Raw genomic sequence first — 72,089 nt, 5'->3', positions numbered from 1 at the left:
TAGCTCCGGGTGTGGGCAGCCAGGCCCAGCACTCCTGCCTCCGCCGCGGACAGCTCCGCACCCGGCTCCAGCTCCGGCTGGACCATTTTTGACCTCAGAGGAAGCTCCTCCCAGAGCAAGTGGTGCTTATGGAGGGGCCAGGGTCTCTGAGCTGTCACCCCGGGCTGACTGTCACCCTGGCTGCAGCATGTCTACTTAGTTCTATCAATCAAGCAGCAGTACCATGACGCAACTTTGCATTAGAAATGGGCCACTTCTGCCTGGGTCCTCTGAATTTTGCCCAGGAGATGGCTAAGTATGTTTGCCAAAGGAACCTGCTGTTCTGCAGAGGTTGCTTCTTCAGGGAATTGCATGCACTTCAGTCCTATCCTCTCTATTGTTTCTCATCACCTTCCTGAAACAACACATTCTTAACTTTCCACCTCTTCAAAAGAACCCTCAAAACCCAGCTCTTAAACTGTTTACTAATCACTTGCAGGTTACCTCAGGTATTTACTGAGTTGCAAACACGAAGGAGAGATTGAAGACTGGGAACCTACAAAACCCTATCTCCTTACACGGGAATTTCAGGTTGTTCTCACCCTAGCACTGCCATCCATTTGTAATCAGGCACTTTCCAGGGAAGGAAAGAAAATGATCCTTCTCTTCCTGCTTCCATACCTGCCTGCCTAATGCTGACAGGAATTACACTGTGTGAGTTGGTAAATTTTTGAGCTTAGCTCTGCTCTGATGCTCAGTGAGACTCTAATGGATCTGGTTATACCCACAATAGCTCCACATTCAAACCACTGTTGTGGACTCCAGTGCAAGATAATTAACCACAAAGTGAGTTATATGTCCCAGGCTGAAATCTTAATGAAAATCAAGGTCAGTTACTCTGCTGTAGGAGACGAGGAGGAGTGCAGAAAGACAGGTAACTTGGAGGACTGTAACAACGCTGGTCCTTGAAACATCTCTGCAGTGGTGCCATAAAACAATTCTTTTATCATTCTACTATCAGGATTGACGTTGGCTGAGACCAACATTAGCTTTCTGCAAAGCTTACATGGTGCCTTTGTAATGTCTGGTTTGTGCTAACTGGAGTGGGAAACTGGCAAAATATGCTTTTCTGAGCTACTGGCATTTTTGTCTCATATCATAGAATCGCAGACTGGTTTGGGTTGGAAAGGACCTTAAGATCATGCAATTCCAACCCCCTGCTATGGGCAGGGACACCTCACATTAGACCATGCCACCCAAGGCTCTGTCCAGCCTGGCCTTGAACCCTGCCAGGGATGGAGCATTTACCACCTCTTTGGCCAACCTGTGCCAGTGCCTCAGCACCCTCACAGTAAAGAACTTCTTCCTTACATCTAACCTGAACTTCCCCTTTTTTAGTTTGAACCCATTATCCCTTGTCCTCTCACTGCAGTCCCTGATGAAGAGTCCCTCACCAGCATCCTTGTAGGCCCCCTTCAGATACTGGAAGACTGCTATGTATCATGCATGTCTGCACACTGTCACATGCCTAAGATATGCCCTGATTATCTGAATAGTAATCTTTCTTTGGAAGATAATTGCATTCAACCAGCATCCTCTTGGATGCTGATAACACCTCTCAGTCGCTGGACTTCTTACACACGCGTCTGACAGTGTATGTCTCTTTGAGTCTTGCCTCTAAACTACATTTTAGTTACAGGTTTTCTTTCTTCTCACAGTCTTTATGCTCACTCCCTTGCCATAGGTCTTTCCTGTTGAGAACAGAGGTTGGCCTGTTTGAGATCAGCCCTCAATCCAAGAGGCTTCTTATCTGAAACACATGATTTAAAGTAGTTATTGCTTGAAGGAGTCAATAAACCCACGCTGTGATAACCCTGTATATTAGGAGCGGCTGTGTGTTATTTGTACTTGTCTGCTGCCTCAGTATACACAACCTGTGCTCTGCCATTCCTGATTGTTCCTGGGTTGGTACATGACACTTGGTGATGAGCTCTGCCACCAGCTCTTCTTGTGCTGCTGCACTCTTCCCATCTGGTGCCTTTGTGCATGTATAAATGGGGACAAAATCTGGATCTCCTGTTCAAGCTTGCAGAGCAATCTGGTTGCTAAGTACAAGCTAGAAATAAAATCCCAAATCCCACTGGTTTTCTTAATTTTACGAGCTGCCTGAAGGGACATACAGTGTTTTTCAGTGAAGAGAGATGTGAGTTTTCTGTGCACCGCAATGCATTGTTTTTCAAAATAAACATTAGTCTATAGCATCACTCTGTCTGCATATCTGGGGGTCCATTAAGCTTTTGAAGTTATTGTGGATATGGAGTACATGTGGATGGTGGCAGAACCCCCAAATTAATAGACAGGATATTAAGAGGAATGAACATCATCTGGGTCATTAATCCATTGCATACGAACTCTGTGAGGATTGTACCAAGCCTCACTTTGCACGTAAAGGAATATACACGGTTAAAATCTCTCATGTCATAGACCTTGTATGCTTCTACCACTGTGTTAAAGATGCTACAAAATTAAGCAGCCTGAAAGGAGCTAAGGAGTATAATAGAATTGTAAATTAAGACAGCTTAAGAGGGAAAGAGAGTGTTTGATTTGGATTGCAGAGCTCACTACAGTGCCTGTTAGTTCATTTTCAACTTTCTTTCCTCCCACCAGATGAAGAGCCAAGCAAGTCCTTGGCTCATGGTTATGATTCTCTTTACTGCTATGGAGTTTTATGTCATTGCCTTCGCACCTCTTACAGCCTATCTCACCAATTCTGCTTTATCTCCAGCATCTCCTTCCTTCACTGCTATACTACCAGAAGGAGTTAGAAAACTTGCTTTGCCGATTGCTTCGTTTCCTCTGTCCAAGGTAGGGAGGTTGTCTTGCTCCTTGAACTTTCCCAGTTGTCTGCTGAAACAGTCCCACCCCCCAAGTCAGCCAGATCCATCCCTCACTCACAATCCATGTGCTGGCTCTTGTTAATGTTCCCTCACTAGGATCCAACATTACAGCCTTACTGTGCTGGTGTATCTGTTGAGCCCATGCTTTTTACTATCCCAACTTCCTTGTCCATTTCATGTTCTACATAACTCCACAAGTCTCTGCTGATTCAGTCTCTTCCTGCCCCCCTTTGCATTGTTCATACTGTATATTTCCCCTCTTCCCTACCTCCTTCTCACAGCAAGGGGATATTTCCTTTTGCTTTGAAGTGTTTCCATTATACTATAGTCTTCTACAGTGCTTCAATTTCAAGTTAGTAATGTAACAAATGAAGTGATCAACCAAACTTATCTTTTTGACCTAGCATCACTGTTGCTTTCCATCCTCAACTTCACTGTTTCTTCAGTAACCCCCTTCGCACCTTGATTTGGGAAACACATTTCAAGCACATTTTGACTTCTTCTAGGACCCTCTTTCCAGCCTCTTCCACAGAGAGATTGGTAATAAAATGCCACTTTGAAGATAGGTGGGAGGTGACTGATTGAGAACATTTACACTGTTAATCATAAGTGTGGTATAAACATGTCTCTAGCTGTTCAACTCAGTCCTTCCATGCACTTACACCTGATTTAGGATTTTAAACTCTCTCAAGTGGACTCTGTCACCATGTGTGCTTAGAAAAATGCATTATAATATACATAAAAGTCTGTTGACTTATTCTATGGAGTGTTATTGTATGAAATATTTTACAATATATAAGCAGATGGAAATGGATGCTTTAGTCCACTTTCACTGCAGCTTTAGTTCATTTGGGGCCACTGTGCTTATCTGTCAGGCATAGGATCTCATATTGCATGAAATATTCTTACACATGCAACAGATTGGTCCCTGGAGAGTAAGGAAATCGGCTCAGTAGCTGTTGGACTGCAGGATATTCTTTGCTCATCTCTCATGTAAATCCAAAATTCAGGACAACAAGGGAGTATTGTGAATACAAATGAAACAGTGACTGTGCATATTGCCTTTATTTTGTGTTTGAGTTTCACAGATGAAGGTATGAAGCTGTTGTAGTTGGGGTGATCCTGGATATTATTAGTGACACTGGGAGCAGCCCTTGCAGGTAGCTAGATGGTCATCAAGGAGGATTTTGGAAACATCTTTGCAGAAGAATCTGAGGAACAAAACATAAACTCTTTACTGAATTGGCCAGAGGATCTTGGGGGGAACCTCGTTTAATGAACTGTGTTCTGATGCCTTTGTATACCTCCGATGCTGTTATATACTCCCTTACTTCAATTTCCTATGCTTATGTTGAAAATAAGTAGCATGCTTTTCCCAGTTTGTAAATTTAGTTCCATCTAGTGCATCCTACTCCTACCTCATTGATTCATGGCCTGGAATCCATGGGCAAAAATTTTTCTATTCAGTAAATGATGTAACTTAGTTGTCACCAAAAAAAATTACAGTCACAAAAGCATTGATAGTTAGATGCAAACATTCACACTGTTTTCTTTTGTTTAATTTGGTTGATGCTTTTTACCGTGCTTAAACCATCTTTCTTACCATTAGTTGGATATAACTAAACCATAGCTGGAGTGACCTGTTGTATGGTGTACTGACAGGCTTAGCTTTTGACACCCGGTGTTTAGTGGTTTAACCAGCATTTGAATAGATACAGAGCAGTTCAGTCTCAGAAGGTGCTCATTGGTTCTTCAGTTATCTGTTAGTTTTATTTTTATAGTACAGTTGTGATACATCTGCTTCGTTTAAAGTTTCACAAAAAAGAATACCATGGCTGTGACTTTTCTAAGGAGAAATTGTGGGTTTATGGACACCATAAAAATCAATTTGAAATTTCAAATAAATTCAGATGTTTCAATATTTACATCTTTTCATTAAATGGTGTTTTCTCCATGTAGTAAGAAATTGGAATGAAGCTGGTTTGCTCAAGATATTTTATCTTGACAAAATCCAGACATTACCTGTCATGCCCATTACAAAAAGACATTAGCTTTGCATTTCAAATGGAAGATTATTTTAGAGTTATTTTTTTCTATATGAAATACAGAAAATAAATGGAAAATTAGTCTGATGAGGTCTAGTGAACGGGGTATGAAGAACTGGATAATCCTTGTCTCTCTTGGCCTTGTTGGGCTGAATTGCTATAGCTCCACTGTCTACGCCAAGAGGGCAAGTGGAACTTGTCGTATTAACCTGTTCTTACTTTGGTTACCTTGTGCGAGCTCAGAGTGAAGCCGTGTCTGGGGGAGGTGGTCTCGCTGGCGGCTTGTTGGAGATTTGTCCTCCCGGGGAGCTGTCTGTCTGTGCTGCACACTTGTGTGGTAGCTGCAGAGTGTAACTGGAGATGAGTACTCTGGAAACCGCAGTTTATGATAGCTGCGATCGCACAAGTATCAGCTGACGATCCTGTGGCACCTTTTATTTCAAAGAAGTAGCGGTAACAATGGCTTATAGTAATAACAGTAATGCTCCTTCCCCCGGGGGAAAGCAGAGAATGCTATCTTGCCACATGATCTCATTTCTTTTAAGCTTTGCACTAACCGCTGACATATCGCATAAATGCCTCCTTTATTACCTGCCAGTGATTGTCTTCTGTGTTGGGAATAGCCTCCGGAACCCATGTCCACATGCCAGCAAAGTGCTTCACTTACTCCATGTGAATTTGTCTCTGTCTGGCGCTCCGTGAGGCCCCTCTATACACCTGAGCATCCTGACTAACTCGGGGAGCCTAAATTACACTGCCTATGAAAGGCCTTTGTTCAGGTGCCTCAGTGGAGCTGGGACTGGGAGTTGGCACAAGCCAGGGCTATGTTTCTGTATTTGCCAAGTAAGTAATTTGCCATTTTAGTTAGGGGTTGGGTTTTGTAAGTTGTGTCCAGCTAGTAATGGAGCCTGGCCACACATCTCTGCAAGGATTCTGGTTCTTATCTTTTTGGTTGCTTTTAAACAAAAGCAACATTCAGTCACATCACTTCCCTTATCAGCTTGCTAGCAGATAAAATAGTTATTTTTCAAGTTGCCTCTCTCCTTCCAGTTTTAATAGACCTATATGGATACTTTTCAGTCATTTCAGTCTGTAGATACCCATTTCACATAAACAAGAATACACATTCTATTTTATATGCCCGTTCAAGTTCCATTTCCATTTGGACAAAGCACATCCTCTGTCTTTCATTATATTATGTTTTAATCTGTTCTGTCCAGCCCTGCTTAAATTAAATGAAGGGGAGAAATCAGTGCACAAGTCAGCGTGACCATTTTTCCCCAGTGGTAAATGACAGTCTACTACACACACGCTTACTCAGACCAGCATGTCACCGATGGAACTTGTAGTGGTACCTTTTACCTTCAGTTTGTTTCCTTTTTCTGCAAGGTACTATTTTGAAAAGGCTGGTAATTATGAAGTGCTCTGAATACAGCAAAGGACTAAGCTCTTCAACAGATCTGTGCTTTGCAGATAAATATTTTGATCATTGGCAATACATGTAGCAATGGTAATAGCAAACTGCTGTCTGTTAGCTGCTCCTGTTTGCTGTGCCCTGGCCCACGCAGCTCTGCAGTTCCCTCCCTAGCACCAGGTCTCCAAAGATCTAGTTTCTTCTTCTTCATGCTCTTCCAGCCAAGCCTGGATTCAGATTTGCCAGAGCCCTTAGCACAGATTTCCAGGCCCTGGGAGATAAGTTGATCTTTCACCAGGTCAACAAATCACCTTGGGGTTCCTACCAGTTTTGCCTTGGGCTTGCACACCTCCTCTGTGGGACCATGTTGATCCCTGTGGGTGGCTCCCAGGTCCTGAGTCCCCGAGCTGACCTGCAGGTACATGATTTACACACAGGTTCTCACTGCTTTGCCAACAGAGGAGCACAAACATTTCCAAGCATCACCTTATTCCTTCTTGCCACACGCACACACACGTAACTAACAAATAGGACCTTTGAAAGTTGATTGCAAAGTATTCTGTTGATAGGGCTGAAGCTCCACAGCCTTTTCTCCAGGCTGTAATTCTGCATGAGGTCTTTGGGCTCCAGATGGCAAATCATGCAACCTAAACAGTGAGGTACCACTGAGAGAATGCTCAGTTTTAACTCAGCATTCTGGGGACAAAGATTTCAAGGACTTATTTTTCCCTCAATATTATATCTGTTTTAACTCCCTCTGTATAATCTCTTCCTGCTGAAATGAGGACCAAAGATGCACTTGTATGCTATAGTTTCAACTGCATAAATATCTACTTCACTTCTGTTGCCACTGCTCAAGCTGTCTAAACAACGGCTGTGAATGATGGTAACAACTAACATGGAATAGCCCTGGGAAAGTACAATAATGCAAACTTCGAATGGGGGCGAGGGAAATTGTCTTATTTTCTTTTCTTCAGAAACATGAACTTACTTCCCACATTTGTTTGCTTTAGTTTGCTGATTTGCCAGGTGCACGGATCCAGTAGGCCAGGGCGCACCCAAGACATTTGCCTGGATGGTTTTCTTTCCTTTTACATTGCTCTTCAGATCCTGTTGCATAAATTAACACGTCATTTTCCCACATTTGGTAATACAGGGTGAGTGCTTAAACATGGATTCATTCTCCTTTGTGCTTGTGTTGAATCAACAGCGCAGTGTTGGGTAGGAAGTGGGTCTCAAGTATGAGGATTTTCATCAGAGTCCTCTGTTGTGTGTGAAATGATCTCTGTTTCTTACTGTTTGCTCACAACTGTCATGGTAGAGGGTGAAGTGTGCAATTTGTACTCCTGTTTGGTAGTTTCAGAAGCTTCGAACTAAAATGTTTGTGTGCCCGTAGCAAATCTCAGGTTTGCACTGACCAACTTGGAAGCTTTTTATTTAGTCCAAGTCATGTGAAAAGTAAATACCACAAATTTTATCCCCTCAACACAGGAATTCTTCTACCCTTCAGTCTGTGCAGAAATAGAGGTAACAAATAATTAGGAACGGTACCTCCAAAACTGCCGTCAGCAGCGCCAGCCATAGCAGGGCAGTTTTGGTTCAGTGATTAAACAGAGGGGCTGAAAGTCAGGACTTGTGACTGGTGCTCTGGGTTAGTTTTTAAAAGAGGCTGAAGCTCTCTTTTGTTTGATTTCTGTTAATTCGCACTGAAGTGCATATGAGGGGTAGCTGGTTTTAGGCAGCTGATTTTTATGCAGCTGACTTTGATTGTTTCAGTCCTTATTAGCACTTTGCATTTATAAATGCTGCTAACTGATATAAGTGCTGTCAGCATAACCATTTACCATGACAGCAGAGCAGTCCTGCCTTAGCTAAGGACTCCTCCTCCCCTGAGCATTGGAGTGCCTTTGGTTGGCTTGCAGTGGAGGATGAAGAGCTGGAAGATTAGAGTGTCTGTCCCTTTTGCTTTCAGAACGAATTTTCATTCAGAAGTGGCTAAAGCTGGTGGACAGATGGCTTCAAAAAGCCCTTTAACTAATACGTGTTGCCAGCCCTACATCCTCTCTTCTGTTCACCATTTCATTCATTATGCAGTTTGAAGAAACAGGGAGAGCCAACTCTTTCTGCCAGTGTCACCCCTGCACGTAACTCCCCCTTCATTCCAAAGAGCTGTCAAGTGGCATTTTTCTTCGAAAGGGGTGGCAATCTAAGTCTTGCTACAATCAGCTTCTGAAGAGGAAAGGCCTTGCATTCATCCAGAGCACTGGCAATTGCTGAGATGGAATTAAAAAGGAGAAGAAATAAGAGGAGAGAAAATCTCAAAGGGTGTCAGGGGGCTATTTACCTCAAACAGCTTCGTTAGATGGAGTATGTTGTACAGACTTTGTTTTACAGATCCAGCTCAGTGTGCACAAAGAGAGTGCCTCAGATGCTGCGTAGGTTACCAACAAGGGAAAAGAGAAATAAAAATAACACTGCAGCTTTTCCATTCTCCAAGAGCTTCTTAATGGCTTTGAGTAATTAGAGGCTGCAGAGCAAAAGTGGCTATTTCTCATGACAAGCCCCATTTTAATTCAGCTCAAAGTCACCTGTTGGTAGAAGAGAAGAGGAGAAACAACCAACTGCTGGTTCTGCTTCTGTTAAGTGTCGGAATTGCTTCCCTTAAATATGCCAGGAATGAGAGCTCCTCTGGGGACTGAGGTCTTGGCCCCACCAAACAGCACGGCTGGTGAACTGAGGGCTATGCCTGGGACATCAGTGTGCTGGAGGTGGTCAGGTGCTCTACAGAGCTCGGATGTACCCACCTTACATTCCACTGGGTTCTACAGTATTGGGGAAAACTAATTTAAACTGAGGTGCCAAAAGATTTTTCTGCTCTATTCAACTCTGAATAACCATGTGGTCGGGACAACAGAGGGGCTGTGGAAGGACTAGGTTCATGGGAGAGTCACTGTGTTCACCAAGGCTGTGTGCTGTCACACACAGGAAGGAAAGATTCTTGGGTTTCCCCCAAGAAGGAATGAGAACCATATTTCCTCTCATATGTTCCTTCTCCTTTCTCATATGCATACACCTGCAAGATTGGTGTGGTTTGGCCTTTCTTCAGAACATGATGGCCCCACTTCCTTTCTTTCTGTGCTTTCCTTGCTTCTGTGCTTTCTGGCACAGAAGCAACTGGGGAGGGAAGAAAAAAAACATAATCTGAGTTCTGGAATTCTGTGTTTGATCTGTTTGCTGTTAATTTTTCTGTTAAATAGAAAACATTTTTGGAGTTGCGTCGGAGTAATTTGGAGCCATTCGGAGTAATGGAAATTGAGACAGGAAGAGGAAATACATTTCTGATTTCAAAGCACATCTCAAACTCCTTTAAATTGGAGGAATTTAAAGCATCCTGGGTTTCTGGTTCCCAGTGTGAGGAGAAAGGACAGGAATTTTCCCCAATCATAATAAGATTTCCTTAAGTTGCAAGAATCTTTTGAAGTGTTTACAAATGTGAGTCAGTTAAACAACTGCTCCCATGAAGGGCTCTAAGCAGCTCGGTATCACTGGTGCATGGGTTGTGGATCCATGGCAAAAACAGCTCAGCACATTAATTTGGATCTCAGTCATGACTTGCAATTAACTTCAGAGAAAATTTGACATATGGGATTCTGCAGACAAAGTGAGTGTGTTTTCTGTGGGACTTCCTTGCTTTGCCTGGTGTGAGCACTTCCCTTCTTCTCATCATCAGCATTCAGATCCTGAGCACCAAATTCATGCTTCTGTAGGTTTCATGAAACACAGAACTTAAATCTAAGGCTTCATCCATCACTCGTGTTAGAAGAGATGTGTTATTTTATACATATAAAGTGCTTATATATAATAGATATATTCTTCACTGACAAAATTTATTTATCCACTTACATGGATATTTTAATGGAAGTATATAAAATACAACCAATGCCTTGTCCCAGACAGAATGAACCTTGATTAGTGTTTGTATGCTCGAGGATACAGCCAAACTGTACAAACAACCTGTTCATCATGGGGAAGTGCAAGCCCATCCAGAAGTCTTCTGATCAAACAGACTGTGAACATCAGTGACAACAGCAGGTTAGAATACGGCAGCGTGATTTGAACACATCAGCCACCAAAGGGGTATTCTCTGCCCAATCCTCTAAGGAGGGAAACAACAGAATTTTTGGGAAGACTCAGGGGTGGGGGGTGCAAAGATGCCAGGAGATAAAGTTCAGAGGGAAGCCAGAAAAGAGGGAGAACCTCAGATAGTCTGAAGGGACCATCATTTGGGGTGATCCAGCACCAAGAGAACAGGGAGAACGTGAGGTAACCCTGCACCAGGCCTGCTAGTACCTCTACACTGACCTGCCAGACCCTCTTCCTCAACCACATTGCCTCTCTCAGGGAAATGAAAGTAGAATAATTGAGAAAACTGTGTATATCTGTGATTAGAGTGTTTTGGTATCCAACCCCATTTAGTCTTCATGCTTTAATTTGGTCTTAAACAGTGACAAGTCAGACAGACCTGTTGGTGACCAACAGAGTAATTACATGGAGACTGTAAATAGCATCTTGGACATATCTCAGATGCTACTGTGATTTGACAGAGTTACTCGTTATTGGTTAAAGACTTCAGCAAAACCAGTCAGGATGTGATGTGGGGAAAATCTGAAGATATTTAAGGAATTTGTAAGGACTTTGAGAAAGGTAGCAACTCATAGAGCCCATGAAATGCAAGAAAAAAACCTCTGTTTTGTCACAAACTCAAAAGATTTTTTTCTCTCTGCTGGAATTCCAAACTGTCAGTGTGATCTGTGAAGTCAGAATGATTCCATTCCTCCTGTCCCTAACAATCTTCTTTACTGCAAACCAGCTTAAGTATGGGTGTAAGATGCAATGTGGGGAACAAGCAGAAGGAGGTCCCTGTTATTGAAATGCATGTGGTCAGGGAGATCAAAAGACATTTTTAATGGTTTCACCAGTGACAGAGTGAATAGGGAGTGATGTGGCAAAGAAGCCATTGGAAGGGGCAGCTCGAAAGGAGCCAGTCATTCCCTGTTCCTGGATTAAATCACAGCAAATGAAAGACAATGAAATCCAAGAAAAGACTGAAATGTTTAAATGTTGGAAGATACTCTGTTCTGAGCCAAATCCTGCATTTCAAAACATCCTGACAGAATCTGAATTTACTTTAGTTCACAGCAGCATTAGTCAAGGACTTTATCTGTGTTTCAAAGCATAGCCTCTTCTGAGCCATTTCAGCACCAATTCTGAGGCTGAAATGGCTCAGAAGGTTCAGTTTCAGGACAGATGATAACTGTGACCTGAGTATTTGTGCCAACTTTGTCTGCAGAAATCAGGCTGGAAAACTCGAAGAGCTTCTGATGTTGTTTGAATATTTTGGCTGCTAGAATTTAACTCACAAGCACAGAAAGAGAGTTAAATAAGAGGTTTTTAGGCTCCAGTGTGAGTCTATGTCAAATACATGGGTCTACATCATTCCAGAGCACTGTCCAGGTCACTGTTCATTGATTAGAAAATGATACTATGGCACATCTGTATGACAGGACATACAGAATTAAGTGGGCTACTACAAGTCTCTAGCCAGCAATTGCTAAGCCATATTTAGGTGAAAACAAGGGTCTTGCAGAATGAAAGCCCTGCGCTTGCTCTTGATTCAGTCATGGTTCTTCAGTGCTCATCAGGCATGACCTCAGCCATCACAGAGAATCCTGATAGTTTTCCCATGCAGTCTCATATTAGTGCATTCCACTGAGGAGGAGAGTTTGTTTTCAGGGAGTGCCTTTCTACTAAAGAATTCTATAACCTGAATGAGTAGTCTAATAGCTAGTCAGTTGGTCACAGTTGTACTGTACTTGTTTCCACTCTCTACATAGGTGTTCAGATCTTAATTTTACTTGCTTTGTAGTGAACTTTCACTTAAAAACTTAAATGCCCAGCCTGCAAATGCTATTTGTAATGTTTTATGTCTGAGAGAATGAGACAGTGTGCCCTAAACCATGAAATAATAGGCCCTACAAAATGCAAACCTAAGTAGTACAAATACCATGTAATGGCATTTGACTGCGAATTCATCTGTCCTGAATAATACACACCTCAGTGTCTCCCATTGTAATGTCGTTTTTAACACCATGTGTTTTGCAGAGATCTGGGTTTTGGGGATTGATTTTTCCATTGTTGTATCGTTAAATGTAGCAGAGCATCACTTGATTGTGTTCCTTGTGTTCAAACTTGTGTGTGATTTCAGTCCACTTAATTGAGTTGAACTACCTGTGGTTTAATCACCAGTTGTAAGAATGGAATACAGAGTAATGCCAAATAACCCCCAGAAGAAAGGAATAAATGTGTTTTCTTTTCTATGTTGATCTAAATACTACTCTTGAAGGAAGAAAATGATCTCATTACATTAGAATCTAAGGAAGGGCTAAATGTAATGCATTAATGTACATTGTAATAGTTACTCTTGAAAGCTGAGGAATAATTTAAAGTACAATATACTTGTAAATATTCAGTCATTCAGTAAAACTACTGAGTTTTGGTTTTGTTAGTTAATGCTTTTTAATTGCCAAAGCAATAACTGAAGAAGGAGGGCATCCATCTAATGTAATTACCTCAAAATACTATGCTACTAATATCAATCCAAGAAGGTACCTTTCATACTGAGGCTGCTATGGAAAGGAAATGGAGCTAGTCTAGAAAGAATTCAAGGTGTTTCAGCAATCAAGAAGGTGGAGAATGTGCACAGGAGAGGAGGTTTTGGGTCTGACAGGAATTGTGAATGCCAAGGCAAGGGGCCAGTAGCTCCAGGATTGCTCCACAACAGCACGTAGTTGCAAGATGGCTTGCAGCTGCATAAAATACAAAGGCTATTGACATTACCTATAGCACATAACTGAGTGAGCTGCCATCGGACAAGTCTTGCACTGCATGCAGTTCATGGAAGCCAGCAGATCTCTCTCAGCCTCTCTGATTTTCTCTCTCTTTGCTGTGGTCTAGAAATGGAGTGGCACTTGGCACTGAGCATTTGGGAAGACCCTCTGATTTTCTATTGTCTAATGGTCAGTTTTGAAGACCTCTCTATCTTACTGGTTTCCGTATCCTGCTTGTCAACCTTTAGTGACTGGGAGAAAAGGGAAAGTGAGTTGGATAAGTCATCCACAGTGGATGGTTCCTGCACTCGTAAACTGCCACAATTCTGCACTTCCCTGTGTGCTGTAGCATAGGACTGAAGATAGACTTCACCTCACCTGGGTCTTACTGCACCCATGTGCCCTGTTTACTGGCAGCATCACCTGAACTAGCATGAATGATTAAAAGCAGAATGATTTCCTGAACTATATAGAGCTGATGATAAATATTTCCAGGAAGTACAAAAAGGAGAAAAATCTTTTCCAGGAGAATCACTTATTTAAGAGTGTCTATGCTGCAGTGTAGGTTCATTGCTGTCTGAGTTTAAATGTTGTTCTAGATATGTCGCATCCTCACTGAAAGGACTAAAAGATATTTGGATGTTCAGACTTACTATGACATAGTGAAGTTGTAGGATTTCTTTACTTGAGATGTATAGGAACAATTACATATGTTGTAGAAATTCTCTTGATGAATTGTCTCCTTTAAGCAAGCTTACTCCTTTAAGAGTAAAAGGAGAGGAACTAGTGCATGAAAAACAGAGGTACTGGATGGAGAATAGAAGGGAATAGATCAGAATCACAGTTGTACATGAAGTCTGTCTGCATGGATTGGCACCCATTCATTTTGCTCTCTACTTTTCAGAGCAAGAAGCTTGCTTTCAATAGTTTTTGCTTGTTAGAATCTTCTATGTGTCTTTAAACAAGGTAAATTATATAGGACTTGTTTATCTATTATGATATAGATCTATGAAGTAAAATTTAATAGTTACTGAATATTTTGTTCTGGTATTGAATGTCCTGAGAAGCAGAAATATCTGTGTAACTCTATTTTGACTTTCGCTTTTGGTTGAAACCAACCCTTCTTCTAAGCCATGTGAGTATGAAGCTCAGGTCAGAAGTACACTTCATGGACACTACCAGTTTTGCTCTTGAGAGTACCATTTCTGAGCAAATATCCATAGAAAAAGTTGATTGAAATGTCAATGACAGCACAGCTCACAAGGATTAACCCCTTCATGCAGTTTCACATCTAGGGCTGAAACAGAAGCACTATGTACAGCCTATGGTTGCTGCCTTGCTCCATTACTGAAAGAAAGTCACTACTCTGCTGCTCGGAAGGAGAGAAGATGAAGAAATTCTTTTTCTTGTGAAAACAGTGTATTGTAGATCTGCTTTGGATAATAGAAAATAAGCTTCTGGGAGTAGTACTGAAGAATGGTGTGTCCTAGGTTTTTGCAGTGGAAAGTGTTGCAGGGTTTGGTCATCCAAGTGTCCAGTATCCAGAAGAAAGTCTGGTATATTTAGTTCTGCACCTTATTAATATACACTAAAGGCACAGGGCTTTCTTTCTAGTAACTCGAACTCTGCACCCTCATTGCTTCCTTATTATTTGATTAGATTAATATAAAAAAAAAACCCAAACCCAACAGATTTAATTCAGTAAGAAAAAAAAAATAAATATTCTTCAACGGAATGAAGTGTGTTGGCTGTAAAAGTGAAGAGCTCCAAAGCACAAAGAGTCCAGGTCTTTCAAGAAAGGTTGGGAGTTCTATCTCTGTGTTGGCTCTATTGCTGCTTCTAGAATCTCAGGCAGTTTGGTCTTCAGCGTTTCCCGGGAGCTGAAGTGCTGGCTGCCACCCCCCTGGGACAGGTCTCAGGGAGGCTCAGGCATCACTGGGCATTCATGCTCCCCTCGGAGCAGGACAGAAGGAATGCATATGTAATGTGCTTCCTGGCCCGTGGTCACTGGTTACTGCTCCACGATGTGGGTTCGTAGGGTGTTCTTGCAGAGAGCTGCTGCATGCTCCACTAATGCAGGGAGGAGCAGCCAGCATGTTCATGCTAATGATTGACAGCAATGAGTTTTCAAGGGTTATGGCAAAGGTTTCCTGTGTCAGGCACTGACTGTTGAAATGTGTGTATATGTGTGTGAGAAAATTGGACTCTGACTACAAAACACAACTCAGTTCCCCCAAAACACAAGAGCTGGGTTTGATGGCTTTTCTTTGCAAGGTAGCTGTGTCTCATGTTCTCGAAGACTAAAATCATGCCCCCAGTCCCATTTGCTTCTTAATGCTCCTTATTTATCCAATAGTCCTGCTGGATGTGGTGAGCCAGACTAGATGTTATGTGGTGATTCGGAGGATTTGAAAGCGACAGCAGCAATAATAGTTACTACAGAGTGCATCTGCATTTTGCCAGAATACCTGTCCTAATGCAGTCTTCATTGCTGCTGGTGTTTCAGAGCATTTGTAATGCACGACCTGGCTAAAACAGAAGCTCAGGGCAGAAAACTGCTCACAAGAAAGAGCTTGTTGGCTAGATTTCCCTGCGAGGAACTCCAAGGTGCCTTTGTAACAAAACCTTTTATTAATGATAGAAATTGAGTCAAAGGAAAGTATTGCGAGCCACCGAGGTTAACCAATATGCCACTTAAATATAACTGTAGTTTGTGTTATCTGTAACTGAAGAAGGTCATGGGATCTATCGCTTGCAGTGGGAGTTTGCAGCGCCAACAAATTAGCATCAGAAGCTCTGGCGTGGCATACAGAGCAGGGCCATAACCACAGCCTCTGAAACTTCACAGGAGAGCTGTGAACAGCAAGGAACAAGCTTCCTCAAGCTTGTGATCTTCCTGTCACTTATTACAACAGCCCCACTCATCTTGCCAGCCTCCATGTGCTTGGGAAGCTGTCAGCTGAGCCTTGGGAAGCAAACGGAGTGCTGGCAGCGCTGGGGCGGCAATGGGAGCAGAGCCCACATGGAGCCAGCACTGTGATGGAGCAGCACTACCATGGCCGTGGTTCTGGCGGTGAGCAGACAGCGCACCTCATTTTGCTGTAAGGATGAGGAAGGAAACAACAGGATAAACCCAGAAGAAAAAAGACTTCTGAGAGAGCAGAAGAGAAAAGCAATTTACTTTGAGAGCAACGAATTTAAGTGCGTTTGCCCTTTCTTAGCAAGACTGGATAAGGAGGAGAAAAAAGGGAGAAAGCAAAGTCTCCTTCTTCTTCCCCTCCCCCTTGCAAAATCCTACATGCCCTTTTGGCAGAGATCCATCATTCACTTAATGTGTCCTGCTGAAATCAATTCATGTGTCAGGTTTTGGAGAGCTAGAACAAAATTTGTTTGCTGATCCCATCCACAGATCACTCAAGAGGATTCATAAAGGTTAGCAAAAAAAAAAACAACCAGCAAACCCACATTCAATTTACTATGTAATGTAATGCATTAGAAAATGACAGACTCCAACTGGGAGGAGAAAAAGTCTGATTGTACAAAGCAACTGGTCAAAGTCCACAAGCACCTTGAAGCACATGCAATTACACAAAAGGAGATTTGCCTCCTTTGGCAATCAAAAACTGCCCTCTTTAGAGCGAAAACATGTGCGCTACTGAGGAAGAAGGTTGGGGCTTGAGGAGCTCTTCCCCCCTGGGACCTCAGTGGGGTTTGGAGACACAGATCATGGCTTGGCCTGCAGAAGAGCTGCATGGCACTGGGGTCAACGGAGAGCATGAGATGGAGCACATACTGGCATGACAGGAGCGAGCGTACCCTTGGCCATCAGGTCGGGCTGGTGCTCGGAGCCAAAGCCATTTCCTCTCCCTGCTGTCTGCAGGGATTGGGAGTGTTCCTACCTTCAGATTTCAATGGAACTATGCCATTACGTACCCCCATCAGGGCAGGTGGGGAGTTTTCTCCTCCAGCTGCTTGTCTTCATGGACCTTTGTCAACTTTGAAATGGCTCCTGGGTTAGGTTTCCCTGGTGTCTGTCTGCGCCGACATGTTCCGCTCAGTTAAAACTAAGAAACAAAACTTCAGTCCGAGTGTCAATGACAGTCTGCAAGCAAGAACTTCTCAGGATACAGGCTCGAGCTGACCTGGCCACAGCATTCTGTTCTGTCTGCTGATGTGCTCAGGGGATTCACTTCAAGCTGTTTCAAGAGATACAAGTAGGACCTTGCTTTTTGAAATGATTCTTAATTAAAATACAAAGAAATGCATTAAACAGAAAGCAGGTTTCTCTAATCTCACATTTGAATGAAAGGGACTGCCGTAGACGTCAGTCAGCAGAATGCTCAGGAATGTGTAAACTCAACTAACAGAACCCTTCTTGCTTCCCTTGGTTCAGCCAGTTGCAGCTTCGTACAGAACATTAGATGGGGAGAGTGGAATCCTATTCATTCCAGCTGAGCATCGCACCAGCTACATAAACCTATCACGGACTGGTGAGCTATTTTACAGCCTCACTATATGTAGTTCCTCTGGTAAACAGTGCAGATCATGATGTCACCCTTGCTTAAAGCAATTTGTTGAGTTGTAAATATCAGTAATCAATTCCTGTGACTGAATCCTGTGACCCTGGGTGTAATCCGTGACAGCGCTGACTTTAATGTATTTTCTAGCCTTAGCAGAAGTACTTTTAGCTGCCCTTTCCCATTAACTTCCCATCTCACTAATAAAATGCTAAGAGAATTACATTCACCAGTTCTGCCAATTTTAACCGGAAACAATTCTGACTGAGGAATATTAAATGTTGCACCCTGACAGATGTGATCTCCTGCTGGCCCTTGCTAGGAGCAGCAGCTCCTCTTTGGCCTTTTCTAAAGCCAGACATACTTTGCAGCCCAGGGTCACTTTACCACAGTTTCAAACTTAGATTTAAGGGGCTTTTTACTTCTGCCCAAAGCTGCATAGGGCAGCTGGTCTGTGTATGAGAGATTTCATTGGGAGACTCTTGCACCTTGAAAGAAAACATCCTTCTTTGAGTCCCAACTCTTCTTCCTGCCTCTACCCCATCAAACTTGCATCCAGACACTTTTGAAAATCATTGGTACTTGTTTCCATTTGATCATCTCCTCAAGAAAGAAAAATACTTCACAAAATATTCATTTTGTAGGTTTTTGAAGGAGTTTTGGGGAGGATGGTTGGAGACAGACATGACAACTATCAGACAGGAAGGGTATTTGCACTCAAAGGGTCTTTTTCCTACTATCTGAGCTGATTCCAGTGCTACAGGCCCGCACCCTATTAACTGAACTGCACGCTACAGATCAGGGGTCAGGAATCAGTGCTGACCTGGCCAGGTTTCCCCAGCACAGGGCTGCTGAGCTCTGACACTATTGCAATGCTGTGTATGTGCACGCTGTGTTTGAAGCAAGGGCAAGAGCTCAGGAGCAGAATATGATCTGTCAAAATCTCTCTTGCTGCCTTTCTGAATGACGTGAGAAATCTCTGCACATTTGGTTTTTCTTCTAGACTTGTGATAGGAGTATCAGTGTATTCAGAGGTTGCTACAGCCTTGTGGAACTCTCAATCTCTGTAGTCCCCATGGAGATTTTACACTTGTAATTCTTGGTTCTGGGCTTTTACTGTCTCACTGGCTACAGCAAAAACCCTCATTGCTTCACAACATGTTGGTGAGAACTTGATGTTGCAAACTTGCCTTTCATCTTTCCCGTGCTGCTGCACTACCTTCAGCATCTTTGGCCTCCCAGCAATTTCAGCCCAAGTGCCTTGGCACTGCTGGTTTCGGCAGATGCATCAGGCTTGTTCTTGGGTTGTGAATGGGATGGGCAAATTGCAACTATGAGGCTGGCTGTGCTGAGTGATGTGGGAGTGTGGGTGGCAAGGAGCTGCGAGGCTGACAAAGCTGTTGGAAAGTTTGTTCCCTAGAATCTGAACTTCAGATAAATAGTACATGCTGGCTGTAATTTAAATCCAATCAATATTCAGTTAAAAAATAAATAGAAAGCTTTTTAGGTCGGTGATGTAAGGGAATGTTGGTTCAAGGAAGTAATTACATATTATGTAGAAAAAGTCAATTTAAGTTCTCAATAATTTACTTAAGTGATTTACTTGACTGATGTGTTGTCTTGACCCAATAGGGCAGAGTAGCAGACACTAAGTTATGGCAGAGCTCCAGCAAAACCAGCCGTTGTTACTGTCCGACATAAATCATTAGCAAATGTCTTGTTCCAGGTGTACACAGGTGCTATCTTAGAAAAAAAGAGTGATAAATTTTATGTTTGTAAACATAACTCTGTCAAAAGCAATCCTGTTTCTGGCAGATGAAGATGTTATCCATCCCTCTTGGTAGGGCAATATACATCTTCAGGAAATAAGGTTCCTAGTGTATAATTAGCTGAAACTGGCAGTCCATAAGGCACAGTGATGTGTGCTGGTCTTTACCTGGAGAGCTGTGGGGGAAGCTGCCCTCTTTACCACTACTGCACATACGCACAGGGACAGCTCCAAGGGTGGCTGTTGCTGGGGAGGGGGTTGGCCCCTGGCAGTGCTGCTTCCCTGGCTGAGCCACCGCTTCCTGCTGCGGGCTCTGGGCTCCAGGCAGGGGTTGGTGTTTTTAAGGATGCTCTTTGGACTTTCCCCACATTACACCGTAGGTGTGGAAGACAGATTTCAGTCTGTAGCCATGACAACGATGCTGGGAATGCTGCTTTTCCCTTTGCTGTACCTGTGATACACAGACTTCTTTTAAAAATTACCTTTTGTGCTGTGTTCTTGCTTTAAAGTTGAAAGTGAACTTTAGCCTCTGAAAAGATGAAACCCCAAGTGAATTGCTGGTGCACTGGGTAGGTGTGCTGAGCTGCTCAACTCAGTCTCAAACCACATTAAGTATAGAAGAACAGCATGTACTCCCATATGCTCATTCCAGATCTATGTGAATTCTGCATTTAATCTACTGCTCAGTTATACTAGAATGTCTGCTGGTATTCCTGGGTAAAGTTGGGGAGGTATAGAACCATAGAATCATAGAATGACAGAATTAACCAGGTTGGAAAAGACCTTTCTAACCGTTGCCCAGCACTGCCAAGGCCACCACTAACCCGTGTCACTGAGGGCCTCGGCTACACGGAGTGTGAACACTTGCAGGGACGGTGACTCCAGCACTGCCCTGCGCAGCCTGTTCCAATGCCTGAGCACCCTTTGGGGAAATAATTGTTCCTAATCTCCATCTAAACCTCCCCTGGTGCAACTTCAGGCTGTTTCCTCTTGTCCCATCCCTTGTTCCTTGGGAGCAGAGACCAGCCCCCTCCTGGCTCCATCCGCCTGTCAGGTAGTTGTAGTGCTAGCCAACTGTATGATCCGACACGTTGAAGAGCTTCAAGCAATCCATGAGTCACCTGTTTCACACCAGTTTCCCTGTTTTACTCTTTGGAGTGCTTATCACAGCAGTGCTGGAGATGTGTCTCCTCTCATACTTCAGGAGAGCCTTCCCTGGGCAGTGGGGACAGGCAGTGCTCAGAGCAGGCCCAGAGGAGCACATCAGGTGTAGCCTCCTGCAGCCATCAGTTTCTGAAAAGTTTTCCACTGGCAGTTCTGAAGCTCTGATTATACTGTGAACTAAACCAAAACAAAACAAAAAGCCAACCCCCACAACCAAAAAAACCCAAACCAAACCACTTCCCAGTTGTACTCCCTTGAAAATTAACACTGCATTGGAATATAATTCAACTAGTGCATATTCAGCATTAGCTCTAGCATTCATGATCTCCCTCTAATTCCCACGGACTGAAGGTCAGCAGCTTTAGAAAGAATCTCTGGAAGAAGCAGAAAGCTCAGGACTGGGGAGGAAAACCAGACAGGGTAGTTGGACAGGGGGGTGGTGAGCAGCAAAATACAGGGGTACTCTTCATTTACAAATACGGGTTTGCAATCATAACATGGAACTCTCCATTAAAAATAGTCAAACTGGGGGCTCATACAACCCAGTACATACAAACCAGTACATACAACCCAATACCTACAACCAACCTCTTGGTGAGGGGACTCCAAGAAGTGTTTAGAATGGAGAAAAAAAGGCTACTGACCATTTTCCACATGTATTCTCCCAGTAATCTGTAGCTTAAAATCTCTTGAGCTTGGTGCTGTAACTAGATCATTAGATTAACATTTGGGACCTATTTACTGTGACAGACAAACAATGCACCTATGATCGATTGTGGTCTGGGCTTAGATTTCAAATTTCAACTGTAAATGTGGTTGATAAACTTGCAGTTAAATTAACATGATAGCCCTGAAGGAGGAGGAGTAGTCTGTGCTTTACAGATAAGAATAGGTGTTGAAATTAGTTCTCAAAGAATTAACCTGAACTTCAGTCCTTTCAGTTCTTTAGTCTCTTCATAAAGCCTATAAATACTACAGACAGGGCTTATGTCATTAGTCTCTTAATGTTATAAACATTTAATGAAGTTAAATTTGAAGTACAACACATTGTAAAATCGATCTGATCGTGCTGGGGAGACAAAGGGAAGAAAATTGTTTGAGTCATTTGGAAAACAAATTAAGAATTATATTCACTTAACTTTGAGATGGATGAAAAATTGTGACCAAGACAGATAGACCCATTGTATTTCAAAGGAGAGCAGGGACTGGGAGCAGGGGAAACTTCTCACTGTGCTAGATGCTGTCCAACATACGTTAACACCACCGTCAGTGGCAGGCAGCCCAACAGGAGTCACTTGGGAGACGACAAGCAGTGCTTTCCTAGAAATTGGAGGAATTTCACTCTAAACAATTGGATGCTTCTTCCCCAAAGCAGATACTGCAGCTGCTGGAAATTTCAGTGCTTTTGACCACATCTTCACTGTGCCATCCACAGTAAACTTGTCAGGGGGATGTTCACCTGCCTCCAGCATTGCTCCTGTTCCCCCAGGCATGGCCTGCCCTGTTTGGCTCTCCAATGCTGCCTTCCTTGGCTGCAGGACAAAGCTATTCCTCCTATAAATGCCTGCAAATGCTTTCTTATAATTGGCTTTCTAAGGAATATGTTGGAGTGTGAGGTTCTCTCCCCTTCTAGTGAAGTGGGAGCAAGGGCCTTTACTGGCAGCCAAATCAGTTTCCTCGCATGGTTTAACAGCACCCAGTGTCCCCTCAAAGCGCTTAGTGGGAAGTAAAGAAATAAATAAAAATAAATAAATAAAACCCTATTAGCAAAGAATTACTGTGTAAAAATCTAAGACAAAGAACAGGAAAAGTGAGGGGGCAATGGACGTGTTAAAATGCTGCAGACAACAAGCTGCTCACAGGAAAGTGTATTTGTCCTTTCTTTTTCAAACTCGTTATTTATTTTCTCTATTCTTCAGGCCTAATGTTTCACTAATGAATTCCAGAGGGATTTTTGAATCATGGTGATATCATGGGTTAAACCCCTTCTCTACTTTTTGAATGTAAATTCTTTTTGACATTCTTACTTATTGGGGAGCATTGACTTCTTTCCTACAACAAAACCAAAGGCTATTCGCTTTTGCATAGTTAACATTTTGCTAATGGGTAGCCAAGATTCTCTCAGCAGCTCAACAACATTTTCTAAAGCCCACTGGCGTTGTTGTAGCAACTGGTGGCTGATCTGTGAATAAAGCAGATGTCATTGTGGCAGGAGAAAGGGAGAATAATCTATCACCCGGCCACTACCACTCCTGCCCAAACAAGTCATCAAAATGACACCTTTGGTGTGCAGTCATTAATGAAGGGCTGTGTACCACCTTATCTCATCTTGTTATTATAGAAACCTTCGTTATATGTGTCAGAAACACTAAGAATTTCTCAGCCCCACTGTCCTCATGGAGGAAGCACAGCTAGGATGTGCTGAGGCACTGACAGTTTGCCAGCTTCCTTTTAGGCTTTGATTGATTTTGCACTTTTGTCCAAGCTGGTCTGGCCTAAATAAACACAATATATATTCTGGGAAGTGGTTTTTTTTCTTTACTGTTTAATCTGAATTCAGCTCACGTGGCTTTAAACTAGACATGGGCAGACGTCAGAGTATTCTGACAGGTACCCAAGCTGAGCAGGAAAGGAGGGGCAGAAGCAGATAAATTCCCTTCTCAGAAAGGCTCTAATCCTTTTTTTGGGGTTGGGTTTTTTTTTAAAGCTTCCATTCTAGCTCTCACACTTTGCACTTAGTTGGTACAATTCATTGGCCCAAGGGAGTCACCTCACGCCCCCCTCTGTTGGCGGCAGAAGATACAATGTGGTTTAGCACTGTCCTGTGAAACACTTTCCATTAGAGCATTTGCTAACTTTTGTATATGCTTCCAATGGTGCAGCATCACAGCAACTGGCCCCTGCTTCATGGAGACCCTCAGGCTTTGCACTGAGTTTCAGCTTGCCAGAGGCTGTTTCCTCTGCAGAACTGCTGTCTGCATCTTCTGACTTAGAAAGACTCTCTGCTACCTCCTTTGCCTCAAATCATTGTTAATCATTTGACTTCAGGAGACAAAACACAAGACCAGGTTTCTACAGTCTCCCCGGTACATGACTCATACTTAATGTGGAGGTTATATTAATTACTGTGTGCTTAGCATTTAATGAGGCTGAGAGGGAGTCTCCTCACTTCAGCTACACAGAACATGCAGTGAACCTACTACATGCAGTGAATATATTTCCAAACCACTCGAATCTGGATATGTATTTTATAAAAGGAGGCAGCTCAGTCATTGCTCGAGTTCCTTAAAACAGGATGGCAAAAGCTGAGAAATCTGGGCCGGAGTCCGAATTCTTTCACAGACTTCTTTGTGCCCACTGGCCAACCCTCTTGTGCTTTGTGTCTCCTGATTTCCTGTCTGTTTCTGGGGATAATACTGGCTGTCTGAGGCCAGGCTCAGTGCAGAGCATTTGTACAACTTGACACCTCAGCATTATAGAAGGGCAAAAGGAATTATCCTGATTTTTTGGTGATAAATTATGTATCTTCCAGTCCTGGGTGGTGGCATTATGGTCTAACACTACTACCTGTGCTGTATCTTCTCTGTCATTAACTTCTTTCTCAAGGTACCAGGTATTTACTATCTTGAGTAGTTTAAAACAGTTCAGATCAAATTTAAGTCATTTCAACAATAAGCTCCATGTGGACAAATAGTGCATATTTTCATAGGCCCATGTGCAAAAGAAAAGTTGCTAGGAAAGAAATTAAGTGCGAGAAACAACTCACAAAACAGGTTTCTTGCTGATTCAATGGAATAGATGTTTGGATTTGGCCTGAGCCAAATGAAATTGTGCTGTGAGGTGTGTAGCAGCGAGGCAGGCTTAGCTTTGGCTAAAGTCTTTAATTTTGTTTTAAAAAGCCATCAGGGCAGCTTTCTCAATAGTATTGAAAATGTGAGTTAGGAGGACATGGTATGTTGGATGGCTGGAGTGATGCCATATTTCTTGTATTGGTGTGAAAACTTAAAGGTATATTGTGAGAGATTGAATGGGTTTTTACATTGAGTGTCCTCCTCCTCTATTGTATTGCAGCCCCACATACAGATTAAAAACAAGGACTCATGAGCCATCACTGACTGGGAATGGACTGGAGAGCTTATAAACACTCTAGAGAGAGCTAAAACTTGAAGTGCTTGGGGAGAATAAGACAAGTGTATACATGCTGCAAGCATGAGAATGGGTAAGTGAAGCACTGCAGTAACAGCAAGTTGTGCATAATGTGTTGTTCCCGAGAGAAACTTCTGTGCATTCTTATGCATTAGAGGTGCACAGGTTTTCTGTGCTGGTCCTACTGGGTTTGTGAGGTACTGCTGGTGAATTGTTTGTATTGGCAACCACAAAATCAGCTGTGGATCTGGTACGATATATACTACTTGTATTTTGAGGGTATAGGGGAAGGCAAGCTATCATAGGAAACACAAACTAGCTCTAAGTTTTCTGAACTAAGTTTGACTATGTGTTACTAAGCATAGTAAAATGCTGCAATGTTGATACCATCCTCTTTACCTCATTTGGGGGGTTTTTGAGTGCACACAATCCTGGAAACATTTCTCTAATGTAAATATAATGTCATCTTCTCACAGATATATCAAGCCTCTTTACAAAGGCATCTTTCCTAAAAAAAGTAGGATGCAGTGACTTTGCTAACAAAAGTACAAGATCAAGGTAAGGAATTACATAAACCTGAGAGGACGAATAGTAAATATATTGTGCTACTTTTAGAAGTGAGGTTTCTCCGGGACTTGTTTCTGACCTCCAATTGCAAACTACCTGATATGTGCTATAGATGAATCTGTAAGTACGTAATAAAATGGAAAAATCAGTAATGTCACAAAACTCCAAAGCATCAAAAGAAGCCTTTTGGCTTTTACAACATTACCTCTGGATGAGAGAATCACAAAGTTCTGGTATCCTTCTTCAGACACCTGGAGTCCTTTAGATCCAAGTGCATCTCTTCATCATTTTGACTTAATCATATGTTATTAATCCAGAGCAAGGGTTCCCTCAATTTTTGTTCAAGATTATAGTGCTCACATTTTGAGGAATTAGTGGTACGATTTCGACCAGAAGAACATGAATTGGGTTAGCAAATCAGGTCACTTGCCATGGTGACAACTACCCAAAATAAGCATCAGTTAAGGGAGAATGTTTTGGATTCTAGGTGATCTTCATCATCTGAAGTTCTGCTGTGATACAATTCCTGTACTTGGTTCAGTTTTGAGCAGTTTTGGAATATTCAAGCCTGACTCAGACTGTACCTCTGTTGGCTGACAGCAACAGCATCTGCCAGATTTGGCCAGCTCTGTCTAGGCATGTCAATCACTGAGGCTGCAGGACAGTCCTACCAACAACAGAGTTGGAGAGCTTCTTGTTCAGTTGACTTCTTGGGGTTATGAGTTGGGGGCAGAGGGCGCTATTAGTTAATACACTCATTTTGGACATTCACAGTACATACTTCTGATACCTGTTATAATGATAAATGTAAAAATGTTGTGAGAAATTAGTTTGAGCATATGCACCCTGCCTGTAGTCTGTGATGTTTCTGTATTCAGCACATTGAATTTTAAGTGTGGTCAGTTAAAAACAGTTCTCTAATCCACAGATAAGTCATTAAGAGCCTTGTGTAACATGGTTTGTGTCCATTATTTTCCTTTTCAAAGTAACTATGCACCCTTAGAATAACTTTACCAAATGAGCCACTTGAGAGCACGTTTTAAATTTGTTTTCAGTTTAATTATCACTGTTGAAAGACATACCTCCATTAGGTTTGTGCATACATGGCAAAGAAAACTTAATCATTGACTGATTCATGTTTTATGTAGGTACTTCTAGTATTCAAGCTAACTGTATTCAGGTTAGTTGTCCTTTTAAAAAGGCTGAGAGGTAAAATCCTTACAAAGTGCTTAGGAATCCCAAGGCAGAACTGCTTTATTTCCATGAATCCGGGTTCTGTTGTCAAGTGAGGAAGTGAGATTGCATGAATAATAGCTTCCCAACTTGCAGTTATGCTTGTTCTCTTACACTTCCTACTCCTCTTACTCCTCTTGTGAGTATGTTTTCTTTAAAAGCCTCAGCTGGGTTATTAATGTGAACAGCAATCCAGCACTTCCCTTGGTTAGTGGAGATGAAAAGATGTGTTTTCTTTTGAGAGCTGTATTGTTCTGCAGTTGTGTGCATTTCACTCCCATTGTGTGGTTCTTCACCAAGGAAAAACAGAGCTCTTCTATCCCTGAGGACAAAGAACAAACTGTTGTCGGGGGGGAATATCTACCAAATTGTAAATCTTTCTCCTTCTCCTTCTCCTATTTATTCTTCATGCCATTCAAGCCCATTTAGCCAATGGCCAGTTAACTCCAGACTCATGGCAGATTCTGATGGGACAGGTTTCTCCTGTCTAAGATGACACAGCCAAATTTCCAAGTACTTTCTAGTTGAATGCAGTATTTTCCTTGCTCTTTAATTCACTGTTCCCAAACTGTTAATGCAGTTATCAAATTGATATTTTCACTAATTAATACACTGATCATAAGCAATGCTGTAAAATACAGGGGAAATGTGGATCAAATTCATTTCATTGTCATCCAGTTCTTTATTATTGTGAGTAAAACTGTTTGAAGTTATTTGTCCTTAAGTTATTAATCTGCTAGGTGTACATTGCACATCACTGCTTACTGAAACAGAGAGGCAGCAGGACTTTCACAGATTCTTCTTTCAGGGTAAAAACATGCTGCAAAAGTAATAAGTTGTAAAATAACTCTAACCAGTAAAGAAAACACACTTTTGACTATGATATAGTATTCACTACGTAAAAAGCCAATAAAAACTGGGGGAGGAGGGGAGATTCCAATATTAAACATCAGATCTGAATTATTGAACTATAACATATTGTTGTAATTAACATCCATACTGTATGTACTTGCATTTTATGTCTTATGAATTCTTGATGCATAGAATTTAGAACTAAAAGCAGTGACCCAATTATGTCCCGAGTTGCTTTTACATTGCTTTATATTGACAAGTCATAAGTTTGAAAGTAAATTATGTTCATAATTTTATTTTGATATCCTGTACTGGTGTCTGAATTGCATAAAAATTCTCTTTTAAGTGGCAGCTCTGCAAAGAAACTCTCTATTTAATCTTAATTATACACTGCAGGCTCAGGTACTGCATGGGCTTGTGTTCTTACACAAATGATGTATACAAGAAGTAAGTTGAAACAAGGAAACACCATGCCCCATTCGGACAAGTTCTAAAAGGTTATATCCTTACAGTGGAACTTTAAAACATCTTTTGTGATACTTTTGTTTACTTTCTAAGGAAACTTCCTCTGGTTTTGCAGTCTTAGGTCTGAGTTTTGCCTCAGAAAGATCAGTGGACACAAGATAAATCTGTACCATGTCCTCATTGTGAGGCTTGCTGTTCTCACAAGGAGTCAGGGAACCGCACTGCGTGCTGGTTGGAGGTTTGTCTCCTTTACTGATGCCCCTCTTAGCCTCATTAAAAGCATGAGATCCTGTAGTCTAGAAGTAGGGAAGAATCTGGTCTGTACCAGACAGAACCTGCAATATCATTGGTTTCTTACCCAATGAAAAACATCATTAAAATTAGATTAGTTTTTTACCAGTCACAAATGAGTCAAGCAGGAGGAACAGAATGATATTTATCACTCAAATAACTGGAGAAATGACAGTGATAAAAAGGAAATATCATAAAGGGAACACAAAATGGCTTAGCTGGGCTATGACAAACAAGTGAGTAGTATTTAAATTTGCCTAGATGTTTTTCTGGATTCCTGAGCACTGGCCTTCTGGGGGGGTAGAATAATGTAAATGCCAAAAAGAGTTGGACAAAAAGTAATCTTTGTATCCTATCTATGAGAATCAGACAATGTGTGTCATGCAAGTTTTTACAGTCATAGTCTACAGTCTTCCACTGATTAAAATCAAATTTGACAGTAACACAATATAGAGGTTTAACTGACAGCACACACAGCACTTTTGCTAGTCATAACGCCATAGTTTAATGACTGACGCATGTGGGAAGCTAATTCGGATTTTGCTTTTCTTGAATGGGATAAATGAGCATCCAGTTCATACCAGTGAGGAATTCAAGCCATGTGGCAGAATTGATGCTACAAACCCTGTTCTTGTTTTGCATATTCTGCAAATGGAGCTGCAGGAAAAGAGCCGGTTTGTACACACATCCAGAGAGAAAGGTCATTCTGCTTCCTGACACATCCACCAACTGCAGCTGAATGTATCCAGCTTGCTGCTGCCGTGTCCACAAACTAATGACCCTTCCTCTGTTAAATAGCCTAAGAATTACAAATTGTATGCCTGTTTTGAGAAAAAGTACAGGTTGAACAAGCAGACGTAGTATAAATAAAATATTTATATAAAAATAGTCTCTTACAAAATATACTCTCTTATCCTATGGTTGATTTTTCCAAAAGATGGAAGTTTGTCTGGATTTTCTTTTTTTTTTCCTTTTAGACATATTCCAAACAGGATCTTAGTAACGTTTCTTTAGTCGAAGGAAAACCACCCCAAAACTGGTAAAGATTTGTAACCCCTACCACTTGACTTTTGTTCCAGACAACTAGCAGCAAACAGGAGAAAACAAACAAACAGACAAACAAAAAACCCCAAAACAACAGTGTGTGTTTGTGTATGTACATATATATATAAAGATGCCAGCTTTTATACTTAAACATCTAGTACTGTAGAACACATCCTGCAAGTCCAACTAATAGAAATATCCTAGTTAAGAATAATATATACAGCTCCAGTTTTTCCTTGCCATTTCTACAAAATTATTCCACAAAGAAAGCCAGCTATCTACTTTAATTGCAGAATAGATCCAAAAATGTTGGTAGAGTTCTTTTTAATTAAATAAATTAATATTAGTTTTATCTGAATAAATTGTTAAATATTGCTATTATTATGCCAAAGTGTCCCAACTCCCTGTGCTAAAATCTGCAGCACACACACACACACACATGAGAAAGGCAGATAAAGCAGTGTCTACAGAAACCTTCAAGAGTTCTACTCGCTGTAGCAAATGGTATGAAGTGGAAAGATGGGCAAGAGCAGCAGAAGCTTTTCACGAGTGTAGAAGCCTAAGTCTGTGCCATCCACACACTTGCATGGGCAGTTCACGATGAGACACTGTCCATCCCATCCTGTGCAAAGCCCTTTTTGAGGACTTCTCCTCTGCCCCTCCCTGCTCCTTGTACACTGGAGTTTTTCCCCATCTTTTTTCCAAACCAAGAGTTGGTTGCCATGCTCAGAGGTTTTCCTCTGAGCGGTGTCTCTTCACAAGGCAGTCAATGCTTCTGGCTTTAGAGGTGCACATTAACTGAGATGATTTTTTTTCTCTCTGTTTTGTGTGTCAGGTGGTTCAGGGTGGGGGTTCTTTGTTTTTGTTTCCTGGCTGACTTTCATAAGAGTCTGAAATGTGTATCCACAGAAGCAATGAAACATGAGAAGAAAAGAGAGGGCTCCATTCATCAGCATTTCTTCTGGGAGAGCAGGTCTTTCCTACAGTCTTGTGTAGGTACATTGAGTGCATGTGCAAATGTATTCATGGCCAGGGACATGCCAGCCTGCCCAGCCACATGCTCACTTACAGGTATATACCTCTGTCCTCTCACTGCACGTGTTGCATTTAACATAGCAGCACCAATGAAATTTGCAGTTGCACTGCCACACTCTTGAGTACTGGTGTGTATTGTAACCTCGACCACAGCACATGAGATCGCAGCCGTTGGACTGCTGGGCTGTCTTGTTGCACATCCTGCCCTGCGTCCCCACGCTGCCAGTGACAGGGTCTTCTTCACAATAATTGGGAGATTTTTCTATGTACACTAAATCTGTATCCATGGGTTTGCGATAGGAAAGTGGCTTCTTTATTTTGAGGAAGGTGGGACGCTTGTTACGACTTGCCCTCACTGGTTCCACTTGAACAGCTTCGTTGTATTTGTCCTTCAGGATGTAGCCCAGCTCCCGGAATTTAGGCAGAGTTGTCCAGCATGTTTTAGTGGTACAAGATCCTGAGACCCCATGGCACTTGCACTCTAACTTCATGTTTTCTTCCAGAATCTGTATTTGGAAGAACAAAGAATGATGCATTAATACAAGCGAGAGTCTTTTCAACAGGGTTATTTGATGCATATTGGATGACAGTCACAGATGGGTTTGCTCTCCAGCATGAATTGTCACCAGACACAGGCCACATTCCCAACAGAGCTGGGGCTTTTGCTTGCCTGATGACACTGTTGTCCTAGGTAGGAAATGCTCATCAGTGTCAGCTGAGTTCTGCCTGCAAAGCTCATTCCTCATTTGCACTTCTTGTTAAGCAGGGAAGAAAACTTTTCCTAATTTCACAGCCCAGAGAGCAAAGGTAAAATGGGACCCTCCTTAATCACAGTTTTTCATCACTTTCATTTCCAATAGCAATGTACAGTGCTTCAGACTCATCTGCTGTTACAGCTCTTGACATAAGGCAGTGAAATTAGGAACTGGCAGAAAATCACACTATTCCCTGAAATGCCACATGCAGAATGCTTTGAAATTCCAACAATAGGTACTAGAACTTGATTCTTGTAAACAGAGGTTAAAACATAAACTGCATTTCAGTTTTTGCACCTGGACATGACATCAGCTGGTGCAAGATAGGAACAAGCAGATAAACTCTGTCAAGGCTTATCCTTCTGTTGGTCTCACATCAATCAGCAGTGCAGAGCAGATGATCATTTATTCATGTAGGCATCATCTCTTCTAAATGTTGCAAGTTAATGCTCCTATTTGGAAATCTAAATACTATTTTAATATACCATAGTCACGTTCTTTGCACTTTCTGGAGGGTTTGAAGTATTCTACCTCCTCTCACAGGGATAATGGAGCATACAAAATGCCCCAGCTACTTTTAAGAAAACTAGGTCTGTCTTAGAGCCTAAAGGGTAAGAGTAAAGATGAGGAATAGGTTTCATGTGTTGTCATCAATTCTTGTTAAAAAACCCCTACCTCCTTCAATACTGTAAAAGCACCTCAAACACCTCAACCCCATGGCTTGCTCCACCTTGTCTCATGTTCTCTTCTTTGTAGGGATGTCTCATGCTTACGCCTGAGTTGTCACTACATTCCTTTTGAAGATAACAAGCTTCATCTTCCCTTCCACCGTCACATCCTTGACACTTTATCCTTTTATCTTCTCCCTCCTGCGGTTTGTTCATCAACCCACTCTTTGCCAAATGAAACTGGAGACCAGCTCAGTCCCTGCTGTCCATCCTGAGCCCTGCAACTGACCTCACCGAGCAGCTGCCTTGGGTCAATGCTAGAAACCATGCCTAATTCCAGCAGTTAATTTCCCACTGGTCTTTGCTTGAAAGAGACCATAATGATTTTGATGATGAAATTCTGCCTAACCTGGCAGATCCTGGCAGTGGAAGTGCAGCCAGGGGGATTATCTGGGTTCAGGGAGTGGCCACACCAGTTTTCCCCTGCGAAAGCCCAGCTGATCTACACAACTGACCTGGGCAGCCTACAAGGCTGAAGGGAGGTCAGAGATACAACTACTTGAATTAATCCTTTTTTGTAACCCCTCTTCAGTTTTGGACATTTGGAAAACTTACCATGCAGACACTGGCACTGGCTCCGCTCCAGCCTGCACTGAAGGAGCAAAGTCCAGCTCGAAGGCTGGACATGTGTCCTGGGACTCAAAGGCTAAAACCTCAGCATAAACCAGGGCTGGCAAGGAGAAGGAGCACAACTGCAGATCCTAAGTGGTGCACTAACCCTGGTGAACATAACTCCATCCTGCTCTTGGCAGCCTTAGAATGAGTAATTTAAAGACTGCATGTAGTAGCTTATTATTCTCATACCTTTTGGTCTTGAGGCTGATCCCGTGTCATCTAGGCACAGTAATTGCTATTGCCTAACCTTAGGAGAGTTTATAGCTGCTCCTTTACTCATTGTTCTTCCTCTGCCCCTCTTCAATGAAGACAGGGATTTCAAAGGCATTAAAATAGCTTTATTTTTAGTCTACAAGTGAAGTGTCAGCACATGTGGTCTGAAGGCAGAATTAAAACCCCTAGAAAGTGTAGGTCCAAGATTTTGACAGATGTGAACTTAGTACATACTGGGTCACATTTCGTGCTACTGTTTTTAGATTAGTTTTTCATGCAAACTATCTAATGACTGCCTTAAAACTCAGATGTAAGAAACTTTTATACTCAGATCTACATCTTAACTTGCAGTTCTGCTCAAGCTTTGGCTTACATTTGCATTATCTTGTTATCTTGAGTTTCTCAGCCGCTGCATACTTCTTTTATTGCTCACTCATTTATGAGGTAGTGCACTAAGAAGATAGATGAGGAGAGGGAAAGGACTTATAGCACAGAAACCGGAAAAATCACATAAATTCTTTTAGCCTCATTTGTACCTTTATAAAAGCTCTCTTTTTTTAATTTGAAACTAGCCAGGGATGCATTTCTCAGCCCTAATTCAATCCCTGCTCTTGCTCAGGGGCTGGCCTTATATCCTGGTACGATGTTCAAACTTGCAACAAAATATTTCTCCCTCGCCTGCCATCAGGATCCGCCAAATTGACTTGAAACATTAATACAAAATACATCATGTGTCATCTGCCCAGGTAGAGCTTTTTTCCTGCAGTGTACTTAAATAGCCTAAATTGCCTTTCGGTCTGTTTCATTAACAGCCCATTACAGCCAGCAACCTCTGAGAGAATTAGTAGTTCCACTGGAAAGAGCTGAGCAAGCGGCTGGAGCAGTTCAGCAACTGGGCAGCCTCGTGTCACATGCTGGTCTCCTTCTCAGGGTGACACGATGCCAACCAGGATCGGCTTCTGCTTTCCTGGGCTCGGCTAAGGCTGGGCATGAGCAGTTAGGATAAAAAGGTGTGGGTTTATGTGGAAATGAGACATTTGAGCAATACCAGTTAAACCCAAGTGCCATGGGTCCTTCTTACATGACCAAAAATTCTTGGAGGAGGCAGAAGTATGAGAAAGGATGTTGTCCTTTAACTCCGTGCCACATTTATTGGTTTGGTTTGTAGGTGGCACTTTCTAAGGTTTACTGGCCAAGCCTCTCTACACACTGTTGGAGGTGCATCTTCACTACACTGTGCTAAAATCTGCCTAATTTGGGTCAACTCTACTCTGCAACTGAACTTTGCCTTTTAGTTCTGCCTTTTCTAACCCAGCCTCTTACCTTTGCCTCACAAACCCTTTTGTAGGTTCTGTTCTTGTCTCTATAAACTCCTCACTGGTGCTGTCTTCAATGTGGGGTTTTGCAAATTCAGCCAGAGATGAATTGACCCTACAGCCCTTAGGAAATAGGCTACGTCTAACTTGAACTGTCTATCTTTAGCAAAAGCCTGCAGTGGTGATCAGATAATTCTTTGTTGTACTGTGACATGAGCTCACAGTAGACATCAGGTGCTTGGACTATTTTTCATAAAAATATATGGACAGTGGTATTTTAGTACCATTCTAGTAGCCTCTGATAAATCAGTGCCTTTATAAATTGAAGATGCGAGTTGAAAGAGAAGGAAGAAGATAAACTAGGGGATTCTTTGGGTAGGGACAGGAGGCCTCAGTCTTTCTCTTGGTTTCCATGAACCAAAAGAAATGCTCTACCCCTTAAAAACTCAGTCTGTGTTAAAACCAGAAAGCGTTCTTCATCTGTCAAGATCAGGATTTGTGTCTTTGAAGGTATTAACCAGCAACACTCACTTTTTACATTAGATTAAAACTTTATATATAAAGTTTAGACTGACTTTTCCTAAAATGTAAGAGCCTGAAGGGCACAAAATTTAAATCCTAGATCCTCTGTTTCTTACCAAATGACCATATCCAGCTCCATCAGCCATGGAAAGTAAATCTGTATGCACCAGTGAATGCTCTGAACTGGATTAAATGTGAACAAAGAGCCGGAGTTCTTTTCGCTTTGTCCACTTTTTCTTTGAGCTCCTACAGTAAACTGTCAGTACTTGCTTTTCTCTCCCTCTCTCCCCTTGCCATTAGCCTCTGGGAAATAGTTTGTCTGAGGAGAACTTGCACTGGCTCTCGCTATTGATTTTATCTTCAGATATAGTACCTTTGGGCACTGCCATTAGCAACTTAGCATGTTTTTTCTTCACCTTTGGTTTTGCAGAGAATGTGGAGCGTATATTGTGAGGGTGGCAAGTGTAGATCTGGAGAACCCTGCAGCCCAGGAGCTGCATGGGCTGACACCAGTGCTGTGGTCCTGCAGTGGCCAGGGAGCCTCATAGCTGAGCCAATGGCCCTGGTTCTCAGTGAAACCAGCAGAAAGTGCTGGCTGGTGTGACTTGGCACTGGAGTGGTATTTGCTCTCCAAGTGTGCCCTCTGAGTGGTGAGATGGGTGCTGTGGGTGTCCAGGTAAGGGCAAATGGAGTTGTTATGTGGCTGGTGTGCTCACAAACACTGGTCACCCTCGTGCAGTGGCTGTTCTGAGCTCAGTGACTCTGTCAGTCAGTGGTGTGTACCAGCCTGGCCTTCCAAACGCATCTGCCCAGGCAGTCTGGGACCCCACATGCCCACTCACATGGGTCAGGTACCAGGGACAGACCTGAGTCTGGTCACCAGAACTCTAAAGCACTTGGTGCCAAAGCTGTCCCAAAGGGCTGACAGTCTGAAATACAGTTACCATCACACCTCCAGCACGTTCTCCTTCACTAACAGGATTCCCATGGAAACTAAATCCTGCCTCAGTCAGTACACTGCTCATAGTGCCTGAGGCCAGGGACCCTTTACTGCTACATCAGAAATAACTTAGACTCTAGTCTACAAGTGAAGCAGATGTAATTAGTGAGACAACAGACACTGATTCCTATTCCACCAAGGCCATAATCTTTCCTGATTTTGTATGACATCAGATCATCTGGGTCAGGAAATACCTGTCTCCTCCAAGTGCCTGCACACATACCTTTAATATAGGTGAAAGCAAACACCACTACTGGCAAAACAGTGGTTTCTCACTCTGGAGAAGAACATGGCAGAGCTTGGGGAGAGGTCACACCATTTCTGTGGGCTGGGGAGGCCAATGGACGGGTGCAAATCTGCCCCTTTCAGCTTGTGGCAGATGACGACTTATGATTTATATTAGTTTCAGAGGCCATTATAGCTGTAAGACAAAGCTCCTCAAACTTCAGGAATTATATTAGAGATGTGGGTTTCTGCTTTTGAAGGATTCATTGAGGAAAAATACTGTTTTAAGCTGATACAGTAAAAATGCATACAGTAAAGCCATGTCATAGTTAGTCTTTGAACAAATTAACTTACTTGAGAACTAAAAGGATGCTGCTGTTTAAGTAACTTGCAGAACTGTCTTAATGCCAGAGCTCTAAAACTTGAGGAAATAATACTTGGTGCTTTTTGCAAAACAAAATGATTGCAAAACAACAATGAACGTGAGAGAGCATAAAAGAAGAGACACTGCTGCTAAAGAGAAACCCTCTGAAAGCTTTAACAAATGTCAGAAACAGCATAATAAAAAAGTACTCGATTTCAAGTTTAAAGTTAGAAAAGGCATATTTAAATGGAAAAGATTATTTCCCATCAGTGGATATCAATTCACTAGCTATATTAATAGAGCTGTTGTAACGTGTTCTGTAGAAACAGGACATATTTTGCATTGATATCCTATGGTAAACTAACTGGGGATGAGTTTGGAACCAATTGTGTCCTATATTAAGAGTGACTCGTTCCAGTCTTTCATCTTTCATTTGAACGTATTATGAACACCTTATTAAGCACAGCCAAAAGATCCTTTTTCTTTTTTCTCATGTTTTGAATTAATAAATCTGTGCAAAATAACAATACCTGAAGTCAGTATCAAACAAATGTGATAGACTGAGCTGTGACTATCCCAGAGACATGACTGCCCCTGGCAGGTTGAACCGTTTTTCTAATTATAGAGACTTTTGGTTTCAAATACAAAATGACTGGGAAGTCACCGCAGCATGTGACCTACATCCATCACACCACCACTGCACTTCCCTCAGAATAGGGCTTTAAAGAAAATCAGGCAACATGCTGCTCTGAGGACAAATAACGAACACAGTCAAGAGAATGCTGCTAAATGACAGAATGCCGGAAGCCTCACAGGTGGGTGGTATTTCCCAATACCACCATCTACCCTCAGGAATGGAAATCCTGCTTTAAAGAGCAGAAACGCTTTTTCCAGATTCTAACGCATGAGATCCTTAAAAATTAAGACTTCAGAAATTTTGTGCTCTCGTAAGTTTAACCTTTTTTTGTACTATTTCTGACTTTTCTTTTTGCCACCACAAAGCAGTTGCCTCTTTACATTTCTTATCTGCATTTTATAGAGTTTGATGATTATTTTTATACTTTCTGCTGTGGAATATTGGTTGCCCTTTACTTCAGCTTCATAAAGCAGATGACCATATGCAGCAATTATTTTGTAAATGTAGCTTCTATTTCCACAAAACATTAAACAAGTAAAGTTAAAAATACAAGTTAGTCTTTCTGTATGGTCACAGTACTTGTGCATTGTTCTCAGCACATGCAAACTGAGTGAGATGTGCTTCTCTTTCCCTTTGTATTTGATTTAGAAGACAGGAGACCTGGTACCCTCCATTCAATGACTTGCGCTGTGCGGAATAGCTAATGAGCACTGAGAGCAAGGCCAGTAAAAGCTGAGAGGAATGCAGCAAAAAAATGTTTTTTCCTGCATATTTTTCTTATATTTCTGATAACCTTCCTGACTTGAAATGCACTAAATCAATTTATCACCACTTCTGGGACCAAAACCACCAAAAGAGCAGTAGAAAATAAATGTCATGGGACACTTTCCTCACTGTAATTTTTGAAGAATAGTTACAGTTAGCATAAAAAGGACATACGTGTTTGTAAAAAGAGACAGCAGATTCTCAGACAACCTAATAATGCTCTTCTCAAATTAAACCATAAGGTATGGCCTTGCCTTTTTTCAAGCCATAGGAACTGCTATGTGAAATAAAACAAGGTGTCCTAATACTTTAGCTTTCTGTCACTTCCAGGGATCCTCCTAGGAGAACACCTTATATCCCACCATAGCTGCTCCTAGGATGAACCTCTGCCAAAACCTTCTCAGTTTTGCAAAAGCAACTATGAGAGTGGATTCCATGTGTGTGGCTCAGAGTCTGTATCTGGCTTGCTCATTCCTCAGTATTTTTTCCTGACAGCTCTGCAAATCTAATCATGGCCATGAAAGTCAAATAAGGTTCTTAAGTTTTTATTTATCTTCATCAAGATAATGCTTGCAGAGATAGTGGGCATGATGTGGCAACACCTGATGCTGATAGCTCAGCAAAATCTGATCTGGATTTGCGAGGAATGATACACGCAGAAATTCACACGGGATTGCCACGTCAGGCAATCCCTCCTTGGAGCAGGTCTCATGCCAGCTATTCTCTTCTCCCTCTCCCTTTTCCATCGTGTCTGATAAGAGCTGCAAGCTAGCCTGTGGGATTCCTTGCCTTTTTACGTCCCTCATGAACACATTCCAGGTTTCTTTCCCCACAGACAAAATACCTGCACCCTTGTCTCTCTGTCTCTGGTCATCAAAATATGAATTGAAACCATGAATTCAGGAGCCGGAATTGTAAGCTTCAGGTTGAGTTTTGCAGACTCTTAAGGGACATGCTGAGTGACAAAGTTCTCTGTGTAATATCAAATACACAACCCTCTTCCCACCCTTCCTCCTGTTGGCAGGAAGTCCAGTTATAAAAATTCTTCTCAACTACAGATTACCAAACTAATGCTTAGGTAAGTTTTCTATCAGGAAATAGGCTCCAAGTAGCATGTTCCTACTGTCTTTTGGCAAAAAGGCTGTGAGATGGAGGGTTCCTGGGGTGGGACTTTGTGTTTTCTGAGTTGCTAATGGCAAAAGCTTGGCAGTTGACAGTTGGCTTGACAGTTTATCAAGGGGTTACTGCTCTGGTGGCTTCTTGGTAGCTCTGTCTGCAGCACTGGGCTGCAGTTTGGTTTTGTGGACTTTTCTATTTCAAAGCAAGGCAAATATTTTAACAGAAAAAAATGGAAATAATTTGAGAACACAAGTGTCAATGTGTGTGATAAAGTACTTGTTTTTAAAAAATAACTCTTGGGAGACGCATTATCACCTAGATTAGACTGGATCAGTGCAATGCCAAGGAAGTGTCATCATGGAGGAAGTTTAAAGATCAATCATAAAAAGGAACTTGGAAAAAATACTGCAAAAAAAAAAAAAAATCTGGTTTCTTTTAATGTGCTTTCACTATTACTGGAATGTAGCTGAATTGTCTTAAAGACATTCAACATGTTATTTTCTATTCTCTGTTTTTTAAGTGAAGGTGTGATTTCCCAGCCCCTCACTGAAATGGGATTGTGAGATTAAGGGAAAAATTATCTAGAATTGTTATTTGCTGATATGATGGATTTTAGCTTGTGAAGTACTGAATAGTCTTGCTGTCTGGCCTACCTGGGCGCTTTGTACAACGAAGCTAAAATAGACTGGAAAAGGGGATGGTGTTACACGATTACAGGTAGAGTTGGTGGTTATTTTATCTAGTTTACCTTCCTATCACTAAAACTAGAAGTTTTCTACAGTACGTATTTTCCTCTCCAAAAAGATACTGGATAGCATGTTCGTGCCAGAAGTGAATAAAAGATTATGATCAAGGAGTTTTGCAAATCGAGAAACAACATGGTGTTCACTGCTACTAGGACAGTTTACCAAGCAAATGAGACAGCAATTTTTCTGGATTTGGACTTGTTATCAACATAACATTTCTTCTTCGATCATATCTACCTTCCTACATTCTGGTCACTAATTAAAAATTACTCCAAAGTACTGATACTTCTAAAACAGGCCTCTCTAAAATAGTGATCTGAGCAGTATTTTGCCATATATTAAAAAGATGACAAATGTCCATTGTTAAAAATGCCATTTTCCCTAATCCCTACTTCAGTCTAGGAGCTCAGTCCTGCAGTCAATGTATGGATCAGAGTAATGAAGTCAATGACATCTTAACTGAGTGATGTCTGCCAACCTTGACCTCTTTGAAGTCAGTATAATTCTTCTAGCATCCTATGTCCAGTGTGTCTGTTTTTAGTTTTGATGTTGGGACAGTGATCTTCATCCATACTCTGGGCTTCTAAATGTTGATGCATCAAGCTGTCTTTAAAATGTAGGATGGAGTGTTTGGGGTTTTTAAAAGAAAGTAAGTAATGGTGCCTATAGTTCATATTTTAGCATGCTGTTTCTGAAGAAATTGGAAGTACTCCCAGATAAGAGGAACTAAACTTATTTACACTCCTCATTTTGGCAACACAATGATTTAAAGTCTTGGAGCTTATGCAGGCAAGGATGTCACTGCTGCCAAGGATGTCACATTTGGGTTATGCCATGGAGCCTGAGTCATTCTTCACATAAAAAAAGACATAGGGGAAACAGGAAATGACAAAACTGGAATTCATTCTCATCACAGCTAATGTACACAGGGAGAGGAATGGTACATACTGAGTCATTCCCACTAAACTTCATCTTCCGTGTAACTCTCCCCACTGGTAGTGAAGCACTCAAATAAAGTGGTGCTGGCATCATACAGCAAAGAATTGAGAGCAACCAGGTAGAGCATTTTGACAAATGCTTGTCAAGAGTAAAGTTTCCAAAGAGTGATAGAAACCAAAAGAACAGTCTTACGTGTTCCAGACAACTAATCAGAAAACACCTCTTGTGCTTAACTAATAAAGTCAGGTACTGGCAGGAGTACTGGTTGCAAAAAAAATATCACTTCGAATTGCTTCCAAACAGTTTTAACCAATAGCCACACACAGTTAATTATAGGTTCATTTAGTTGCATACCAGACTATGAGAGTTAACCCTTAGGTTCTCAGCACATAATACTATGCAAGGCATATTTCTCATGCTGACAAACGTATACACATTTCAGTTCTCCAAGCCAGCAGTTTTAGTAATCAAAGGATGTTTTTCCTTTCTATCAAGCTCTTCAGGTGATTTCAAAGTACTTCTACATTAATTTTTCAGTATTGCCTTGATGAAAACTCAGTATTTCTTAGCTTAACTTCTTCACTAACTCCTTTGGTCTAGAAAGAAGCACAGGGTATCTTCACAGTTGATTCACAGAGAGACACTTTAAAGATTCAATCCTAACACCTAACACGCTGCTCATAGTTGGTAAGTGACACTGGAGGTGTATCCATTGCCCACTCTGCTATCTACCCATTCCTCAGCAGGGAAGAGCACCATCAAACTCACTCCTATTCCCTTCAGCCACACTATTTTGCAGAGATAACACAACCTAGACTGTGGCAGAGGCTTCAAACCCAAGGATGGTGGTACCCTGGGTGGGATATCACCATGCTGGCGCATCAAGCAGCAGCTGCCCAGGACAGTGATAGCTATTCTTGTAATTTTAAGAGAAACTTCCCATTACTTCTCCAGCTAATCAGCATGCAATTGCTTTAGTTATCATAAGGCAGCAACTTGATCACAATAACACATTGTGTTTTGTGAACACATTTCCACACACTTGGTGTTTACAATTCAAAATATTCACAGTATCATAAAGTAACATGGTTTTGGTGTTAATTGTAATATTCATGTGAGAATAATTATTCCACAGAGATGACTTTCAAATTAAGAGTTTTATACATAAGAGTTTTCCCCCTCCAGTTGCAGCTGGGACAATAGATCCACACTTCCATGTTTTCAAATAGCTTCCACTTATCAGAGATAAGATCCTACCAGCAAAGCCTGTCTCTGTAGCCTAGCAGCTGCCAAGATCAGCGTGCCCGTATCCAGGCCAAGAATTTTAACAAGGATCTTTGGCCTGTTGTCAATGAAAATTTCCTCCTATACAGAAGAAAGTGGAATTTCCTAAATTTATACTTAATGCCTAGTGCAGCCTAAGCAAATCTCTTTGGCTTTTTGTCTTGCTTTTACCTGGCTTATTAGATTTTCTCCTTTTCATTCTAACAGGTATTGTAAGCAATAGTTGAAGCCTTTGTCTTACAGGTGAGCAAATGCCTATTAACAGATATTCACTTTTGAAGTTTACTGCATTGATGCATGTGGGTCCCCTCGGCCAGCTCACCCTCCAGACCAGACATCACTGCTGCTTTTTTTTAACAGATCTGTTTACTACTTAGAGACGAGTTGAGTAGCAACATCAAATAATACCATTAATAGTTCCTCTTTATAAGCCATAGCAGTGTTCAAGCCCAGGTTGGAGAGGGCTTGGAGCAACCTGCTCTGGTGGAAGGTGTCCCTGCCCATGGCAGCGGGTTTGAACTGGATGAGCCTTAAGGCCCCTTCCAACCCAAACCAGTCTGGGATTCTACAATTCTATAAATGGCTCTTGATATCAAGATAGATGTTTTTAACAAAGGGTTAACCAATTGCTCTTGCTATAGGTCTTTAGTTCAGAAGGCCATAGGATGCCTGTAGCAATAGCTTCTAAGCACCAGTTTCACCAGTACATAAACTGTGTACATCAATAAAAGAAACCATGCATGTCTGTAGCACGCATTTAATGTATTAATCAGATATTAATTTTATAAATCTCTCTTTAAGGGGAACATTGATATAAACTGTAATTCTGTGAAACAGAATTGCAAAAAGTCTTAATGTTAAGGTATTCCTTAGCATAGTTATTTAAAGCTATAATTTTCTGGATAATATTGTAAGACTTTGATTACACCTTTTAGTCTCAATTTGCTCGAACTATAGCAAGACAGACTTGTCAGGTGGGTTTTCTTAGAAAACAAAGCCTAAGTACTCACTTGGTGTCTGGCTCTCTTCTGCCTTCATATATTCTCATGACCCATTGGTAATGGCTGCACCTTTTTAGTTATTTCAACCAAACATGACAAAGGCTAGACATTTTAAAGAAACGTCTGTGAAATAAAAGACCACAGGGAGGATACAGCTCCTATAAATGCTGCTGGTGGCAGTGTGAATGCTCGTGGTGGTAGATCCCAGGCAATTCACATAGAGCTTGTCATCACCTGTAAGACATGATTTTGCATCTCCACTGTTTCATGGGTTACATTTCCTGGAGCTTTTCTGTTTTAACCAGGGTCTTAATTCAAGCTTTTGGGCACATATTCTTGACTCCTTATTGAACTTCTTTATCTACATGCTATTGTGCCATCTCAATAGTAAATTGTTATATGACTGCAGGATTTATATACCCAAAGATAACAGTATGCACTGTGACTCAATTAAAATTTCATGTGGGAATAGCCCTGTAAGAGAACATGGTTGTACTCATAATTGTGTGTGGTCTTATATTTAGTATAAGATGTAGTATGCTTAACACAAGGCTAGTTTCCTCAGAGTAGGCCACCATCTGATGCTACCAAGAGAACCTATTGCTAGGTCACTAGCAATAGATGTCGGCTTAGATCTGATTTAGAGTTTGTGAATATTGACCCTTCTGTTTGTCCTAGAGACCATATGGAGTCCATTAGGTGCAGCTCATATTTAAGTATCAGAAGGCTCAGGGTCATTTCCATAACCAGTTCTAATGCAGATTAATACAAGCACCTTTTGGCACTAACTGGGCATGCAGAGCCAAGCATCGTCTCTGCAATTACCTGAAATCCTTATCCTTTAATAGATCCATTCTACATTCTTCCAGTACCAAAACAAGCCTTGTTTGTGTCCTTGGACTAAAAGGTTGTTCTTCATGTAATTGATTTTTTAATTGTTTACTGCAAAATACCTGGAAGTTCTTTCCATTAAAGCAAAAGTCTATTCCATTTGTACAGCAAATGCCAGCAATTACTGCTTTTGGTGAGTGTTCAGGGTTTCCTGGCTTCAGAGCTTTCTGCCACCAAGTGTCTAGTAAAGCATTTGAACCAAACCTTGGTTTAACTTTCACCTTTACCAAAACTTCTATTATGGATTGTTCCAAATGCCTCTACATAGCCACGGTAACTGAGTTCATGTTACTGACTCATCATTGCAAGGCTCTTGGAAACGTTCCTGGAGATACTTCCAGCTGAGACTGTAGGGGTTTGGGCTGTAACTGGAGAAGATTCCAGTTTCTATCCCCATTGACACAGCATGGTAGCAGAGATTCAAGCACTCAAACCTAGAGTTATGTGATGAATGGGTACACTTTGTCAGAGATGGAATGAATGAGACTGCACCATGCAAGATCTCCAGTGTAAACTTTATGTGCAGTATAAACACTGCCTGTTTGTCTATTAAAAACGTTCTCAGTGAATAGCCTGGCCATTAGTTTCCTGCTAATTTGGCCAATACCTGTCTTCTGTTGAGTTTTGCTAAAATTGCTAAAATACGGAGATGGAAGTGTCTAGACTTATGCAAGAAAATCACTCTTAGGTTTGGAAACCTAAATGTAAAGTGCAACAAACGTCATCTAGGGAATACAGGAGAAGCAGAACTGTGCTCACCAGCTATTTCTGGAAGTTTTGCAACAACTTAGGCCTAGATTTAGGTATGAAGCTCAATAATTTTGAATTCTGATTTAATTTCTCAGTAAAACATCAAAAAGCACGGCTAATATAAATAATACAAGGCAAAACAGACCTGCTCATGGGTCAGAGTTAGGGCTAACTCTTTCTTAAAACTCGTATTACATGTTCAGCGTAACTTTTACAATACCCATACATAGCACGTATTTGCTTTGAAGTGATTATGCTCTGTGATAGCTGCATTTCTGCCAAATCAGTTATATTTGTTTAGAAATGAGGGCTTTTGTTGTGCAGCATGGGAGACACTGAAGACTCCACCAAGGGGTCACATCCAGCGGTGTCGAAACCACTAGTAGAACTGAATAATCTATACAGCGACTGTTTTCACCTAGATTATGTTCCCCTCTGAGTGCTGGATGGCAAGTGTGTGCCCTGTGGGAAGGAAATGCTGCTAAGTGTCCAAAGAGAAAAAATTAAATTAGTAAATGTCCAAAATCGCGTGACCCAGCCAGTGGCTTTGTGGAGCAAATCCATCATTGGAGCAAGATCTGATCATTTCAGTTATAAAAGGTGCATATATTAAATTTGGAATCTGAGATCTTTGTTATTTATTAAGAGGCCCTGGCCCTCAATCAGCTGCATGACAGATTGTCAGCTCTGGTACTTATATACATGAAATGCATGTTTTGCTCATAATGCCAGAATCCTCTGAAATTGCAACTGCAGGTAAGTGATAGCATTTATCATTCCTTAATCATCTTCAGCATAAATCAGGAATTCAGTTTTCAACCACATAAGATATAGGAGGGAGTTGAAAGCCAAAATACAAGTGGGACCATGTATCACAATTCCTGATTAGCTGAAAGTGGAGGACAAGTGGAATGAAAATCCATTTGCATGGATTATGGTTCCTGTGCAGTCCAATTCCCTCTTGTTATTTAGACTAACATTAATGTTCCCCTTGTCTTTACTCTGGGCTGTTGAGAAGATGCAGAGCTTGTCTGTCAAGTTGGGACTTGTTTTAAGATCTATCTAAAAAAAGTAGGAAAGCCATAAAATAGTACTTTGATCCTTCAAAATACAAACAAAATACTGTAAGAGTGCACAGGATGTATATTTTTTTCACACCTAGGAAACTGCCCAGCAAAGTCTTGTTATGGACTACAAACACTCCGTAGGGATGGGATTTTTGGAAGCACTCAGCTGTATCCTATGGTCCCACCAACCTCAATGGAACTTTTCCCATTCAGTGAATTGGACTTCCTCCAAATTCAGTGCTTGGCCTTTCTGGGAATCCTGCTGCCCCTCAGCAAACGTGTGGTGGTGAGGTTGCCAGGAAAGACTTTGTTACATCTAATGCTCCTTTTCTAAATGCATCGAACTACAGCTGTGGTGCCAGGCCTGGAGGCTGGAGGCTTGGGGAGAAGGGAAGTACTCTGGACAGGAGGGCCATGAAGCACAGGAAACTGCAGGGTGGGACAGGACTTGGTTTCCCTCAGGTAACATGCTATAAGTGGATCCAGTTCTGTGGGTGGACACTCCTTCTCTTTGCTGTACCTTACAGCCATGTCAGTGAGAGTTGTCAGAAGCATTTTTTACACATTCCATTATTCCATCACAGTGAGGCACAAGCCACGTGTCTAAACCTTCCTGTAAACCCTCTCCAACTGCCCAGTTTAATCTAGGCAAAATATTGTATATTTTAATTAAGCAAGCCAGCTACCAGGACATTCTACAAAGGCATATATAGGTATATAGCACAAGGGGGAATGGCTTTAAGCTGCCAGAGGGGAGATTAAGATGAGCTCTTACACAGAAGCTCTTCCCTGCGAGGGTGCTGAGGCGCTGGCACAGGGTGCCCAGAGAAGCTGTGGCTGCCCCATCCCTGGCAGTGTTCAAGGCCAGGTTGGACACGGGCTTGGAGCAACCTGCTCTAGTGGAAGGTGTCCCTGCCCATGGCAGGGGCTGGAACTGGATGAGCTTTAAGGTCCCTTCCAACACAAACCGGTCCATGATTCTATCAATCTGATCTTACTAACCTCATCTGTCAGGGGTCTAAACAGCTACTGTTGAAGTCTGTCAGAATTGCTACTGCCACTATGAGCAAGGGGCACCTACCTGCCAGCAGACCAAGCTCCCAATCTTCTTCCAGGCATGGAAGCATAGGAGCACTTTCCTGGTCCCTTATCAGCCAGGCAAGAAGCCTAAGCAAGGGCTTGGTCAGTCTGTGCGGAGGAGTGGCACATTGTGCTTCTCACTCTTACACACTCAACACATCTGTTGACAATGGAGGTCCAAGTGCAGTGAGGGGACCTGGATGTAAATGAACAAGCTCTTGATCAAGCAGGCGTCACAACTAGTCCAAGGTATGCTTCTGTCTCCAGGATCCCTCACAGGAATTGTAACTACAAGTGGAAAGTTACTTCTGAAAAATCCTTCCCAACTTCAAACCACTCTCAATTGTTTCACAAGTAGACTCTACCAGTAAAGAGGAAAATAATTCATCAGCTTTGTATTTAAGGAGCATCTCTAACACTAAGGACTAGAAGCTTCTGAACACAAAAATCAGAAACACTTCTGTGCCCATGCCAACGACAGAAATCAAAAAGGAAAAGAAAAACCTGTTGGGAAATGTGAAGTACAATTGTAAGGGCACTGTTAAGTTCTGAACGCCAAGAAACACGTGGCTCTGCTGCTGATACTGTAATATCACTTGATGGCTGGTGCCAGGAGTATAAAGGCAGCCTCACCCGGTGCTCTGCTTGGAGCTGGTCTCTAGACTCTCTGGAGTCGATGGTAATTTTCAGCAGCTCCACACAGGCAAGCTTTATCCTGGTGTGCCTGTGCCATTAGAGACATTCTTTCTGATGGAGCTGGGAGGCACATGAATACAGAAGTACATGGGTTTGGTTACTATCAGCCAGTTGTGCTGTGTGCAGACATTGCTTAGCACCAGATTACAGCTGGTACCTACATGTGGGAAGGAATCTCTTGGCTCCACCATGGGCCCCGTGTCCTCCTGGCACACTGACTGTACTTTGCTAGACAGGCAGTGTGCATCCCTGGTCATCTTCTGGAAACAGAGCTCCTTCCAGGAGCCCCTGGGCTGCTGGGGTTCCCTGGATAGCTGCAGACTTCCTCCGGCAGGCCCACCCCAGTGGGGCTGCAATCCCCCTCCACTGCGGGCAGCTGAACCAAGCCATGGGTGCAAGCAGGAATAGTGCCATGTTTTCATGTGCTTTCATACCTAGTTCAGGCAGAACTATTAAATCTCCAGAATGTCAGGCCTATATTCAGAAAAATGATAGATGTTCAATTGTTTGGCTGCCTCTTTTATCAGTTTTGTCTCTTTTCTAACAATGCGCTAGATGCTTACAAGCTTTCAAGTGGTTTGTCTGCAAGAGCTTGTGCTCTTTGTGGCTTCTTGTCTTCAGGCTAATAGGCTAGTTAAAGTAAAAGGTATCTTGACTGAAGTAGGAATAGCTGTCTCTTCCAGGAGACATCACACAACTACATTCTTGCAGTTGTGTGATGATTTAATGCTATGCAAGAGCTGGAAGAAGTTCAGGAAAGTTATATGGCAGGAATCTCCTTCTGAGGTCAGAGGTGCTAGGAGGTAAAGGGGAGAGTGTCATATAAGTGGAGGCTTCACAGAATCGCTTGGGAGAACTCCTGAACCTGCTTTCCAAGTGCAGGTGATTCACTTCAACATCATTACAGTTTTCCCTAAAGGATAAAATACTGAACACTTCAGATATTATGATCATTGCATGATCCACTTCAGAAACACCTTCTGCTTTCTCATAGTTTGCTTGATATTTGCAGCAACTCTGTTAGGCACGTACTGCACTTCTTGTGCAAGCCTGAGAGCTGAAAGGGAAAACTGAAATGCTCCTGATTCAGAGGATGAAGGTACATTGCAAAGTTAGTGCACCTATGTATGCTCCAAAGAGAAGCACTGAATAGGAATCCACCTTGATGTGCTCTTGAATTGCAAAAGCTTTCTAATGCAGCCTGTGCCCATGATTTATAACAATGACTCATAATATTGCATTATACTTAATATGATGTAACACTGATGCAAGATGCCATTCGTGGAATTTCAATGTCACAGAGAAAAGAGAGGAGAGAGCAATCCGGTCATGTACCTTGCCTTGCTGTCAAAATGAAACATTTACAGCCAAAATGAGTAGAACCTTTCAGTACCTACTTTGCTACTTTTTAGCAGGATAACTTGGAGAATAACATTTTTATTTCCTGGAGCCTAAATTCCTCTCAGACGTACATTATTGTGTTACTTGCAGTAATTTAATTAACTTTGTACTTGAGAAGACAAATTTGCTAACAGACGATTCAGTCTGGCAATTATAACCCCTCACATGGAAGTTTTCAGGGCAAATCAGGATTATGCCTTTAAATTAATTCGAGCTTTATCTCTCTTTTCTGACCCAGCTGTTATGAATTCTCCTCCTGTTCTCCTTGTACTGTTTGCTTCTTCCTGCAGTGAATCAGCATTTCAGGAAATACTAATTCAAAGAGGAAAGACACCCTAAACTCTGCTTCTGGAGGTTAGAAATAGCTGCTCTCCAATAGGTTTGACAAATTATGTGAGGCTTCTTGGGCTACTTGGGGCCAGTTTTGTAGGGTATCTGTGACCCCTGTTCTGAACTCTGCCCCTTCCCTTCCAAGCAGCCTGGGAACTTTGAAGTTCTGCCTGTGTGCTACAGAACTGAGTGCTGGCAGTTTGTCACCAAGACAGGGAGAGGAACAGAATGAGAGCCCTGTCCTGAAACAGTTACTGGCTCCACCCCAGCAGTGGAGGCATCATCCTGCAGGAACCATTGGCATCACTGGCATTAGTTTGCAGTGTGGGAGCAGCTGGAAGTGGAGACATTTCACACCCGCTGATCTCAGGTGGGAGTGCTTCTCACTGCATCCTGGGTGTGCACATGAGTGTTTTCTAAGCATTGCACTACGAAGGCTGTCTGAGGAAAAGTAACATGGATGTTCTCCATCTATGACCTCTAAAATCCTCCACATGTGGCACAGACCATTTTCATTCACCTCTAGAAAAAGCTGACAGACAACTGTGCTATTGCTCTGACAGAGTCATGTTGGTTTAGTGGTGGTGTTGGCAGTGCTGGGGTAACAGTTGGACTTGATGGTCTTAAAGGTCTTTTCCAACCTGGTTGATTCTATGATTCTGTGATTCAGAGAGATTGTTGGCACCACAGGAAGCAGAGAGATATCTGCCCAGGTGAAAAAAGGCTATAAGAAGGTGGAAAGTCTTGAACTAAGATCTCCAAAACATCTGGATCAGACATTTCCTGCTTCTCTGTAGGTTTATACCACGCAGTCCTACTCACGCCCCTGGGCCTGCCTACTGCAGTGCAAAGTCTGTCATCTCTTGCTCACCAAGATGGAACAGATGAATTTGCCAGTGATTCTTAGGAAGTCAACTAGATAATAACACATGTATGATTTACTACAGTGCATCCTGAATCCCCTGCAGCTGGTGTCATCCTAAAGAAGGACCTTTCCACAGGTCATTTGTGAGTGCCCAGGGCAGCGGGCACAGCACACAGTGCAGTTTCACACTGCAAGACTAAAGTAGAGGGGACTAGCTTGTGAACAGCATAGCAGTGCCTACAGGTGAAGATAACAGATCAATAAGAATTGAATATCTGGTTTATTTCTGGAAGGCCAGTAGGTGCCTGTCTGTCTCCTAGGTGCATAAATATCATCAAAAACCTAGCCATGGGCGAGTAAAACTAGACAAGAATTTGTAGCCCAGAGGAAAGCCACCAAGAATAGATTGTGTGAAGGCTGATAAGATCCATATTGCTCTAAAAGGGAGAGTACCACCTCAAAACAAGACAGTCTTTGTTGTGAAAGGGTTAGGTTGTGAGAGACCTAGCTTGCCAAATACCCATAATGGCCTCCCTCTGCCAATTGTCTTTTAAATGCTGTGATCTTTCACATAAGAGCAAAGCCTGAAAGGAATCTTGCTAGCAAAAACATCATTTATTCATTCTCTCCAGGATGGTGGAGGAACATGCCTCTTCTCAGTCATGTTACTCCTTCTTTCCCCTGAAGATTTCAGAGATTTGTTCGAACAAAGATCAGTAATTTTGCTCTGTAAGGGATGCAGGAAGAAGAGTAGAAATATCTCTAGATCAGAACAGTTCCTGAGCCTGCTGGAGAAATGGCAGATGGCCAGAGATAGCACACACCACTGTTCTCCCAGGTAACAATGCGCACAGCTCAGTCTTCCAGGCACAATCCTTTAGGACAGCAAATTGTGCACATATAGGTGAGAAACACAAGGAGCTCATGTCCTCAAGGGGAGGCTTCTGAACGCTCTGTCTTCCCACAGGCCAGCTCTAGGACCAGTCGCCCTCCTCCTCTACCCTAGGTCCATACCTGGGTGACAATGGAGTCAAAAAATGCAATTTCTTCTTTTCTCTGTATCTTTGAGCTTTGCATTGGAAAGAAAAGAATTCTAGCCAGTAGCCAGTTCCATCTCTGTCTGCAGCTATCTGTAGGCTGGTGTGTCAATTCTTGGGAATCTTTTGCCAGCACCTATCGAACACAAGCAGACCTTTCAAGGAAGTAGCTTTCCCGCAAAGGTGAAACTCCTCTGCTGTTTTTTATTTCAGTGGATTTGTGCTTGTATAACAGAGCAGACTGTGGATCTCGGTGTTTTACCAGGCTTCTCAGTAAGCAATAAAGATCTCAGATCATTTGTTTAGCAAATACTAATGGGTAGTCCTTGATTTATTCTCAGAACTCAGCGTTAATTTTGCTAGTGGTTTGACATACCGTGTTTGCACTAGAGAGCCAGACACAGGCAGGCATTGGGGATACTAGACAGTAAAAACCATCATCTCATCTATAAAACTACTACAGTAGCATTAAATGAAAGAAAGGTTAGGCTTTTCTTTGGGGTGGAAATGACTTTTTTTTCAATCTACTTGGCTCCAGCATAAGTGGAGATGTCTCAGAGCCTACAGGTAATTACTACAACAAAAATAGTATCCACAAATCTCCTGCTGTTCCTAACTTCCTTCTCCCATTTGCTTCTAAGTCACACTAACATAATGCTCAAATCAGTACTAATGCTCAGTGGAGGAGGTAAAACAGCTCAGAAAGCAAGAGGATTGACATTCATTCTGTAAGATGTGATTAGCAAAACAGCAGCTTCCGTACGAAGGGCGGCGCTGGACTGTACCTGCACATGGGGAGCACAAGGCAGCCCCTGACCACTCCTCGCTGATGTAAATCAGAGCCCCTGCACCACCAAGACTGCTCAATGTATGCTGGGGAAGGCCTGACCAGCAGGGATCTGAGAAGCACAGATCAGACCAGGTCTTGCTTCTGCAATAGCTGCCATTGATAATAAGAAAACTGGCCGAGCGGAGCAAACAGCAAAGGCAGCAAACCCGGGGCACTCAGTGCCCAGGATCCAGAGGAAATGTGTGTTGGAAGCTGCTGAATTCCTGTCTTTCCAAGCACTGGTTCTGGAGCAGCTGGTTTCAGCTACCCAGTCCAAAAGAATGGGGAGGGCAGGAATCTTGCTGTGCAGAACGATAAAGCAAATCCATATAATGGTGTAACAGTGAGTCAGCCTGTGGCCTTTTTGCTAAAGTATTATTCCACTTCTAGAGGTAGTCCTCACACAAACAGCAAGGTTTAAAGAGTTGGGTTGAAAACGATCCCTTTTCAAATGAGAAGTTCATGTCTGAACCTGACGAGAATCCCATTCACCCACACAGTAGCAGCAAGCTTTTTATCATAAGTATCATTTGACTTTACAGATAAAATATTTGTTTGCTTTTTTCTTTTTCCAGCTGTACAGAGTAACATTTAGACAAATATGTGATGGACAGATGGTCCAACCAGCTCGTATAACTCACCAAGGTGCCTACTCGTCTACTGTAAAATGAGGTCAGCATTAAAGCACACTGTAGTTCCCAGGCACTGTCCATAACCTAACCCACCTCCAGTCCCAGGCTGGAGGTGGCCTGGGAAGAGAGCAGAAGGACTTACCTTCCGCCCGGCCTCATTGTTGTGCAGGTTCATGAGTGTCCTTGCATTTTGCTTAATCTCCCGGGCATCCACAAACACTTTGGCGAATCCTATTCCGTATCTGATGTCTGCAGAGCAGCCTCCCCATTTCCATCCTTCCTCTTTATGGTACTGTCCTTGTTTTTCTTTGTCACAGCCACAGTCACTGAGGTTGCCCTGTGTACAGGCAGCCGTGATTGCGTGTGCTACTCCAGCAGCAATGATGGCGTATGTGAATGCTGCTTCTCTGCTACCTGAAATGAAAACAGTGCTGTAAATACATGATACAACATGGTGACATGAGTTAGAAAAACATAGGCAAGCTCCTGCAGTGCAAACATCAGGAGGCTATTATTAGAAGTGCTGTAAATCTGCAGGCATAAGCAGGTCTCTGCTCTTCTAAGTATTGATTTTTGTGGATGTTCGCTCTCTGAAATGATAGCTCTCTATGAAATAGTAAGATATAAAGTATTGTTTAGGCAACTTCATATATATATTTCCAGATGGTATTAGAAGTAGTCAAACTAAACTTTTTACAGCAACAGGGTGGGGTGGCAAATGCTCTAGCTCAAAAAGAAAGAAAGACAAAGAAAATAGGTGGAATTGCTAAAACAACCGTATTCGACTTCTTGAAAAATCAGCTCAGAAATGGGATTTTATTTAGGAATTGAATTCTGCACTAAAAGATATTTGTACAGGAAACCAGCCTCTGTTTACAGTAAGAAAACCTCTGTTAGAAATCTCGTTCTGAAAATATCTTTAGTGATCTGGAACATGGTTTTTTACCTTGTAGGTGTCACAAAGTTTTCAGCAGTGATATTTGTGCAGACGCAATGAAATAAGTTTTGGGTTTAATTTCAGAATGTCTCAAAATTTAAATTTCAAAATGTAATATTTCAAAATTAGGATGGAAAAAAACCCTACCCTGTTGCAGGTACCATGATAAAAGCAAGGCAAAGTAACAGCCTCCCCAGAGGGCTGTGAGGAAGAGGTTAAGCCAATATTAATTTGTGCAACACAGAATCATAGAATCATAGAATCATAGAACAGTTAGGGTTGGAAAGGACCAACAACATGGCTATAATAACAACAGGCTTCTGTTTGGTGCTCACTTAAAATCTGTGATTTAATTTATCTTCTTGAAGCTTTTTGGCATTCTGCTGTGTGGATTTCCCACATGTGAATCCTACTTTTGGAACCAGTTCTGCTGCATGAGGGCCTCTTCAAAACCTAAGGAGATTTGCAGAGGTCGCCCATGTCTGTCAGACAGCCCTTTAAACAATCTTGGATCTCCCAAACTAAGCAGTTACCGGTACTCTTATTTCTCTAAGGTCAAAATCTACCCTTGCATCAGTAGGATCAGAATCAGGCTCTTAATTAGGAGAGGTGCAGATGGGAAGATCAGCTTCCCTTCTCCAAACACCCAGCAGTGGAGTTCTGGCAGAGCTCAGCTACTGGCAGTAATTTCTCTTACATGAAACAAGCACATTTCTGCTGTTTATTGGATTTCACAAAAAAATCATTACTTGGGCAAGAAATCTTACAAGCACTTCGTTCCCAGCTACATCCCTTTCACATCCATGATCTGGATTTCTGTTGCTTGTCACTAAATGGTTCTTCTAATGCAAAATGTTCACTTCCTTAAGGCAAGGAAGTAAGATGGGAAAACAGGATGGCATAAAATCTGTTAATAAGCAACTTCATGCCCTTTTATTGCATAGGCAATATTCCCATTGATACTGCCATGCACTGTATTTAAGGAACTTGTATTTAAGTATCAGGATTTCTCAAAGGATTTCTTGTTTCCCTATATTTAAAAAAAGTAATGTCACAAAATGTTGAGTTGTTGTGACTGTGGACTTTGCAGACGAGGCTTTCCAGAACTAATGGCTTTTTATGAACATCCAAATGTCGGATAGAAATCCCAAGCTTTAGATGGATTTGGAGTTGTGCTTTCAGTGCCTCTGTGCGGCTGTGTATGGAGACCAGAGGAGGCAAGTGGAAATTGGGTCCCACTCCAGAGTGAATCCACCAGGACCAGGCAGGGCACCTTGTAGGTCTTCCTCCAGTTTATCCTCAACAATATCCTCACTATTTTAAATACAACACTATGAAAAATGCACTGACAAACAGGGCAAGGTACAATAAGAAGCCCCAGTTTCTCTGCTCAGATGGGAGCAATGCATTACATCAGATTTCTGGTGAAATTTGCATCTGGTTCTGTTTTTCCTTTGGTTGGATGATTTCTGCTCTATCACAAGTTGTTTTCAAGATCTAGAATAAAAAACACTGGGAGATCACTTTAACCCGATGTACTCAACATATTAAAGACTAAGCAGCTCTTTTGCTTCTTAGAAGGGAGCAAAATGCAACTCAGGGAGTATAAAACTGGCAGAAGCAGAATCAGACCCCAGTGTCAATCCTGATCATAAAATGTATTACACAAATTATTTTATAAGTTGGTCTTGTTTGGGGAAAAAGTTGAGCAGCTTTTTGAAACTAAAAGTTAGAAGATTACAAGGTAAACAAAGCAAGTGTCTGGAGGAATTCATCCAGGCAGGAAGCACCTTGGCATTTGTGCAGTATTGATAAAATGGAACAGGCTTGTCACGTCTGTACCAAACTATCCCTGGTTTTCCACAAATGATTCACTTTTTGAAGCTTCATTACCCTTGTCTGGGTATGTCAGCATAGGAATGTCAGCATATGGGCTAGGGGGAAGCTTAGTTCATTTTGAGCCTCTTCTGTGACAATGCTTTAGATACCAAAGGAGTGTAATAAGGCTTTGGAAACCAAATGGGATAACATGAGAACATGTGTTTTCCTACCACTTTTAAATAGCAAATGCTACTCTTCTTCTTCTGATTTCAGCAGACAGTTGAGGTGCCTGATCTCAGAGGAAAACGCTGCTTTAACAAGGTGCGCTCAGGCTGCTCCTTGCAGGCAATGGATTGTTTCCTCTGAGACTCTGCTGATGCTCTAGAGCAGCTGACCTGCTCCATATTCAGTCTAACCTCGAAACATGGTTAGGTCGAAAGGTGCATCATCACTTCTGGATTCCCATAGACAAACAATTTGGGCACTGAGCTGATACAATCCTCTTTTATCTTCTTTCTTGTTTAGTTTTCAGCCTACAGTTTCTATGTCCCTCTGACAACCAACTCAGACCTGTGCTTTACTTTCCCTCTGAAAATTTAGTAGTAAGAGACTCAGGATCTTAGTGTTAGAAAAAGATCAGGCTTTGATATCAACACAGTACTGAGACTCTTATATTTACTTTAAGCTGAAGGTGATGATAACTGTAGCATCACAAAATATTTCATAGGTGGGAACAGCACCTCTGGTGCAGGATGATAAAGAAATTGAGCAAAGCAGGAGGTATGGTACAAAACATAGGGTAAGGAAAGGACAGAACTGGCAACGATGCGCCACACCACGTGAGACACAGAGCCTGCTTTGGCCAGTGACCAGAATAAGCAAAACACTTCTTTCCTAGCAAAAGTAGGTAGATAGTCAGCAGGCTGATGGTAAAATCAAGGGGTTTGCTCTTCTGTGTAACTGATAAAGTGTAGAAAACCCTAATCTGCAGTAATTACCTTCTCTAGATGGCTCGGAAAATCAGGCAGTAGGTAGGAGAGTAGTATGTTTTCAGCACTGAGATCAGAAAGGACCTTTTGGAGAGCTTCAATGAAATGTAGTCATTGGCGTGAGCTGCTCAAAAGGTGTTCAAGGTGTCTCTGAACACCTTCTTGCAGTCAGTTCCCACCGAACCCATCCTTAACCTGCAAATGGACTTAAATCTATGTTTTAAAAAAAAATAAATTTCAAAAAAAGTAAGTTTAATTTAGAAATGCATAGAATGAACAAATCCATTGATCTCTGTGGGAGGATTGGTGGAAATCATAATCCCAGATGCCAGGTCAATTTAAGAGGTTTTGTCGAGGCTTTTCCAGCCCGTGACTTGCAAGGATGCACGTAAAACCACTTGTGATGAGTAAACTGGCAAAAGAAAGAATGAATGACAGCTGCCTGAGCCCTACAGGAGTTGTGGAGAGAGGTGGAGAGTTGGCTGTATGTGCAAAGAGATTGTAAGCCATCCTTTCAGCTCCCAAATCACATATTCTTCTCATTGTCTGGAATAAGCAAAGGCTAAACTCACACCAGAGCTCAACTCCAAGCATTAGAAGCTTCAGGAAAGGATGCAGCAGTCTGTCAGAGGTTGCTCTGGTCATTAATGCAGCTGGTGATCTGGCAGGGGTTCCTAACCACAGCAGCATTGCCAGGTATAACCACTGTAATACCAGAAGTGTTGTTCAAGCACAGCAGGGCTGGTGGGGAGTGGGGGACACACCCTGTGCTTGACCCCAGCAGTGCCACCCACCAGCACTCAGCTTGGCCACGGGATGTGGGCACCAACACTAGCCTGGCTCTGCTTCCCCATCCACACAAGGGGCTGTCCTCAGCCTAAACAAGTGCTTCAGTGCTGTGGGAACAGAGGCTTTTCTTCACGTCAGACATAAAGATCTCCCTGCTCTTTCTGGGCTTCCATAAGGTGTTCAGCATGCCCCAATTGCTTTGATAGCAGAGAGCTTGGCACCCGTGGCTTCCAATATTCCTGCAGCTCCACTCTGTTGATGCAAATCATGCTCCAAAGCACTGGAGTCCTGGCTTTAGACCCTTCACTGGGCAGCACGTGTCAATCCCAAGCTGGCTTTGTCTCTGAGCTCTGCACAGTCAACCACCACCGTATCGTGTCAGATGTCACAAAGAGAAGCGCTATGATTACCACAGGTAAGTGCAAATATAAGTATTACCAGCACAGGTGGCTCTCCTAACACTGAGCATACTTCCATACAACTCATGCATATCTGGGGAGCATTAATCCTGCAAATACTCACATGTGTATCTTTGCTTTTGGGTATAAATATTTGTGTGACTGGGCTGTGGCTGATCAACAAGCGGATCAGCTGCAAAGAGTGGTCTGCATTCTAGTTTTAATTCAGCTTTTAATTTAGTTTCATCTAAAAAATTTAACAGTTTGTAAAAAGCTTCATTCACACTGATTAGAAATAAGAACTTAGTTTTAAAAACCTACATAATACCTTGATGTTGCATGGGCAACAGGACCTAAGCCCGCAAGATAGAGTGGGTTTACTTGCAGGAAGTCAACGGGTGCTCAGCAGTTCAGTACTTCTCGGGATCTAAGAATATTTCTAAATAGCTTGGCCCACCCCATCAGTCCCCTTCATAAACTGACTAAGCTGTGAAATAAAAAAGACAAATTTCTATTTATCTCCCTGGAAAACATGGGTTGTATTTTCTGCTATTTAAAGCCAAAGGGTCAGAGAGGGAGTTACCTGCAGTGACATGAGCTGAAATATGATTGTGAAAATAGAAAGATGGAAACACAATGTGCGTTGCCAATTATGTGCCATAGCTAACATTACTTCACATCTCTCTATAGAGGTCATAACTCATAGCTAGGAAAAACGAAGAACAGACTCATCCTCTGCCTACTTTGGGGTGTGCCTCCTCCTTCCTTGGTAGGCTATGTACAGTTTTGCTTTATATTTCCTTAACCTAGCATGTGTGATTAATAAAAATGGTAGCTTAAAAAAATCACTGAAGTATCCCCCTCCTGTTTGTCTTTCCCCTTCTGTAATGGGTCAAAGTTTTGAGGGGTTTGGTGCCTTAAAATATTGTACTGACTTGAAATGAAAATGGCAGTTCTCTATAAATCAGCAGCATGCTCTTTGCAAAGATTAGTACCAGGAAATAAAATGAGTTGCTCTAAGAGACATTTGACTTTGGGGGGTTTAGTCACTGCCCACATTCACAAACTGAAGTTTAGTTTTGTCAACACATGAAATTCTTGGAGAGGGAACATTGAAAATACCTTCTTTAAACTTATGAAGTTGCTACTGAAGGCATGTGCATTACAGAAATCACAGCCAGGATTTCAGAGTTCAAACAACAGTTTCCCCTTTTGCGATGGTTCTGATCCCTCCACACCACGGCCGTGCTTCAGGAAGAGCCACGTGCTGACCCTGCAGTAGGAGAGACTCTTCCACCTTTCCAATGAAATGTAATCTTTTTGTTTCTCTGAAACATGTACTCACAAGACACATTTGAAGGCAGGTATGAAAACCTTCTGATGGGAATTCCAACTGCAGTGACCTTGGGGCAATGTTTTATCTTACTGTGACAGTCCCTGCTGAGATAGATTGACTTTTTGGCTTACAGCAGCATGCTGGGTTTTGGATGTTCAGGCCATATTTCAGCCTGGCCCCTGTTTTGCCTGCAAGTAACTGTTCTCATGCAAGAATCTGACATTAAGAACTGATTATAAGGGCTGTAAACTGCACAGAAATACCAATTCTGACCTTGCTTGAGTAGATAGCAAGACTCCCATGAATTTCAGTGTTTCTTTCCCATATATCCCAGGGGTTTTGTAACACCACTGAGTCAGAAAACTGAACACTGAATAGTGCAGCAGGACTTAGAGCCTGGTTTCCCATAGACTTGTGCAGGTAATCTTCCATGCAATATGAAAACAGCAAGATTTTCGGGATGAGCTACCAGTGGTTGTTTAGTTGGTCTCTTATTTTGTAATTCAAAGAATCAGACTATAAAACTTAACACAAGAGACTACACCAGTATTTCAAATCAAAAAGCCCTAGAAAATGAAGATTAAATCCTCTCTTGAACACACCTGTACCAGGATGTTTGCAAAACTGTGTGTCCTTCACACAGTGGCAAAACAAAGTTTTACTCTATTTTCTTATAACTCTACCAGACCAGATAGGAGAATGAGCTAGATCTTGTTCTCTTTTTCATACTATCAAAAGAGAGAGTTCCTGATAGCTCCTGAACAAGCTACTTCTTAAGAGTTTAGCTTGTAGGGTAGTTGTCATTTATTGCAATAGACAAGAATGTTCCCTCTTCCTTTATGCTGTTGAAGCCACAGAAGAAAAGTTTATTTTAATATATAGGAAATAAATCACCGCTAAATTCAGTCCAGTGGGCAGTGTAGAGCTAATAACATACTGTATAAAGGAAAGCTAATAGCCTCTCCTGTTTTAATGTGTACATCTGGGTATATCTGTAGTGATCCCTCACTCAAAGGCGCTGGGCACAATGTACATTGGTGCTGTGCTCAGAAGTTTGGTCCATACGGATTCTTGTTTTGATTTCAGCTTTCCTTATTCACATGAGTAATGTGAGATGGATGAAGGCATCAATGTGATTATACTGAAACATTTTTCAGTGTGAAAGAAACCAAAGAACTGATGCGTTTTGGTAAGACCAGGATGAAAACTTGGTTGAAACCAGTTTTGCTGTAATGCTCAAATGCTTCAAAGATGACCACAACGTCTCCACAGCCATTGGCTGATTCCCTCCATCCTCTTCCATGCAGGGTCTGTGACGGCTTCTGCACGGTCATAGTGCCTTTCTTTTCATAGACCTGCACTGAGATGAGTTTCCTTTGTGTGTCACTTTGCAGAGATGGAGTCAAACAGTTTGCATTATTTTCACTTGGGAGGTCTCATTTAATAGTGGCAGTGCTGCTCAGTTATGATAAAGGACATAGTTTTTCAGTTTTTTCCCTATGACGCCAATATGGTGCTGCCCTCTAGATACCATGAAACATATACATATCCTAAGGGAATTTTTTGAGATAGTTATTCCTTGGCCTGTGATTATCACAAACAGCAAAGTTACTGTTGACTACCTGTTGACAAGGTTGCACACCAAAACGGGTTACTAAGGCACCTAAGGCCTTTGCCATAGCACTTCCTCTTTCTGCAGTCCAGCAGAGCCCAAATCTGATTTTCACATTCTATCAAAGACATCTCTGGTTGCTCAGATGTTGAGGCTTGAACCACATTTCACCTGAAGAGAGGTGGGCAGTTTTTTCGCCAATCCTGCTTTAAACCCTTGGTTTTGATTGTGGCCATCTTCAGGAACAGAACTGCTGAGCACAGTAACAAATACGTTTGGGTTTAAAAGTGTCCAGAACTGCAGCATTGCGTCATCTCCATGGTTATTTTAAAATTTCTCTTTATGACTTTACATTATTAATAAGGTGTCTACAGAATTGTCTAGAAGAAAAATCCTTGTGGTGATCTTGATGGTGACTTTATCATTCCTGGAACTGGACCGAGTTCTCTGCTGGAGTAAACTGATGTCACTTTCACTCTGTTATTTCTCTTCATGTTATTGGCACTATTGTCACCAGCTGCCACGATAAGATATCCACAGTATGTCAGTAGGGAAGAATCTCTTATTTGAAGGACAAACTAAACAAAATTACACAAGAAATGGAGAGTATATGCTATGCACTGGTTGGAAGTACACTACAGCGAGCTGGAAACTCGAGTCTGTGATCACAAATAGGCCATATGAAGCATGGATGAGTTTAAATAGTTGTTAACTGTAACTCTACAACTAAGTTATCCCTGGAAGATGAATTAGATGTGAATTTGTTAAAATACAGATATACACAAGCTACAGATGAGAACAGGAAAATTGTGTTTAATGCTTTCCTCCTACTGACTTCTGTGTTTCACCAGGGCTGGCTGTTGGCATTTTAAGAATAGGAAAAGAGGAACACAGAGCAGAGTCTCTGTCCCTCAGCCACACAATGGCAGAGCCACAGGGAGAACTGAGGCCTCCTGAATCACCCTGTAGTGACAAGAAGAGAATTTCAATAATTTGTGCACATTTGCATAACATTCCTAAAGCGGATCACCCTGTAAAGGTAAAAGTAAAGAAACCAGGTTCTGGAGAGGTTTAGCTTGGTGTGCCATCAAAATCACAGTTTGGGAAATAGTTCCCAAGAATCTGTGGTATCCAAAGGAACTTATTTGTATGGACAAACACACACAAATCCTATTAGCATAAGAGTTATTTAAGCACATCCTCCCAGATTGATATTAGACTGCTCACTGCACACGTTCAGCAGTGGAGTGGCCAGGCCAGCCACATCACTGTCATTCTAAAGTCATACCCTAATCATAGAGCGAGTACATCAGTGCCACTCCAAAGGCAGAGCATGGCCTCTGAGAGAGAAAGCTCAATGAGGTCATGTGTGGCCACTGACTTCAGTGCAAGTTGCAAGACAAAGCTGCCCCACATACTTCCGAGGTAATAACTTTAAGGATGCATTTGGCCAAAAAATAAAATCAGTTTTTGAATGCTATAAAAGGTGATAATGTATTAGTTGCTGTTTGAATAGTATTTTGTAATATACACAATGTCAAGTGACTGAGGATCTAGAGCTGTTGCTGCTAATTAAAAAAGCTACAAGGGTACAGTAACTAATATTAACCTGGATTGTTCTTGTTCACTGTAACCTTAAAATACACCCTATAGGGTATAAGGTCCTTCATGTCCCACATCCCTCCTTCTGTTTAGGATAAGGCACAGAGGGCTGATCTCCTCTAGTTTGTGGGCACCTAATTTGACTTATGGCTTTATGGCACTTACGTTTTACCCTTTTTCATGAGGGTAATATTAACCTTTATCTCTCTGAATGGCAACCTAGACCACACCCTGACACAGAGATCTTAGGAAAAGAGGGAGAAACCTGGCAAGCAGATTATTTTTCTTATAGCTTTAGAAAAATGAGCTGTGTCAGATATTCTAGGTCTCTGTACACGCTGATAGAGAAGAAGCAGAAGAACAATGAGACAACCTGAGCAAGAGTTATAACATTTCACAGTGTTTGAAGGCCTGAGTATTTCTATCCTTGAGACATCATGCATGTCTTGGATGCAAGTAAAATTCACCACTGCAGATCTGAAACCTGTGTGATTTTTATCGAAGTTTGTTTTCAAATGTAAGTGTATAACCTGTTTAAATTTGAAAGGTTTGTTATTCTTTAAATGAGTTTTATCATTTGGATGCCATTCAACACTTGACTGTGTTCTGAAGCCAACGATGAATTTGCCCTATCCATCTTAGCCTCATAATGGATAGATAGAACATATTAAGAGTTATCACCTCAAAGACAGATCAAAGTCTACTTCCTTTAATATTGACTTTCTTTAAAAGGACCTAAATATAACCCTCTAGCTAAATAATTCAATTTTGGGCGGGGGGGGGAACTGAGTGCATGTTTATACAATAGACCACAGCAACTCCGCAGTTCTAAGATTTGTTGGAGAAGAAGAAATCCTTCTCACATTTTCTGTTTAAGGAAATGTTACTCTTAGACTAAATGAGCCCAAACCTGTCAGCCATCCAAATGGGCTCTTCACTGACATAAGTGGCAAACACTTGCATGCATCACTGACAGGAACAGCTCAGCTCAAGGAATAGAAACAGTGAGCTAATCTGAATAAATGGTCCATTTTCAGATGTTTCACAATGTCGTGCAGGGTCGCTTTTACATCCCGTACTTGGCTCACCCTGTTTGATTATCAAAGGTGTTGAAATATCGGTAACTCACACAGGGCTTTCAAATTTAGTCATCTTCTTCTTTCTGATCTTCCCTTAAATGTCACTGGGGTTTGGAAAATACACATATCACCGTGCGCACGTGATAAAACACACGTTCAGCTCCTGCCAGGAGTTCTCAGGAGTCCCAGAGCAGAGCAGCAAGGATGTATTCCTGTGTTTCATGGGAATGCAGGAATGAGGTACCAGGGACATACCCTGCCATTTGTCCATAGATGACTAAACGGTGCCTGGAGCAAGTCCAGTCCAGAGGGTTTCCCAGCAAGCTAGAAGCCAGGGCACAGCTGCTGTGGGACTGCTCAGGGCTCTTCTACCTCCTGTTCTCAGTCACTTCTTCCATTCTCATTAAATATCCATGTTTTCTATCATTCTAAGCATTGTTTGATGGATTTTCTGGGTTTGGCATCTACATTTTACATGGGGAGGATGCAGAAAGACCTTAAGGCTGAAAACCATAGATCTCAACTTCAACTTCTGGATGCAGAATGCCGTCCTGTGAGTGATTAGCTTTCAATGATGGCTCTAAAAATGGCTATACCTGTATTTGGAAAACACCTTTCCTCTGTCTTTGTATTTTAAGTGCTGTGGAATCAACAAATACCGAGTAAGCTCCACTACTACGTGGTTTGCAGTACAGGGGTATGAGAGCTCTGTTTCCTCAGGTATTTGCATTTGTCACTATTAATGCTGGTTTAGTTAAGAATTTAGATGTATTTTGTACTGTTGCAATAACTACGGGAAGGAGGGGGAAGGAAACTGGAAATGGGATCTTCTGCCTGTTGCTTGGAACAGTTTATGTAAATGGCCTGACATCTCAAACCAGAACCCACCCCTTCTTCCTGGTGGGAGGGGGGACACTACATATAGTTGCTATAGAATAACTACCGTGTCCAGTGGAAGTCTCTTACAACAAGACTGATTGCTGGACTTAGTCTGAACAGGTACAAACATCAGGCCAGTGTCACTGCTGAGCTGCCTGCACCCCAGAGTGTAATTCTAACCCCGCTCAGCACACTCTGACCACTACCTTTAACCAGAACCAAACACCTTCTTCACATCCTTAAGTACATGAACAAGGCTGCTGTCCTGTCCCATGCACACAGATGGGGAACCTTTCATAAAGGATTTGCAAGACAGGACAGTGCAATACTGTGTTGGAAGCTAGCACTGTGGAAGGGCTTTCCTGAACCACAGCCGGTGCCCTGCCAGGAGGAAGCGCAGATGTCAGTCACACTGGTAACAACAGCCATAGCATTCACGTGAAGATGCCCAAGGTGACACTCCTGCCCTGGCTGGCACAAGCTGGATGAGCCAGCTGGTCCTTCCCAATGCCATAGCTGTGCCTCGCGACGCTCCCTGTGTGCCCCCCTTTGGATGTCATGCGGGTGGGAGCCGGCCAGCAGCGAGCAGAGAGACAACGTACCCACTTTGAGCTCCTTCCCGAAGACGGTCCTCTCTCCCAGGGCAGAGCAGTTCCAGCGCCCATTGCGGAACTGGAACTGGCACTCGTTGATGCCCATCTGGGACCCTTCCCCGATGACGATAATAGCGTCGGGCCTGCTCTGGCAGATTGCCCGCTGCCGGGGGGCCAGACCCGGGATCTTGTTACAGATGATGCTGGCTCCCAGGGCCACCACAGAGGAAAAACCCCTGCAACGACAAGACACCAGGGGCTGAGGGGCGGCTGGTGCCCGAGGCACCCGCGGAGCCCGCCTTTGGCAGGTGCCCCCGGAAAACCGCCGCCTCTTCCCGCTGCGCTTCCCTCTCCCTCTCTCCACAGCCCGAGCGGTGATAAGGCGCACGCAGGCTCCTGCCAAAACGGGACCCAACTTCCTCATTCGTGAAAGTAAAACGCGTGCAGCGGCGTTGCGTGCCCGGGCCACGCACAGGCAACGGGCCGGGAGGGTTTTCCCTCTCCTTTGGGATAGCGGGAGGGCAGAGGGAGGGCAGGGGGTGACCTGCGCCCTCTGCCGCATCCCCCCCGCAGCCGGGCGCACCAGGGCGGGCAGCGCCGCACGGCCCGGCCCGGGGATGCTGCTGCGGGACGGGTCAGGGCAGCCGCCACCGGCCCGTTCCCCGCTCGGTGCGGGGGTTCCGTGAGCGGCAGCGGAGCCGCGGGCGGCAGCAGGTGGCTGCGAGGGGCGGGCGGGGGCACCCCGCGGCGGGGACCCCAGGCTAGGACGGAGAAGGGCTCGGCTGCCCGGGGGGGTTCCCCGGTTCCCCCATCGGCAGGGACCGCCCGGCTCCCGCGGCTGTGCGCCCCGAAGGTCACTAAGAGCAGGGGGGGCTCTACCTGTCCTTTACGAAATAACCGTGATCACCACCATCATCTTTTTCTTTTTGAGACTTCCCGAGTTAAATAGTAACAGGTCTGGGCAGGTTCGGCTGCGAGCGCGAGAGCGCAATTGTTATAAAAGAAAGAGGGAAAGAAAAAAAAGTTACTTACCCGATCTTGATATACACAATCCCCAGGCTCAGGAAGATGTGGAAGATCCAGCGCCTTGTTTTCCTGTTCATATTCCTTGCTTGCCGTGTCTCAGCCCAACGTGCGAAACGGTGCGCGCCACGCAGCCGGCCCGGGGCCGGTTCCGGTCCCGGCGGTGCAGTGGGTCAGGGCCGCCCGGCTGAGCGGGCCCCCCCCCCGCCGCCGCGCCCCGCCGCTGCGCCCCGGCGAGCCCCCGCAGGCTCTCAGCATGGCCCGCCGGGGCCCGCCTCGGCCCCGCCGCTCCCGCGCTCCCGGATTTGTATGCCTGTCACACGTAGCGCTTTATTGCCGGCAGGGCACGGGCTGCGGGATCCTCCTGAGCGCCGGCGGCTCCCCCAGGTCCAGCGGTAACTGTCTCCCTCCTCTCGCCCTCTCCCCCCCACAACCCCCTTTTTTTTTTTTTTCTCCTCGCTTTCTCTCTTTTTCAGCTACTTGGGCGTGTTCTCCAGGGGAGGGAGTTGTCCAGCCGGGGGGGAAGAAAGGCGGGAGGTGGAAAGAAGGGTAACCAGGACTGGCAGGCAGATCACCTGCCTGCCCGCAGGCTCACAGCGATCCTCCCGGGGCGGAGAGCGCGGCTCCTCCTGCGGGCACGGCCCGGGGGAAAGCGGCGGGAGCTGCGGGGGGTGTCACCGGGGGGTGCCCCCCGGGCTGGCCCCGGCCCGCCGGACGGCATGGGGCCGCTCCCCGCGCTGCTCCGCGCCGGCCGGCACCGGGGAGGGGGGGGAAGTTTTTACTCTGCGGTAGCCGCCGCTCGCCGGGGCTGCCGAGCACCTGGGGCTGGTTTTATGCGTTTGCCCCAGCGCCGACGCTCCTCCCCTCGCTCTGCCTCCCCGCTACTGTGTAACGTGCTGCTACTCTCCCGCCCGGTTTCCCAGGCGAACCGGCGCGGCGGGGCGAGCCCCCGGCAGCATCCCCCGGCAGCGCCGCTGGTCCCGCAGTGCGCCGGGGCCGGGCAAAGCCCCGCCCGTGTGTGTACCTGCGGTGCCTTCTCCGCTTAGTTTGCGATGACAGAGGCGGGGACGCCTTGTTCCGCCGGGCCCTGCGCGACCGTGGGCTCGCACACGGTGTCCGTGGGACGGGGCCGCGCCGGGTCCGACCCCGCGGCCGGGGCGCTCCCGGAGCCTCTGTCCTGTCGCGGGGGGCACGGGGAGGAGTCTCCTGGCTCCTCGTTGCGGGAATTTACACGGATATGGTGACTATTTTATTATCCATTTGAAATATTTCAAGCAGGGAGGTTACCTACATGATAACAGGGGTGTGGTGCGGGAATTGTTCTGCTGATAGTGGTTTTCTGAAAACAAAAAAAAACCCACCAACAGTGAAAGGCGATCGGGATCCCTCCGAGGACGAAAGGGACGTCCCACAGGCGGGACGAAACCCCTCTCCCGGGGCACCGAGCGGAGTAGCGGCATGACCGCGCCGGTGCTCCGCACGGACCCGCCGCCCGCACCGCCTCTCCCCGAACCGCACCGGCGGGGGTATGAACAGGCTGGGTCAGCAGTCCGGCCAACGCTGTCCTTGCGGAGTGCCCAGGCAGGGATGCGATGCGGCTCCCTCCCGTCTCCATCGCCCTGTGTGTCCCGCTGCTGCGGGCGCTCTCACATCACCTTCGCGCCCGGCAGCTCCCCCCGCGGGCCGGACCGGGCCGGGCCGGGCCGTCCTTCCACGGGCAGCCGGAACCGGTGAGCGGCCCCAGGCCCTGTGCGGGGAACGAAACGGAATTTGGGGTGTCGGTGGTGGGAGCAGCTCCGGCCTCCGCAAACACCCCCCGCACCACCGCGCCCCCCGCGCCGCCACCGCAAACTCTTGGTCAGAGCGCCACCTGGCGGGCAGCGCGGGCAGGGCCGGCAGCTCCCAACACCTTCAGGACTTCTTGAGGCAGAGGGAGCAGCTGCCCCACGCTTTTGCAGCCTCAGGTGGAATAAAGCAGACACTGAGTGTCCCAGCAGCAGGTACAAGGTGGTATGGAGTGCATCACTTATTCGTGTGACTATAAGGCAGCACATATTGAGAAGTGAATGCAAGGCTTAGGGTATATCCTCTTTGGGTGAGGGGAAACCCCACAGAAAAAGAAAGTGCCATTCAGAGACAGGCAGAAGGGCACGATTCCAATTTGCATTTGTCTCTCATCTCCTGAGATGAGCAGGGAACACGCTGTGTTGCTGCTAGGAGCGAGCCCAACCCCAGCAGCGTGCTGGGACAGGCACCCCGCGCTGTGCCCATGCTGCTGGCTGCCTGTGCAGGGAAGCACTCGGAACGGGTGTTTGACAAGCAGGGGATTCCGGAGAACCCTGTGCACAGCTCACACACACTCAGCTCTCATGAGTTACACAGGCCAACAGCTTAAGCAATGTGGAATGGTCCTGCATGAGGCAGTAAGATTACACAAGCTTTATCAGCTCTGTAAGTGGATTTGCTCAGTGCACTGTCCTCTCCGCATGTCAAGCAGTTTTCTGAGTGTCAGAACATGCCCTGTCATTGCAGCCAGTCACCAAAGCATGTTTTGCCTGTGTGGATTTGTGAATGAAGGGGTTTATTTTTTGCTCCAGAGCAAGCCCAGAGGAGGCCACAAGGACGATCAAGGCCTGGAGCACCTCCCGTATGAAGACAGGCTGAGAACATTGGGGCTGTTCAAGCTGGAGAAGAGAAGCTGCATGGAGACCTCAGAGCAGCTTCCAGTATCTGAAGGGGGCTACAAGGATGCTGGAGAGGGACTCTTCATCAGGGACTGTAGCAATAGGACAAGGGGTGATGGGTTCAAACTGAAACAGGGGGAGTTCAGGTTAGATATAAGGAAGAAGTTCTCCCCTGTGAGGGTGCTGAGGCGCTGGCACAGGGTGCCCAGAGAAGCTGTGGCTGCCCCATCCCTGGCAGTGTCCAAGGCCAGGCTGGACACAGGGGCTTGGAGCAACCTGCTCTAGTGGAAGGTGTCCCTGCCCGTGGCAGGGGGTTGTAGCTGCATGAGCCTTAAGGTCCTTTCCAACACAAACCATTCCATGATTCTGTGATTCTAGATATAGTTCGGTACAATGACGTCCTGATCCGCACTTAGGCTCCTGAGGGCTGGCACAACCCAAACCAACCACCCAAACACCGCTGCTGCTGAGGAGGATCTAGGGATGCATGGTGGAGGTGGGGGTTGTAGCTTCTTTTGTTGCTCTTAGTACAATTGGTCACATTGGTTCAATAGCCCTTGAGCAGAAATGGGCACAAAAGGTCTCGGGAGTCTCATCCTGAAACTAAACCTGCTTTCCAAAGTGGACCTCTGAACACTAAAATAACCAGGAGATCATTTTAAATCTGCTTCACTGTTTCAGTCCATATTCTCTGCTATGGTTACCTGGCACATAAGACGTGGTCCAGGAGCTCTTTAGACTTCATTTTTGGGTTTTTTTGTATTTCTGATGCTGAAGCTACAGATGTTTTGTCTAACCCAACCTGAGCAAGTTGGCTGTTTAACACAGCACAGGGGTACGGGATAGGTCAAGGCTGAGCAAACTGTTGTCTAAGGGTTCAGTAAGAGCAGAAAATGGCAAAGCCTCCTCAGAAAATGAAGATAAATTATTTACTGGGCTAATCGATGACTTTCTCTTACTCTGGTCCTAAAAAAAATAGTGACCTAAATATATGTGAGTGTGTGCATGTGTGCGCGCTCATGTGAAGCATACAAAAATAACATTCCTGTGCAGATTATGGAGGGTAGTTTGTCTTGTTTGGCAAAGTGTCTCAAGCATTTTAATCACCGTTTAGAATGCTGTAGACCTTAAATGGTCCTTCCAACCATGTGTCTTTCCAGCAGTCTATAGTAACTAATCTTTACCTACCGTCAGGTTTACAGTGCATATATACACAGCTTCCTTTTTTACACTATGTCCTTAAATTTATTACTTGCTTATCTCTGCATAGTAAAATCAATACGAGGCATTATGATAAATTACCCAATTTCTCTTAACAGAGTACAGCAGTAAGTTATAGGCAAATTGGTAAATTAGCACAAAACTTGGAACAACGATTAGAAGTTAATGACAGAAACGTAGGAATCAGGATATTGCCTGTGGCAATAGACACGAACTTGAAACTGTGTTCTTACAAGGATTAAAAGAAATCCCAGAGCTCGGCCTTGAGCAACCTGCTCTAGTGGAAGGTGTCCCTGCCCGTGGCAGGGGGCTGGAACTGGATGAGCTTTAAGGTCCCTTCCAACACAAACCAGTCTGGGATTCTGGGATTCTATGGTAAGATGTATGCAGATAAAATCCAGCTCTGGATTCCTCCCTTGGAAGAACTCTGTGGTGTCTTTACAGGAAAGTCTGAGGCAGCTTTTACTGCTCCATGAAGCGCCGTTATCTGCAGGCCTGTTCCCAACACGTTCTGACTCTACAAGAGAGACTCCAAGGCAGCATGCGAGCCTCTCACTCTGCTCCTGGGGAGCGCGCCCAGCGTGCAGTCAGCAGGCAGGGGCTCTCCTGTCTCCTGAGATGCTCACTGCTCTGAGAAACATACCCCCAAGCAGAGCAAAGAGTGTTATTGCAGATATGATCTCTTTGCTCTCACCTTTTACTACCCATTTCTTTATTTAGCAGCAGCCACTTTCTTCTGAACAAAGACTAGGCCCAAGCTACACCCTGGAGCCATCCATCACTTGTTGCTACAATGGTGTTTCTATTGTTAATTGTTTGTCAGGGTTGCTTTTTGGGGTTAGGCAGTGCAATGATTTAGTATGCTGGCTAATCAGCTCTCAAAATGTATTCTCAAAATAAATTAGATCAAAAAAAGAAGCTTGAAGAGTCTGTTGGTCTCAATACAGTCCTTTGGACTCCCTCACAGAACCACAGCTGGATCTGATAGTTCCCTCTGCTTAGAGGTTCACTGCTTCTTGTGGTCTCTGGACTGGCATGGGCTAAGTAAGGAAGTTCACACAGCGCCTGTCTGCTCAGTGTGTGGTTCTGGTCAAGGTTATTAATGTCTCATTTTTCATAAGCATAAAGAAATACAAGAAACATACCCACAGAAATGCAAAAGAAAGATTGTCTCTTTTTTTTGTTTTTAAGATGGCCTCTGATAACATGAATTCACGAGGGAGAATGTGGTTAAAAGCCCATTTTGTAACTAGATCTTAGATGCACATACCATCAATACTCCAACTCTGGCTCCCTTTTATCAGGCTTATCATAGCTGCACTGTTTTGTTGTCAAAACATAGAAGTCAGACTAGAGAGTCCTTTCAGTAGCAAAAATGTGAGGTTAATATACCAGTGCTCCCTGTATTGAGAATCTTCTACCTCCTAAAAGGGTGTTTAAAAAAGTACAATAATAAATAAATAATACTCTCAAAGCCAGTTAATTTCCTGGGCTCTTCTTGGCCCATTCCTGTGATAGATCATACCCTCAGCAACCACAGCCCCTTCTCAGTTTACAGATGTATTCGTGGGGCTGCAAAACGAGCAATAAATAGCCTGCTGCAGAGTTTCTCTGTGTGAGGAGTGCATGACGTGAGGAGCTGCGGCAGGTCAGAGCTCAGGAAGGGCGAGAGCCACCTCCCCTCCCCTGGCCACCCCTCCTGACCATGCCACTGCACAGGGGGCTGCTTCCAGAGCAAGTCTTGTCCAGTTTTGAACACTTGTGGCAATAAAAAGGTGACACATGCCCTGTTGTGATCAACTGCCTTGTGATGGATGGACTTGGTGACGTAGACAGGCATCTGGCAAGCTCAGGACAAAGGGTCCAAGAAACCTGGTGGAGGTTTGCACCCTTTGAGAGGGATGCTCAGACCCCAGGTCCCACTGGGGTGTGCTCCAGGTGAGGCCCATCCAAGCCAAGCAGCCACTGCAAGCCAGCACAAGTGCCTGAGCTGATTACTTGCAGCTTCAGTTAGTAACTGATGGGCTCAGAGTGTCACAGGGGCTGGGTGAGAAGAGAGGTGGGTGACTAGAAGCCAGGAGAAGATTTGGGGTAAGAAAAGAGTGGCTCTGTTTGGGTGATTTAGGAGTCTACTGGTTCTTCAGTGACTTCAGTTGATGCTCATCTGGCATGGAGCTGTGTCTGTGTGTGAGCACCAGGCAAGCACTCCTTTGCTGTCATCTCTGACATGTCTGCTGGCTTCTGGAACTGGACATGGCCTGAGGACCTCCTGAAAACAAGGTCTGTCAGTCTGGGGTTTCTCTGGGGTTAGGCAGGCTTCTTAATCTAAGTACACGTGAAAGAATACATTAAAGCCAAAGCAATGGGTTGAGAAAGCTCCTCTAAACCTAGAGCTGGTGAATTCCATCCAGCCCTGCTTCTGAGGCAAAATCGCATGTTTTAGGCCTCAGAGCTGAGGAAGTCTCCCTGTATGAAGACATTTGCCATCAATTCTACTGAGTGTTAAAACCCCACAGGCAGCAGGTTGCGATGTGCTCTTCTGAAAATGCTTCCATCTTTTTTCTGTGCTGCATTTAGGACAAGGTAACTGCTGTAGCTGTCCTCTGAGTGGTCTCCCACGTTTCTGCAGGCATCAGGCCTGGCCCTGGGGCTGTATCCCAAAATGGGATTGCGCTTCACCCTGCCTACAGCTGCAGACTGTCCCCTGGGTACCACTTCACCTGCTTGGAGTTTGGACCCTGCCCTGCTGCACATACCTGAGAGGGAGCTAATGATTAATACACATGAAGTAAGTTGCTCTCAAACAGTAATCCTTAACATCAATAGAAGAACTGAAGTAACAGACCCCTTTGTGTCAGTGGTTTTGAGCCAAGTATCCGAGTCACAATGGTCCGCATCTTCTGCTCCCTCATCCAATGTGCAGATGTCACCAGATGCCTGTTGCACATCGCACAGAGACCTCCAGTTCTACAATGGTTCATTTTTGTTCCCTGACAGGTACAAACACAGCTCTTT

At 43.6% G+C, this 72,089-nt stretch overlaps 1 protein-coding gene across 1 annotated transcript; it reads right to left on the bottom strand.

Moving 5' to 3' along the window:
- Positions 1–26,423: 26,423 nt before the first annotated feature.
- On the bottom strand, positions 26,424–65,983 carry WNT7A (Wnt family member 7A). The gene is made up of 4 exons (XM_030501827.1): positions 65,179–65,983; positions 64,156–64,382; positions 52,254–52,525; positions 26,424–30,810 (listed from the first exon to the last, which is right to left on the bottom strand). Exons 1-4 carry the CDS (start codon positions 65,247–65,249, stop codon positions 30,331–30,333), a joined length of 1,050 nt encoding a protein of 349 aa, XP_030357687.1. The 5' UTR covers positions 65,250–65,983; the 3' UTR covers positions 26,424–30,330.
- Between the last annotated feature and the right edge of the window lie 6,106 nt (positions 65,984–72,089).

The sequence above is a fragment of the Strigops habroptila genome, chromosome 11 (assembly GCF_004027225.2).
Source record: "Strigops habroptila isolate Jane chromosome 11, bStrHab1.2.pri, whole genome shotgun sequence".
Lineage (NCBI taxonomy): Eukaryota > Metazoa > Chordata > Aves > Psittaciformes > Psittacidae > Strigops > Strigops habroptila.
This window is presented reverse-complemented; position numbering and strand designations above follow the sequence as displayed.

Coding starts and splice junctions, on each gene's coding strand:
- WNT7A (XM_030501827.1), bottom strand. CDS start 65,249: ATGAACAGGAAAACAAGGCGCTGGATCTTCCACATCTTCCTGAGCCTG. Junction 52,526..64,155: donor CGGGAAGGAGCTCAAAGTGG/GTACGTTGTCTC, acceptor TTTTCATTTCAG/GTAGCAGAGAAGCAGCATTC. Junction 30,811..52,253: donor ACAATGAGGCCGGGCGGAAG/GTAAGTCCTTCT, acceptor TTCCAAATACAG/ATTCTGGAAGAAAACATGAA.